Source organism: Spinacia oleracea, chromosome 4, assembly GCF_020520425.1.
Source record: "Spinacia oleracea cultivar Varoflay chromosome 4, BTI_SOV_V1, whole genome shotgun sequence".
Taxonomy (NCBI): Eukaryota; Viridiplantae; Streptophyta; class Magnoliopsida; order Caryophyllales; family Amaranthaceae; genus Spinacia; species Spinacia oleracea.
The window spans coordinates 63632746-63704834 of NC_079490.1; the positions used below are offsets into that span (position 1 = coordinate 63632746).

The 72089-nt window shown below is 39.1% G+C and overlaps 1 protein-coding gene across 2 annotated transcripts; it reads left to right on the forward strand.

Moving 5' to 3' along the window:
- The first annotated feature begins 6035 nt into the window (after positions 1-6035).
- Positions 6036-25298, forward strand: LOC110802914 (protein disulfide-isomerase 5-1). Of its 2 annotated transcripts, XR_008918693.1 has the most exons (6): positions 6036-6279; positions 13884-13942; positions 14037-14212; positions 15860-15918; positions 24688-24794; positions 24906-25298. XR_008918693.1 is itself a non-coding variant. In XM_022008365.2 (5 exons), exons 1-4 carry the CDS (start codon positions 6136-6138, stop codon positions 24783-24785), a joined length of 477 nt encoding a protein of 158 aa, XP_021864057.2. In that variant the 5' UTR covers positions 6039-6135; the 3' UTR covers positions 24786-24794; positions 24906-25298. The 2 variants fall into 2 exon arrangements, 1 of the variants encoding a protein (XP_021864057.2); XM_022008365.2 differs by lacking the exon at positions 15860-15918 and having other exon boundaries at positions 6039-6279.
- The last annotated feature ends 46791 nt before the right edge of the window (positions 25299-72089 follow it).

Below are 72089 nucleotides of genomic sequence, written 5' to 3' on the forward strand. Positions count from 1 at the left end.
GGTCAGAACCCGAAATATTAAAGAAGGTGAGCTTGTCTTGAAAGCCCTTCGCAAGAGCGTCATGGACCCAAGGTGAAAATTTAAACTCAACTGGGCAGGACCATACATTGTCAAGAAAATCCTCTCCGGGGGAGCAGTCGAATTAACAGATGTTCGATGGGACAGAAATTCGATCCCTGACAAACCTCGATCAGCTCAAGAAGTTTTATGTTTAAGTTCTATATTTAAAATTCAAAATCAAATTCAAAAAGTTCTGTAAGTTAGAACTACGTTCAACCTGATTCCTTAACGGGACACGTAGGCAACCTCATTCTGAGGCCCCCCCACTTTAATACAAAAAAATTCAAAATTTCCTCAATTAAGGGCATCCTAAAAATCAAATCAAAATTCTAAATTCAATCGTTGTCTTTATTCCAAATGTGCAAATTCAAAGCAAAGCATGTTCAAGCGGAATTCAACACAATAACTATTTATTTGGCTCTAAGGCCTTCAAAGCTAATTCAAATACAAAGTTGGAATCAAGTGAAGCAAAGATCAAAGCCTTTTCACTTCCACTAAACACACTTCCTAAACACGCTTTCCAAACACATTCTTAAACACAATTCCTTCTAGTACAACTTCAAACACATTTAGCCTACAAAGATCTAGGGTCGGGCGACTATGCTCTTGAGTCTTGGCACCTTGAGTACTATCCCCTGGCTCTTCTCGCAGTCATTCATCAATTTTCCCCTTGCCCAAGCGGCGGGAGAAGGAACTTTCTAGTCTTCCAAAACGGGAGGATGACGAACCTCCTTTGGACTCAGAACGGTCAAGCACTAGATGGGCCACACTCCCGTCACCTTCCTCATGATCAGTTGATGCAGGGCATCTAGCCCTAGAACCTCGGACTCTTGCTGGTCATGAGAGAGAAATGCCCATCTGACTTGGGCCTTTCATTCATACAATGTACCCTGCTGACAGAGTAACAGGCTCAGGTGGGAATTGAACACTCAAGAATGGTTTGGCGACCCAATACCGCCTCCAAACTTCAAGTCGATCAGCATTCAGCACAACAGGTTTCGGATTCTCCTTAGCACAATCCGGGATTTCTTGTTTCAAGTCGTATTGTCTCATCACTCGAGCAGGCGAGTAGAAGACCAACATTGTGAGGCTAGGCACCCTCAAAGCAGTAGAACCTGGGGCATATCTCATAGCAGCAATCCCCCACCAAGGAACTACCCACCTTATACAAGATTCAACCCCAGAAAGTGCGCACCGCTTCTATCCAAGAGGCAGCATACGGGTAAGCCGCAACCCTAGTACGAGCCGGCGCCAAAGTCGGGAAATGCTCGTACATCCAAATCTTCCAAAGAAGGCAAATAAGAGAATCGATCAAAATTCAAGATACAAACATACAAGTACAAAATACAAAATACAAGGAGTCCCAAATACCTCCAGCACGCTCCACAAAGCAGCAATGCTCGCCTTGCTCTCCGGTGAAGTCTGGGAGGCATACATCATCTCGTACAAAAGGTGGTTGTTTGCCAGACCACCCCAGTTGAAGCCTGAAACAGCCCTCAAGTCCCTTAAAGCTTCCAGGAAGCCAACCAGCACCCGACTATTCCTGCTCGGGGCCATCACTCTACCTACAAGAGCCAGGAGGAAGAGCTGAACCCTCTGCTCCGCAGATATGCCCGCACTGCGGATACCAGCCATGATCACCGTCACAGAAGCATGTGTGTCATCATCCATCCAGTCGACAGCAAGGCCGATCAACTCCCTGGCGCCACGCGAATACCACTTCAAATCAGAATCAAAAATCACGTTCCTCTAAGAGAAGGGAAGGCCCGTGATCATAGCAAATTAGAAAGGGGTAATGGTGATCTCCCCCATGCCATATGGAAAGTGTTGGTGGTATCCCACCACCGCTCCAGCAGGGCCTACAGTCGGGCTTTGACGCCCGTCCTCCCTTTAACATCCCCCAAGGCACGCTAGAAATCAACTAGGCCCGTCTGCAACCAGATCTCCCGGGCCTCCGTATCGTCATAGACGGCCAGAAAAACATCATTAAGGTCCTTCAGGGACCAAAAGGTGCGCAACAGCTCTCCATCAGCCTGCGGATGAGCGGATCAGTTCACGACCTATACAAGTTCAAAACACAAGCACAATGCAAGACTCACCAAAGCAGCGCGAGGCCGCTGGGACAAATGAAACTCCAGTCGGAACAAAAGATCAGAAGACCTCTAACCATTGCCTTCAAAGGCAGGGACTCTCCGTGGTACCATGCCTGGCTCCGACAAGTTTGTTGCAGCCGCTTCGTCATCCGAAGCATCCTCCATGGCAGCTCGAACCGCCGAACATTCGGCAAGCTTCCTCCGGGTGTGACGAGGCATGCTAAGTCATTCAAAATACAAAATATCAACATTCAAGATTGGGGGTTATCTTATACTAGTCCTTACGAAAGTCAAAATCCTAAAAATCCCTAGTGGCGGGTACAAATTCAGCCAGGGACCTCTACTATAACATACGAGTTCTACACCAACGCCTAGGTTATCCATGCCGAAGCTGGTATACGAGTTCTACACCAACGCCTAGGCTATCCATGCCGAAGCAGGTATACGAGTTCTACACCAACGCCTAGGTTATCCATGCCGAAGCAGGAATACAAGTTCTATATTAACAACTAGGCATCCTAGCCTACTCTCCCGCGAGACCGAACAAGGTCACCATTGAGATCACTATCTACAAATACCAAGTACAAAGTTCGAGGAAAATTTCAAAAATTCTACAAGTTCTGAGAGAAATTCGAGATTCTACAGAAATTCAAATTCTACAAGTTCCAGCAGTTCAAGTTCAAGTGGCTATCAAATAATTTTCTACAAGATTCAAGAAGCCTACTATCATACAAGCATCATATCAGCAAACATTTCAAAGTACAAAAATCAAAGCTACATGCAATCCTAGAGATTATTTCATAAGCAAAACATGAAATACTTACATGGACAAGGCAAGAACAACAAGATCAAGGGGGAGTATTCAACCTTTGAGAGAGAAAAAGCAAGAGAATGGAAGTGCTTGCTCTTCAAATGGAACGGCAAGGGGGGCTTTTATAGCCCAACCCCGCGCCAAACGCCGAGCTGCTGCATGCGCGAAATCTTCAGCACACGGTCCTCCGTGCTGATTGCACGTTCTTTGCTGCTACGGTTTTCTGCACCAGGCATCAAACATCAAATCGTACTACCCTCCGCAATTACGGGTATATACCTGTATTTCCAAGCACCAACAGAAAATTATCTCAAGAATACAAAGTCCAAAAAATACAACAATTCAGGCGTTCGACTCCAAACGGACCCAAGCTCCAGGAAAGTCAGCCGAAATTTCAAAATTGCAAGAGCCAATAAAAAGCTCTTTTCCCTAGCGAAGCGCATCCCCATCGGATCAATTCCGGGTATTCAAAATTCAAAATTCAAGAATTCAAGATTCAAAATTTTCGATGCCAAGCTCCGTCCTGAACCAAAGGTGGAAAAATAATACAAGTACAAATCAGAGTCGTCACAGCCGCACGCTGGTAGACTCTGTCCTTTTTCTAACGCCTGTTTTGTGCAGGTACCGGCGTAAAAAGAATGTTCTTGCTTGTAGAACATCTTGACCGTTCTCTGTCCCGAGTCGAAAACTTTGACTTGCGATTTTCTCACCGGACGCTCAGTCAAAGTGGGGGCTTCTGTAGACACCTAAATCGTGTCTCCCCATTGGGATGATGACGATACCATTATCCTTGCTAGGTGGTTGGAAAAACTCCGTGCGGAAGTCCCAATTTCTAGAACATATTCCAAAGTCCAAGAGCCAAAGTCCAATCGCCGAGACCGTTCCCATTCCGGAACTCGGTACAAAATTCAATTTCCGAAAATCAATTTGAAAATCCAAGTACAATCTCACCCAATGGACCATTCCATTGGTTTTACAAGGCCTTTTCCAGTCGAAATGACACTAAGAAATCCAAATTCGGGCGCCAACCCACAAAACCGAGCAATCCGGGCCTCATCCCGTAAAACCGAATTCAAAAACCGATACTGCTTGTTTTTAGACGCAAACCAAGCCTTAATCCCTAAGCAATCACTACGTGCCAATTTCGTACAATTCGTACAAAGGTACGCCCACTACAAGCCAAATACAAGGACGACATCTTCGTCCTCGTTTGGCGGCTTCTGCGCCACGTCAGCAGCGCCTGCGCAGCTGCTGCGCTGGACGCTGGCGTCAGCTGGAGTTTATCCCTTCATTTTCCTATTTAAACCCCCCTAATTCTCAGCATTTAGGGCAAGCAATTGAAAACAGAACGTCGTAATACAAAAATTGCCACTCAAATCAAAATACAAAAACTCTCCAAAAATCCCACACAATTTCAAAGTTCTAAGCGATTGGGGGCTCCAAAAGGAATTCTAACCTAAATCTAACTAGGTAATTCCGAATCCCAATCCTAATCTATCATGTTTCTTTGATTTTTCTTTTAAAAATGATTAGTAAGATTGACACTTTTATTCTTAAAAGTGTCACTTCTAACAATCATACAGTTTTTGAAAATCCATGCTTTATGTGATTCAAATACTAAATTTCAAGATTCAATATGTTTAAGGTTGTTTATAATCACTTCCTTAAAATAGAATCATCTTCAAAATATGGAGTAATCAAATGTGAGGCCTTTCTAATGTTTAAAGGTCTAATCTTTGAGATTCAAGACTCCACTTTTCAAATTTCAAGTTCAAGTTTCAAAGTTCAATGATTTTTAAGGTTGTTCATAATCACTTCCTTAAACTAGAACAACTTCAAAATAGGAGCATATCAAAGATACATCCTTTTCAACATTAAAAGGTCCAATCTTTGAGATTCAAAACTCCTAAGTTTAATATTCAAGTTCAATATTCAAGTTCTATATTTCAAGTTCAATATTCAAGTTCTATATTTCAAGTTCAATATTCAAGTTCTATACTTCAAGTTTAATATTTCAAATTCAATTGCTATGTCCAAAATCTAGGACACTTTAGGATGAGCAACTAATCCTAAAGTTGAAATTTTTTGCTTTGAATCCGTGTCGGACGCACTTATTCTTAAGGAGTCCTTTGGCGTTCGGATCTCATGTGCCAAAGTTCAATTTCAATATCGCACCTTTCAATTATGCACTTCAATATCGCAATTTCAATAACGTATTTCAATTACGCACTTCAATTCCGCAATTTCAATAACGCCTTTAAATATTGCACCTTTCAATTCCGCACTTTCAATTATGCAATTTTACTTGCCTAGTCCTTCTAGGCAATGTGATTTCCCACCTAGTCCATTTCTAGGTGGTGATGTACTTTACTAATTCCGCACCTATTTTCTATCGTGATGTTGCTTTACTTGTTTATTGCTTTCATCACCTCACATGCTAAATACAATAAAATACAAGGTTACACCACGCTTAACGAAGATAATTTCTTGGACAAACCGATCTTAGGTTCCCTTAAATTAACTTTAAAGCAAAGTGGTCACGATACAAAGTAGAAATTCTATTTGTTCAAGTACTAAATCCAAACCCACATAGTGTCATGACTAGGGTAATTCGAATATGTTTTGCATTTGAATATAATTTCTATAGCTCGCGGAATAAGCATCTCGTTCCCTTGCCCGGATCTCACCCATCCGTTTCTAAGATTCAATGCCTTATCCGATATAGAGTCAACTTTGACTTTCCAAACGAGACCCTTAAAAATGTTTGGTGGCGACTCCTTCAAAATCCAAAAATACAAAGGTTCTAAAGCCGCTCTCGTAGGGGAAATACAAAAAAGTACAAGAGGAACCGAAAATACCCCTACACTATCATATAGAAGAAATTAGGAGTTAGAAGTTTGGTTTTTTTAATTAGTTTTGTAAAAAGCCCAAATCAAACTAAATCTAATTTCCTATTTTTTTAAAACTAAAAATTAAAAAAAGTAAAACTATACTGAACCGGCCCTAATTTAGTAAAAAGTGAAAAGAGGTGGTGGACAGCCGGAGGCAAGGAAAAAGGACTAGTTTTTTTTTTTTTTTTTTCCTTGCGTGTATTGTTGCGGAAAAAAAAGGTGCAGCCAAGCAAATCCTAGTTCGTGTCCCAAACGGCGGTGACAGTGTGCAGCACAACGCATGCGATTAGCAATGGCGAACAGCAAGAGGTTTCAATTGAAACTACCACTATCATCATGTCTTTTTCTCCTTCTCCTCCTCACGACTCAAATGCGTTGCAAAGCTGATGTTATTACCCTAACAGAAGATACTTTTTCCGACAAGGTAATAAATTTATTTATGATTTTTCCAGATCAATTATTAGGTTTATTGAATTAAAATTTTGTGTTTGTTCATGTATTTTTATAGAATGATTTTATGTTTTTGAATATAGTTTGAGTTCCAGAATTTTTGATGATGAGGTATTTTTGTTTTTGTAATTGGGATTATAACAAAGTCGTGATTTTTGATAACTAATTAAAGAAATAGGTTAATGTTATGCTAGATTTGTGATCCAAATGAATTGATTAATGTTTTATCAATTAGTGAAGTTAAATTTAATAAGTTGAGTGTTGTTGACTTCTAAAAAGGTTTAAGATGTCCGCGTTTATATTTCACGAAACTCAGTTTTTGATGAACGAGGAAAATTCCGTGAAATGATCAGTTTTAGGAAAAATTAACATTAATAATCCGAACTATGGACGGTCTTCTTGTTTTAATCCGAACTATGATTTAACCAAGAATAATCCTAAATATGAGTATAGCCTTCTTAAAACAGTCTCTCTCATGGAAGTGGACTATAATTGCAAATTGATACTTATGAGCTTAAAGCTGACCCAACAATGGGTGACTTGATTTACCGGGGAGGCTCATCAAAAGGCTCCTTCACAATTAAGTCTGCCATGGAACTTATTAGAAGAGATGATATTGAACCCATGGAAGACTCGAGTCCAACAACGTATTAAAGTATTCATGTGGTTAGCGATGCACGATAGATTGATGGGGAATGTTAACCGGGTGATAAGAAAACTCACCCTTGACCCAACTTGTCCACGGTGTGGGGAGGCAGAAGAGACCACACTCCACATACTCAGAGATTGTCCTGATATTGTTGGAGGTCCGGCCAATGCACCAAATTTTCGTATGAGTGGTCTACAACAATGGCTATATAAAAACCTCACGTATTCACCACAAAGTGATAAAGATAAGGAAATTTGGCCAACTTACTTTGCAATTACATTGTGGTGGATATGGAATTGGAGAAACTATATAGTATTCGGAAGTATTGACATACCCATGAATGTGGGAAGGTTTCTATTTACTCGGTTTGAAGAAATATGGAAATGTTGGGGATGATGTACTTGCTCCCTATGCTTCTTTACAAACTAGACAAGAGATTATGATTAGCCGGAAATTCCCTCCACAAGGATGGCTAGCTTTGAATACAGATGGAGCAGCGCGTGGGAGTTCTGGACTAGCAGGAGGAGGAGGCATAATACGGGACCATTCTGGTGTCCTACAATATGCCTTTTCTGCTAACTTTGGGTCATGTACAGCCTTTAGAGATGAAATTAAAGCTCTTGAGTTTGGCCTTGGTCTTGCCATAAGAATGGGAGTGAAGAAAATTATGATACAAATGGATAATATGGCTGCAGCTTCCACATTGAGCGACGCTGAACCATATGGAGGAGATTGTGTTCATGTGATTCATAGTTGTCGTAATCTGATTAAAAATAATGATCGGGAGGTATCCATCTTTCATGTGTATCGAGAAGGCAATAGGGCGACAGATTGGTTAGCAAACGTTGGAGTGCAACAAACATCAAAGTTTGAAATGATTCAAGTCCCACCATTGGAGCTTCGGAAGATACTTCATGAAGACTTGGTTATAGTGGCTTAGCCACGAATAGTCTCTAGTTCTTAGCTTTATTTTCTTTTTATGTTGGGGCTAGCCCCTCATTTGCATAAAAAAAAAAACAGTCTCTCTCATTTATTTACCTGTTATACCACGTAATTTCATTAAATGTTGGCCATTTGCTTTCTTCTTCCTCTGTGTTCGTCCGGATATACTTCCATATCCAACTTGAAGGACTTTCCTCTTCTTCCTCTTTCTTCCTTAGTCTCTTCTTCCTTTTTCTTCCCTAAACTATTGCTTCATTCTATCTCTTTTGAACCTTAACCAGATATGCATAAAAGAACTCAATTTTACAATTTGAACAAAACCCAGTCAAAACCCCCAATTTCAATAAAAGCCGGAAAAACCGCTACTACCCTTCTATGAACCTTTAGATGGTTTCTCCTCTTCCCTACGAAGCTCACAACAGGTGCATCCTCCCCTTCACTCCGACCCTTCACTTCATCATCATCACCCAGTAATAACTTAAAACTCGCCTTATGTTACATCACCCTTCTTTGATCCCTTCAATTTCTTTCTAGTTTCAGCTGTTAATGTGCACCCAAAGATAGATTGTACTTAGTGAGTTCAAATCAAAGATTATTGAGCCAAACCCAGGTTTGCGTTAAAATAACAAAAACCCCAAAAGTAAAAACTCTACTTTCTTTCTCCTATAGTGTTGGGGATTGAAGACCCGCTTGTTTCCCAACGTCTTTGCCTCGCTAGCGCCACCACCCACCAGCGACCAATCGCGGGTTGTCGAGGCTAGTACCCTTGTTGTTATTGCTATTGTTGTGGTTGTTCCTTGCTAATAGTTCCTCCATCTCACTCCTCTTTTATTTTATCTCCTGTGATGCGAGTGCTCCGATCAATCTCCGTCGTCCATCCTTTGTCAAGGATGATGTTGTTTGTTGAGTGAAGTTCCTCCATCTCACTCCTCTTTTAAATATATTTTTTTAAAAAATAAAAAAACCAGGTTTAAAGGTTACAAGTAACGTTACATGTGTTAATGGAGGGGTATAGTGATAGTTAGGATTATTCTAGGTTAAACTATATTTTGGATTAAAATGAGAAGGCCACTCATAGTAGGGATTATTAATATTAAATTTTCCTCAGTTTTATTGCAATTAGAGATTTTTTTTTTAATAAAAAAAAAACAGTACACAAGAGTTAGGATAGTATTCTCTCAACATTATAACCTAACTTATCCAAAGAAATAAAATAAGAAAATTTACTATCTACATGTGGGTCTATATGTCGCTGGGTCGGAATATCATGAACATGGGCTGGAATACAGTCTGGAATATCATGAACATGGGCTGAATATAGTCTGGTGTACGATTAGCTTCTCGGTAGATATGGCGTGCAGTATAACTATCAAAATGCGTTAGCCGATTTTTGACGTCATCCATAAGCAGTTGGATTTTCCACGAGCATTGTGCGCGTTTATGCAAAAATTGAATAATTAATAAATTGTCTCCCTCAATGGAAGTATGTAAAATATTATTTTCAATTGGTAATAGTAGTCCATTGCGGAGGGCTAAAGCTTCTGCAAGAAAAAGGGCAGGTTTCCCAATTATAGGAGCAACTAGCAATACATGTTCCCTAGGTGATCTCTAATGACTACCCCTGCTACCCGTGCTGCACCCGAGTTATTACGAACAAAGCCATCATAATTAAGTTTTAGGGTACTAAGAGTCAGGGGTGTCCAAGCAACACTAATACACCGTTAGTCTTTTCTTATTCAAAGAGTCTAAAGAAGTATGCATATTCCATTCTTTGAAAATTTTAAAAGCTTTGGTACAAAGTGTTAGAGACAACCTTTTGTATAAAATCAGTCGTGGTATTCGCTTTACGTATGCTCCATAAAGAAGTAATGATTTTCTTAACCGGCGAGGCAACATTAGTTTGCATGTCACGAAACAAAGAATTGAAGTGAATTAACTCAGAGTTAAGTACCTGTAGTGTAAAAAAAATGATCTTGAGTTTCAATATGAGTGTTGCAGAAGGGTAGACGCTGGGAATATCAATGTTTTGGTAACTAAGTTGTCTCTAGTAGGAAGATTATTGTGTAAAAGTTGCCACAAATTGTTTTTACCTTCAGGAAAACATCCAATTTCCAAATCGAGTGGAACTCCCACTTTAAAGGAAATATGGCTTTATGAGCTAATCATGTTGCAAATTTTATTGTAAATTGTCAATTACTAGGAGGCCCCAACACGGTTCATTCATCATATCAATAACTGGTAAGGGAATCACAACCGAGGAGGGACCGAGGGAACGACCGAAGGAGGAGCTTTCATTCCATGTGTGTGTTGGAGTAATGAAGTGATCGACCGTGATATCTGGATGTTGTATATGAGAAGTGTTCAAAGTTAATAACGAGACTAAATTGGTGAAATAGCACCAAGTGTCTAGCCAAAAAAGGACATCAGACCTATTTTCGATTTTCCATCTTAATCCTTGAAGAACGGGTTGAAATTATAAGATATTTTTCTATATCCAAGAATCTTTAGTTTGGGGTTTACACCTTACAGTAAAAAAAAAAAAACTCGTTTTCTGTGAACCCATAAGTTAGAATGATCTGATATTACTGCTTCGGTTTTACGAAGGCTTAGACCACCTTGATTCTTAGGACGACAAATTTATCCCCATTGTTATACATTTCTTTACTTCTTCCCAAAGAAATTAAGATTATGATCTAGAGAATTGGAAATTGTCTTTTGAAGTCGAGTTGTCGTCATTGCATAGGAAGGAAGAGCCTTCGAATGAATTTGTATTAAAACTGTTTTTCCAGCTTTTCAAAGTTTGAAAAGTAGAAAATTCTGTTTAGTAAAAGTTTTAGAATTAAAAAACACTCCAAAATGTCTACCAAGGATAGATTTTGAAGTCATATTGAAATAGCCTAACTAGTATTTTTTGGCGTTAGGTCACTAATTTTAAAAGGCAATCAAGGACTTATGGAAGTTAAAAAATCATTTAAACTTTCCGCGAGGGTAGCACAAGTGGTTGATTTATCCTTTCAAAATAGTAAACTGTCTTCTACGAAGAGTAAAAACGGATTGATAGGAGCTTTAGGCGTGGCTTTGACACCAATAACACTGTTCTTCTATTCTTGGGATTGAATCAAGAGTTTTCGAGCCAGGACGTCCATACAAATAACAAAAGGTGCAAGGTACAGGAGATAGATGACCCCCTTGTTGTAATCCTCTTGTAGGGGTAATTAGATTCGTTTAGTTATTACCGTCGGAGAGTAGAGAGTAGACTGTAATGACACATGTTTTAAACACATGTTTTAATCCGGTTGATCAAAATATTGTTAAAGCCAAAAGCTTGTAATGTAGATCAAAGAAAATCCCATTCTACCCTGTCATAAGCTTTCTCCATGTCTATGTTTGTATGCTAACCAACCAGTGTTATTTTTAGATTTATTGAACATGTTTTGAATTTCTTGTACAAAAAGAATTTTGTCTTGGATTGCTAGTTTTGGTGGTGAGCCCCCACTATTTTCTTTAAAAGTGGTTTGATTTTGTTGGCTACTAGAATCTTGCTATGGCTTTATAAACTAGTTACTTCGACACGGCATTATAGCCGTCGTACCCGGGTCGACCCGACGCGACAAGGATCCCGGTACGGAATCCGCACCGGATACTTGTATGACCAGTCGGATACGGCGGCTAAAAGGAAGAGGGAGAATCAATTTTTTTTTTTTTTTTTCGATTTTCAAACCCTAGATCTGTTAATTGGGGTTGAAGATTACCTAATTTCTCGTTGAAAATTTGGGGCTTTTATTAGAAACGAAATTTCGAATCTGTTGGTGTAATTTTTATCGACCACCCCGCCAATGGTACTCGCCGGCGGCAATGAGAGAGCCGATGGCCGTGGCCTCTGTTCTTGATTTTTGGACACTTTTATGTTTTGTTGGCTTGTTGCAGACTTCTTGAAAATATACACGTGAATCGCATAATCACAATACTTTAATTTTTTGTCCTCTTGCAGAGTTGTAGTACAGCTGGACTTTTTATTTTGGGTGGAAAGTACAACTGTACTCTATTCAAAAAGGAATATTTTATTAAACCGTAACTTTTTAGTTTTTATCCTTAATTTAAGGGTAATTTTTATTTATTTCTTTTTTTTTTGTTTTAATTTATATAATTATATTTTTTTATTTTTTTATTTTCCATATCCGCGTACCCGTGTCTTAATTTAGGAAAGGGTCCCCGTGTCTTCAAATTTTGATTTTTTCGAGTCCGACACTCGGATCCGTACCCGTGTCCGACACCCGTACCCGAGTCCGAGTAACATAGTTTATAAATGGTTGTACATAAACTATTAGCTCTATATTGATGCGCCATATTTGAGTTGTTTCTTTTTGGTATCAAAGTAACAATCGTATGATTAAGTTGTCGTAATAAAACACTGTTGTGAAAAAAAAAAAATTCCTCTGGCGGCTTTGCAAATATCTTGTTTGATGATTCGCTAATAATATTGGAAATTTTTTGGCCCAAAACCATACGACATATCAAAGAAGGCTTGTCTTATCTCCTCATCATGAATTGCCTGAGTTAAAATCGTATTATCTTCTTGAAAAATACTAGGTTTTATCCATGGTATATTGATGGTTCTTGAGTTAGAATGTGCCGATTTGAATCTAGTGGTAAATTCTTAATGGAAAAAATATGTAAGGGCCTGGAAAATCCACCCATTGGTTTACTTAGTTTTGTAATCTGAATATTTGGGATTGTCGCTCTATGATTCTCATAATTTCATGGAAAAAGCGAGAACCTCGATCACCTTGTGTAAGTCGTTGTTTTCGTGCATGTTTCCCTCATAAATTTTGACCAAAATAAAGTAGTCGTTCTCCTTGTGTAATAAGCCTTTGAAGGTGTTGGTGTTGTTCAATGTGTCGACGAGAAGGTGTTGTTCAATGTGTCGACGGGATGGAGTTGGAGTTGGAACTCCACATTTTTTAACTTGTCTTGGTTTATGCCAAAGTTTATTTTGTACATTTCCATATTTTCGAAAATCGAAAGTGCCAATGCTAATACAAAAAACGTGGATCCAAAAATGTTTAGTAACTAATTGTTGAGCTTCTTTATCAAGCATCCAAGCATTTTTTAATCTAAAAGAAAATAGTTTAGGGGGTTCAGAATTAAATATAAGCAAATTGGATTCGTTACAATTACACACGAAGTAGCTTTAGGCTACCAATCTCCTTGGAACTTTAGGTTACAAATCTCTATACAACTCACAAAAATACACAATCCTCTCTCTCTTTCTCTTCCTTTCTTCTATTTAAGCACTAGGAACTACTACTCAGTACATTTCATTTTCATTAAATGCCTGCTACTGCTGCTTTTGTACTTTAGTAGAGGCAACGCCCTTCTTGCTCACACCCCCTTCTCACTTGTTCTGTTTGATGTCCTTTGTTGTAGCTGTTGTTTGTCTCCCCTGCTTCTGTCTCCTGCTGTACACCAAGGGAACACGTCTAGGGTCAGGATGGTTCATTACAGATACTTGATAAACTAGTAACAATCGGAGAAGATAAAACCAAACTTGACCAGACGAGACTAGAAAATGATAAAAACATTCGCATAAAACATTCAGACCAGACATAAAATTCAAACCATATCAGGAAGAATCAGACCATACAAAACCAAAAACTAGAAAAATTAGACCAGACTAGATCAGACCAAGTGAAGAGATTGCAGCTAAACATTGCAGTTTCTCTATATTGAGACTAATGTGGTTGATGCGGCAACCATTACTTATGCAGGAGTCATGTATTATTGCCTCTTTATCTCTGAATCCAGTATGTGTAAGTTATGTTCTGCTCCCTTCCCTCCAGAATGATGTTTTAAACTCATTATGTTCAGAATTTATCCATTTTTAGTAGAGCTAAACAATTCACTATATTTTAACTTTCAATTATGGTAGACTAAAGTTCTTTATAATATGACCAGTATGTATCTGACTTTTATTGGTGTTCTTTTAGATTAAGGAGAAAGATACTGCTTGGTTCGTGAAATTCTGTGTTCCTTGGTGTAAGCACTGGTAAGAGCCATCTCTTCTTCAGAGTGTTAGCTGGGTTAGTGGTGAATGTTTTCTTTATGTTGGCTTCCTTTGATTCTAACACTGGTTGTTTTAGCAAGAATTTAGGATCAACGTGGGAAGACTTGGGGAAGGCCATGGAAGGGGAAGATGAGATAGAAGTTGGACAAGTTGACTGCAGTACTAGTAAACCCGTTTGCGCCGAAGTTGATATTCATTCATATCCAACGTTCAAGCTCTTCTACAACGGTGAAGAAGTTGCAAAATATCAGGGTAAATTTTTAGGTTCATCTGCTTGATTTATTCTGTTTTTATATGAACCTCTAATTATGTTTTAATGGTATGGCTTGGTTTGCTAGCCTTTGCTTTTTCTACATTAGATCAGATTTCATATTTCTGCTTTGCTAATGTGTTTTTTGTTTTTTGCCTTCAGTTTTTTAATGGGTTTGTCAGACTAAGAATTAGTTAAAAGGGATAACTTTTTGTGACTTATTGTAGAGTTAAGAAATGTTGCTTCAAAAAGCATTGTATATCAGGTATAGTAATTTTGTTTTTGATTGGACTGCCAGTGGGCATTAACTCCCTTTTTAGTGGTGGGATGAAAAGAAAATTAATTACCAGTTATCAAGATTGCACAACTTAAGTCCTTGACTTATACACCATCTAATTTAGGATTCCATCAGAACAATCACTATCTTCTAGGAAAGGTTCAACTGCAGACTGTTCATATGCTGGAGATGTAAATGCTAAAGCAACTATACAGTATAATAACCCCTTTTGTTCAGCAATGCTCATTAAGTATCCTGATTGTGGTAACACACAAAGATTTGATGAATTATGAGCTTCAGGAACCCGTGAGATTTCTTCAAGGATCTCTCTGAACTTTTTGTGGTTCTTACACTGATAAATGGATCGTAGAAGCTGGCACACAATTTGTGCTCAAATGCCCAAGAGCCAACTGGTCTAACTCCACGTGATGAGCTAATTAATCAAAGCTGATGCTGCATAAAAACATTTGAGTGTAGGTTGTTTAATCCTCATGGCCTCAGCATCTACATGACCAAGCAAATGCCCTGTCCAGTAGCTGGATAGACTGAATCCCCACTTAGGAAGCTCGGCTTAGTTTGCTTCCCTGTATCGTTTACATCATATCTTATACCAAGTTCTATGAAGGACTAATCACTTTTAAGATTGAAACCAATCACCTTGAAACTCCTAAGTATTTAATGGAGTCAAAAGTCTGTCTGAGTGTCTGACCATCCAACAACACAAATTTGGGAGATTGTTACCTGGATTTATTTCTTCTGATATCTTTTCTGTAGCCTCCTTGCACATATTTTGTCCTTCAGTGTAGATTCTGTAGAAACTTAAGGATAGAGCCTGAGTCCCTCTGGAATCTACTCTGTGCCACAAGCCCACAACATCTTTTCATCCTTCACACTTGAACACTCCTAGGGAAGAAGGATCCCAAAAAAGTATCTTCGACCAGCTTGAGGATCTTTGGGAAAGGAACATAACTAGCCCAAGAAGCCTGAAGCCCAGGTACAACGTATTTGGACATTTGGAGCCCAAACAGGACATATTGTATGTTTAATCAGTGTGATTCATCCAGCATTAGAAAGTGTCCTTGCAGGTATGATTGTAGGATTGTGTTTTACTATTCAAAACCTGGAAATCCATTTTAATACTCCGTATATGATTTGAACATTAGGGTATTACGATCAAGAAGGGTGGCAGAACTGAAAAATGATATCTGATCTGGTGCCAAGTCTGCAACTTTTTGTAGTTATGTACGGGTTTTCAATTCTCAAGTCCCGAACCCAATTTGAATTTAGAGATTCTGTATAAGATTATAACTAGACAAGATGTGATTGAATTCCTTTCCAATCGTCTGAGGAGGCCAAACTGAACTTATTTCAGGAACATGGCTATCCTTTGCACTCTATTTTGCTTGAAGAAGGAACACAGAAGATCTAGAGGTAGAGCTAGAGTGTTATTATTGTTATTTTTATTCCAGGGAGGGATAATTTTAAATTTTTAGCCCACTTCTGTTTGTTTGTGTATGCGTGTGCGCGCGCGTGTGTGTGTGTGTGCCCGCATGCGTGTGATTGAATAGGTTTTCTTAGAAAAAAATTAATCAAACAATGATCAACCAAGTCAACAATTTAAGAAGCATGTCAAACAAATATTGGGTCAAGTACTTTATTTCTATGTTACTCAGACACGAGTGTCGGTGTCGTGTCCGACAAGGTGTCGGAGTATCCGACACCCCGATCCAAATATTTGCAGACACTCCGACACGGTCAAAGGAGTGTCTTGACTTGTGTTTTAGACACGGCTCTTAGACAAAGTGTCGATAAAAAATAGCGACACTTTTTGTTAAAGTTTTAAAATAATTATTAAATTAATAATAAAATAAAGATTAAAATATTAATAAATAATAAAATTAAAATAAAAATAACAAAATAAGATAAAAGGTCGTGAAAGAGTTGAAAAGTCATTATATAATCCCTCAAAAAGTAAACATATAATAAATAAATAAATATAAAAAAGCTGAAATGAATAAATGATATCACGTGGGTTTGTTATTCTGTTCCCTCTTCCCACATACTCCTGACAGACCCACACCTTAGGTCTTTATTTTTAATAAAGGTAAAAAAGAAAAGAAAAAGGAGCAAAGCCCAATAAGTCAGTAAACCACGCCCACCACTCCACCAACACTAAACAGAAAACTCCTTCAACGCAAAACAGAGGATGAAGACCGCCGGAAACCATGGATGATTCTGAAACATGAGTGAAATCAAAGATTGAAGAGTACAGTACGCACGATTTTTCATCTACAATAAAAGCCCCAATGTGTTTTTTCTTCTCTCGTCTTCCCCGGCCTACAATTTCTAGATCTAGGGTTTCGAATTTGAATTTTTTTACTCAATTTTTTTTTCTGCTTCCGATTTCGACACTGCATTTCGGACTCTTTTCCGACACCGGTGTCGACACCTCCCCGGACACGTGTCGTGTGTCGTGTCGCGGGTCGGGTCGTGTCGCGGGTCGGGTCGTGTCGACACCGACACCAGCCGTCCGATGAAGTGTCGGAGTAACGTAGCTTTATTTTGTGTGGGGGCGAGGCAGTCTCAATGAGGCGCACCCAAAGTATGCCTAGGGCGCAACTGGTTTTCACAATTATTTTAACTCAAATAAGTGCGTTCACTTGAATGAGGTGCAATGAAGCGCACAACAGCGCTAAACGATCCGCATCGCCTCTGTGCGCCTTGAGCCTTTTTTTTTTTTACAATGCGTCTGGAATGCACTGGAAATTCCCAACAGCAACCTGTCACACACACACCCAACACAGAAGAATAGGATAGAAAAGAGGAAGCTTTGATTTCACCACAAAAGTTACGGATGCAAATAAACAGCAGCTTGAGGCTACAACTCTCCAACAGTGACCTTGGTCACAACTCTCACAAGTTCTACAAATTACACAATAGCCTTTCTCTCCCTTCTACTCTTTCTATTTATGCACTAAGGCTGATTCCTCCTAGTACATTACATTTAATGTTTACTGCTATGTTGCTGCTTTGTCCTCTAGTGTGCCAACGATTCCTTGCACTTCTCTTGCCTTGTGTTGTGTTGGTTGCCTTTCTGCAATAGCTGCTGCCTGACTATTCTTCTGCTTCCTGCTGTACACCAATTTGAATGGTGGACGGTTAGGATGATTCATTACATTACCCCGCTCCCAAAAATACACACATTGTCCTCAAGGTGGAAGCTTGGGAATCGACTGTTGCGCAGGTTTGCTTCCTCCCAGGTGGCCTCAAAGATTGGTAGCCCCCTCCATTTCAAAGATTGGTAGCCCCCTCCATTTAATCAGAACCTCCGTGGTGGTAGTCTCCCCTGTGGTTGTACTATACACCTCCAACAACTCTTCTGGTTCTACCATCAACTCCAGCTCATGAGTCAATTGCTCGGGTATGGAGGGTGAAGTATCTTGTGCTCCTACAGCTCTTCTCAGTTGTGACACATGAAAAACAGGGTGCAACTTACAGTTTGGGGGTAACCTGAGTTTATACGCCACTGTCCCCACCTTTTGGATGACCTCAAATGGTCCATAGAACCTAGCTGCTAGCTTCTCATTAGGCCTTCTAGCCAATGACCTCTGTCTGTATGGTTGTAATTTTAGCAGCACCGTATCTCCTACCTCAAAATGCTCTTCTCTCTTTTTATGTGCATTGTTTTTCATCACCTGTTGGGCCTTGAGCAGGTTGTGCCTAAGTTCATCCAAGACAAGATCTCGTTCCTGAAGTTGTTCTTCCAAGCTGCCCACTAGTGTCTGGCCAGCTCCTATGCGGCAGAGTTTTGGCGGGTCTCTGACATAAACTTGCGGAATGGAGTCATGCCAATGGAAGTATTATGGGAGTACTTTGCCCATGCCAACCAGCCTGCCCAACTCTTCGGTTTTTCCCCAACAAAACACCTCAAATATGTCTCAAGCCCCTTGTTCACATTCTCCGTTTTCCCGTCAGTTTGAGAATGATAAGCAGTGCTTCTTTTCAGCTCTGTACCTTGTAGCCTAAAGAGCTCCTTCCAGAAGACACTCAAAAATACTCTATCCCGGTCAGAAACAATCAAAGAGGGGAACCCATGCAGCTTGACTATCTCGCGGATGAAAGTGTTGGCGACGGAGAGAGCTGTGAATGGATGTTTAAGACCAAGAAAGTGAGCATACTTTGATAATCCGTCCACCACCACTAGGATAGTGTCCACTTCTTTAGACAACGTTAATCCCTCCACAAAATCCATCGAAATGTCCTCCCACACGGCTGTAGGTATGGGTAAGGGTTGAAGTAGGCCGGTTGGAGAACGTTGTGAGTGTTTGTTTTTCTGGCAAGTGAGACATTGTTGCACATAAGTACTCACATCCTTGTGCATACCCCTCCAAAACCACTCGGAAGCCAACCTCAAGTACGTCTTAACCTCCCCGCAATGACCTCCGATGGGGGAGTCATGGCAAGCTCTAAGTAACACCGGTATGATTGATGATGTTTTGGTGAGCACTACACGCCCCTTATACAGCAGCTGCCCCTCAACCACCTGATACCCAACTGGGTGCTTCCCTTCAGTGACATCCTGGCAGGGTTGGGTCACTTTCCAACTCCCTTCTCAACTCCTCCCAGTGTACCTCTTGTGTAGTCATCAATGATCCTAATTCTCCTCCCATTTCCATCTCGCCTCATTTCCGTGAGAGGGCGTCAGCCACGCGATTTGCCGTACCCGGTTTGTACTGAATTTCAAAATCAAACCCGATCAACTTTCGCACCCATTTTTTATAATCGGCGCCTATCTCCCTGTGTTATACCGGAGGCTTTGTTGATCCGTCCTTATCACAAAATGACGCCCTAGCAAGTAATGCTTTCACTTCTCTACTGCTAAGCAAATGGCCATTAATTCCTTCTCGTAAATTGATTTCGCCCTTGCCCTTGGACCCAACATTCTGCTGTAAAACGCTATGGGTCTGCCTTCCTGCATCATCACAGCTCCCAAACCATAGCCGTAGGCATATGTTTCTATCACGAACGACTTACCAAAATGGGGCATAGCTAACACCGGTGCTGTCTGTTTTAGGCGTTCAAATGAGACTATGGCCGCGGATGTCCAACCAAAGCTGTCTTTCTGGAGTTGATCGGTAAGCGGTTGTGCAATGTGGGCATGTCTTGCCACAATTTTGCGGTAGTAACCGGTAAGACCTAGAAATCCACGCAATTCCCTTAAGCTCTTCGGTACTTGCCACCTATGTTACTTCGACACGGCCATTTTTCCCTCGTACCCGGGTCGACCCGACGCGACAAGGATCCCGGTACGGAATCCGTACCGGAGCCTTGAAAGGTCAGTCGGACACGGCGGAATAAAAGGAAGAGGAAGAAGCTTTAATTTATTTATTTTTGCAATTTTCAAACCCTAGATCTATTTATTAAAGTTAAAGATTACCTAATTTCTTGTTGAAACATTGAGGCTTTTGTTAGAAACGTAATTCCGAACATAGTGATATAATTTTCGTCGACCATCCACAAATTTACTCTCCGGCGCGCGGTAGCCTCTGGTCTGGTTGCAGACTTCCAGGAAGGGGATGAAGAAGGTGAAAGAACCCCTAGTGCAGAATTGTCGTACAAGTTGTACAACTGATTTTTTTTTTTAAGAGAAAGTACAGCTGTACCACAGTACAAATGAAAAGGCATTTTTTATTTATTTCTTTTTTAATGGAGTACAACTGTACAACATTACAAATCAAAAAGTAATCTTTTATTTCTTTTTTTTATTACAACGTGGTGAAGCAATAATAAGTTAAATTGTTCCTCATTTTATTTTTAATTTTTTTACTATACCGAAAATACCCCCATGAGGTAATTATGTACTCTGAATTTATGTTTATTTGATTTTTTAAGAATTATTTTTTTATTTTTGTATTTTTATATTCCATATCCCCGTACCAGGTCCCCGTGTCTTCAAATTTTAATTTTTTTGAGTCCGACACTAGGATCCATACCCGTGTCCGACACCCGTACCCGAGTCTGAGTAACATAGCTTGCCACTCTAAGATAACCTTTATTTTATCTTGGTCAACAACCACTCCTTGATGAGAAATAACGTGGCCTAAATATGCCACCTCTTGTTTACCAAACTCACATTTTTTTTGGTTGGCAAATAATTTGTGCTCTGTAAGTTTAGTCAAAACCAACCTCATGTGTAAAACATGTTCTTCCTCATTTTCACTATAAACAAGTATATCATAAGAAAAAACAAGTACAAACTTGCGTAAGTAAGGGCGGAATACCTCATTCATCAATGATTGGAAGGTGGCCGGGGCGTTGGTTAGCCCGAAAGGCATCACAAGGAATTCATAGTGACCCTCATTAGTCCGGAAAGCAGTTTTGTGGACATCCTTCAGCCTGACCACAATTTGATGATACCTGGCCTTAAGGTCGAGTTTGGAGAAGACCTTGGCCCTATGGAGTTCGTCTAATAGATCGTCAATCACGGGGATGGGGTATTTGTCGGGCACAGTTTCTTTGTTCAAGGCTCGGTAGTCAACGCAAAAACGCCATGAGCCATCCTTTTTCTTGACGAGTAATACGAAGCTAGAAAAAGTACTTGTCGAAGGTTGAATGATGCCCGCCTCAAGCATTTCCCTAATCAGCCTCTCTATTTCATCTTTTTGTATCTGTGGATAGCGATAAGGTCGCACCCCAACTGGGTTGCTGCCATCCTTTAAGAGAATAGCGTGTTCGTGGCCATGTCGGGTGGCAGACCCTGTGGTTGATCAAATACCCCTTCAAACTCGGTCATCAACGTTCTCAAATACCCAGGTATCTCTCCCTCTTGTATTCTCCTGCCTTCCAGATTGTTGTACTCCACTGGTATCCCACCTCCTTCCTTTCTCAGTATCTTGATCATGGCTTTCAGAGAAACCTTGGACCGGGCCAAAGAAGGGTCACCCCGGAGAGTCACTGTGGCTCCTTCCTAATGCCCAATATCACGTCGGCTAGGATGCTCGGACTCGGCTCACCACCCCTCCGTACCGGTGTCGACACGACGCGACCCGGGTGCGGACACGGAATCCGGATCGGACCCGCCGGAGAGAAAGTGGACTCGGCAACTCGCTAACCCTAGATCTAAAATTGAAGGAAGAAAACAACAAATCAAGAGCCGAAACCTTAGGGCTTTTGTTCGGCCAAAAAATCCGAGTAGATTGAAACCACCGACTTGTTCGTTTTCTTCTCCGGCGAAGGGTGGCTGTCTTCACCTTCTCTTCGACCTTTTAAAAAAAAAATGGACATTGTGCTGGTTCTGGTTCTGGTTTTCTATTTTTATTTTTTTATGTGGGGTTGGGTAATGGAAGAAAGTCACGTGATTTCCATCTCTCATTTTATTCATTACTGATTCTTCTACCTCTTTTTCTGTTTTTTAACTTTATTGGTGGGGTATTCTTGACTCTTGAGTCCTTTTATTATGCCTCTTTTTCTGTTTTTTACTTTATTTAATATCAGCAATAAAGTATGATATATTTATCCAACCAAGGAGTTTGACTTCTCACCTACTCCTCCATAATACTGAAATTATGTACATTTAAAAAAAAAAAAAAACCAGTACTTTAAAAAAAAAAATCTGCAAATAAAAATAAAAAATCTTTATTTTTTTTTGCATTGCCGTGTCCCCGAGTCCAAATACCAGTTTTGGACCCTTTCGAAACGTGTCCCCGAGTCCTTGATTTTTGAGTTTCTCATGTCCGACACTCGGATCCCTTACCCGAGTCCGACACCCGTACCCGAGTCCGAGCATCCTAGCACGTCGGAGTTGCCCAGTTCAAGTGGTAGGAAGTCCTCCAACACCTCAATTTCCCCATTCAAAATTAACCTTATCCCTTTGCAAATTCCAGTCCCTAGTACAGCTTCTCCATTCCCCAAGGATACACCAAAACCGCCAGACTCGGACACTCCGATTCCCAACTGTTCCACTGCCTTGAGTGAGATAAAATCGTGGGTTGCCTTGGGATCGACCATCACTACCACTTCCCCTTCTCCAATTCGCCCTAGCAGTTTAAGAGTTTTAGGATTAGTCAGACCTACTATGGAATTGATACTTACCGTTGCTGGTGCCTCCTCATCGTCGGCCATCTCCAACGCCTGAAATTCCTCTTCTCCACCGCCCTCATTATCCTCCTCATCTACCAACAGAACACTGAGCTCTTTCCGTTTACATTGATGCCCGATTCCCCATCTCTCGTCGCATTGAAAGCATAGGCCCTTAGCCCTCTTGTCGGCAAGTTCCTTCTCGGTCAACCTTTTAACTTCGCCGGAGAATCGCGATTGTGAGGTTTCTGTGTTTCTGGTCTGGGTGCTGGTTATATTTGATCCCACGGATTCGGAGGTCTACCCATTTACTTTAATGCCTGCCCCTTTTGCCAACGGATTGTAGCTGTTGGAGTTCAAAAACTGACTCTGGGCTTAGGACTGGAAGTGTTATGAGAATGTGTGACTGGGCTTTTGCTGAAATATGAGAATGACCCATTACGAGCAGGCCCATTACCCCCTCTTCTTAACCCATTTACTCTGTTCCTTTCTTCAACCCTAATTGCTAGATCCATAGTGTCTTCCAGGGTGTACGGGTTTAGAACTCGGATCTCAGCTTTAATCTCATCTTTTAAACCGTTCATAAATTGACCCATCAAAATACTCTCTGGTACATCAGTCAAAGGTGACACCAGCTCCATATACATCTTCTGATATTCTGCCACCGTTGTGGTTTGGGTGGTTGCAAGCCACTACCCTCTTGGAGGGTACCTGCAGTCCTGCACTCGTCGGCTGAAACTTCACCAGAACCTTCTCCTTCACTCAACCCAGGTACGCATTGGATGGCGTCGAGATTCGAACGTGTACCATCTCAAGGCGTCGCCTTCCATTGCCACCACTGCTGCATCCATTTTCTCAGCTTCTGTCAACTTGTAGAAATCAAAATACTTTTCCCCTCTGAGAATCCACCCATCCGGATCTTTACCCTCGAACAAAGGCAGCTTTCGATATTTCCAGTGCCCTCTCTCATTTTCCCTTCTATGTATTGAGTTTCCCTCCTCTTTTTCAAAGTTCGAATTTCTGGGTGAGCTTCTGGGTTCTTTATAGCGAGATAAGAGAGCTTTCATGTCCTCCTGGAACTGTTCTTGGTCGCGCTTCATAGTGGCCATTCCTTCCGCCAGGACCTGTTGCATCGTGCCCTCTATTCCTCCCATTCTACGCCTGACTTCTGCCATCCCTTCTTCCAGAGCCTCCAATCTTTGTGAGTTTGAGTTAACCATGGTTGCCTCCCCCCTGTGACCGTGGCTGCTCTGATACCAAGTGGAATGCACTGGCAATTCCCAACAGCAACCTGTCACACACACACCCAACACAGAAGAATAGGATAGAAAAGAGGAAGCTTTGATTTCACCACAAAAGTGTACGGATACAAATAAACAGCAGCTTGAGGCTACAACTCTCCAACAGTGACTTTAGGTCACAACTCTCACAAGTTCTACAAATTACACAATAGCCTTTCTCTCCCTTCTACTCTTTCTATTTATTCACTAAGGCTGATTCCTCCTAGTACATGACATTTAATGTTTACTGCTATGTTGCTGCTTTGTCCTCTAGTGTGCCAACGGCTCCTTGCACTTCTCTTGCCTTGTGTTGTGTTGGTTGCCTTTCTGCAATAGCTGCTGCCTGACTATTTTCTGCTTCCTGCTGTACACCAATTTGACGGGTGGGCGGTTAGGATGATTCATTACAGCGTCCAAGTATTATGCCCCTCCTATTCTTAGGATAGGGCTCGTTATTTATCGATACTCATGTCGGTTTGAGTTAAAGTGTGAAAATAATTAGCTGTGTAGTATTGTAGTGTTAAGCTAAGCCAATAGCTACAATATGTTCTTTACTTTGCTGTACATAGTACGGAATCCAATTTCTTGATTTTCTTTTTCTGTTTGCATATTGGCGTACAAAATGAATGGCCACTAGTGTGTTTCTCAAAACATTGCTGTGATAAAGACTATCAGAAGTATGAACTTGAGCTTGGAAGGGAGAAAAAATTCATAGCATTCAGTGCTTGTAGAGTATATCTGGGCTAGTAATTAGTAGGTTTGTGTGTAATAGACTAATAGTAGTATATAGGATTTGAAAAGCTAATTTCTTGATGCATAGTTTCTACCTTTGTTATTAATTTAGGGAAACGAGATGTAGAGTCGCTCAGAGCATTTGTTTTGGAAGAAACGGAGAAAGCAGCAGCAAAAGCAGAGGATGATGTTGACAGAGGAGAACTATAACTTTTATAGGTACGTGAAAGACACATATCCTTATTTCTTTTCTCCACCTAGTAAGTGTCATTTCAAATTTCTATCCAGTGAAGTTTATGAATTTATATATCTCATTGCATGACTTTACAGGAGCTGGTATGGTATGACACCAGCAGAATCAGTGTGCAAAATGTAGCATGTTGAGAATTTTGAACCTGGTCATATGGTTGATCCCATGGCCATATGGCTACTACAGCCGTAGCGATCATGAGTAAATTTCTCAACTTAGAGTAATATTATTTGTGTTTATGAGCCCTAGTAGTAGTCTTCAGCTTTGAGATCTTTGCTAGCCATTCATTCTTTCTTCCACCTTGAACAGTAGATCGATCAATATGTAAAGAAAGTACATGTAACGTGAGACAAATGAACACAGTACTGAACTGAGCGACTGTCATGCTGCAAACTTTCTCTTTATGAGTGCACTATGCTCTTAACGTCTTATGGGTGCAAATTTTGCCTTGTTTATGGAAAAACCTTTGTTTATGCACTTTTGTGACAGCAGTCGCCTGATAGGTCTAAATGCAAAATTAAAGCTGGATGCAAACACTAGTACAAGTGTACATACACTCCTAAATTGCATTTTGAAGTCCCATCTGCCTTTTGGAGAAGTGATTGTACTTTTTATGTCAAATGTCCGTATCTTTTAGCTGATTTTCATTCCCGAAATGATTAAGGGTTGTGTGTAAATGATTAAGGGTTGTGTTTTCTAAGACTATATTAGTAAAATAATGTTATGTTTTCTGCAATCGTTGTATTTTCTTTTGGTATCAAACAACATAGTTTGATAATATAGGGTGGTTGTATTTTTTCATTTTGCACCAAACAACATAGTTTGGTAGGGATGACATCTGGGTAAAGATTTGTGGATTATGACGGGTACGACTTTTCATACTCGCCTGCCCCACCCCACATCCACCCTGCCCATCTCATTCCAACCCTCCTGCATTATCTTACAAACTATTTTATAATTTACTAAGCTTGATTTGGGCATTTCAATCTCACTTCAGGCAGCCCAAGCTCATCATTAGTTGTAAATACTCTAACTCTAATTTCATGCACCACCTACTCAGTACTCACTCTCACGCCTCCTTTTCTCTCTCCATTCCCAAAGCGCCGGTAAATACAACGACAATCGCGAGGTTTAGCCACGATCGCCAAGTTCAACCACCATCCTCGAAATCTCCTTACTTTCTCTTGTATTATCTTCAACAAAAATCAAGTAATGTTGTGGATTTATAATTGTTTATGGTTTTGTATTAAATCTGTAATTAGCATCTTTTTGAAAGGAGATTCATGGGAATTAAATGAATTTGCATCATTAGATATTTGTAATATGATTCACTATTTCTTAGTTAGCTTGGTAAACTAGGGAAGGTAAGAACCAAGCCATCCTTATTAGGTCTAGAAGTGTTTCTCGGATTACAGAGCTCAACTGTTAAACTTTTACAGAAGGTTGAGCCTTAACCATTCTGAGCACGGCCGTGCATTTTCACAGTATCTAACTCTCTGAGAGGCCTTGTTACACAACAACACCATATCCTATCAAAGATAAGAGGACAACCCATTCTTGCAATCTATGAACACTCACTTTGATTCATAGTACGCCCATTAACTTCTTTTATAGCCTCCTTTTACGGTGCGACGTTTAGCTAGCATTAGAGTGAACTAATTCTCAAACGAGCAGACATAATTACTCATGTTCTAAGGCATGGTTCTAATCACCATTAATGAGAACTACTTATGACATGACCTTAATCTTTTAAAGTGTTCTCATGGTCAATCCGATACAAGATCCAATAAGTATCTATGCAAAAGATTCTGACATCCAATCAATCTAGTTCAAGAAACCGAACTACAAATCTACTTGCAATCTAATCTTCATTAGTCATTGGTCGTCCACCTTTCAATGACCTGGATTAGGGATCCTTTGTGACTTCAATATTCAAGTTCACTTATGGGTGTTTCTTTGTCGAAGAATCCATCTTGACATCCCATTTGAATGTTTTGAATCACATGGACTTATCATTTAATACTAAACCAAATTAAATGAATATGAAATAATAAATTTCATAAATATGAAATGGTTAAACCAATTGTTTTAAACACGGATCTAACAGATGTTCTAAAATAAAACTTAGAAAATCAAAGCCATTCTTCAATATGCTTGATTCCCATGGTTGCTACATGTGCGTTGTGCTTCTCTTGTGGCAACGGTTTAGTCAATGGATCCGTGACGTTGTCGTCAGTTCCAACCTTGCAAATCTCGATTTCTATCCTTTCAACGATTTCTCGAAGTATATGAAATCGCCGCAGTACGTGCTTGGACTTCTAGTGGCTCCTAGGCTCCTTTGCCTGAGCAATGGCTCCAAAGCCATTGGTATTTTAATGGAGGGGACAACCCCAAGTTCTTCGATGAACTTCCGAATCCAAACAACTTCCTTTGCTGCTTCTGGGCAACAATGTGCTCCGCTTCAGTTGTAGAATCCGCAATAGTGCTTTGCTTAGCACTTTTCCAGCTCACTGCTCCGCCAAAGGCAGAACAAAAACCCAGACTGTGATCTAAAATCATCTCTGTCGGTTCGAAAGCTTGCGTCCGTATAGCCCTTAAACAATCAACTCATCTGTACCACCATAGACCAGAAACTGATCGTTAGTCCTTTTCAGGTACTTTAGGATATTCTTGGCAGCAGTCCAATGCGCCTCACCTGGTTCTGACTGGTACCTGCTCGTTGCACTGAGTGCGAACGAAACATCCAGCCTTGTACAAATCATAGCATACATGATGGATCCAATAGCCGAAGCGTATGGAATTTCACTCATCTTTCTACGCTCATCAGATGTTTTGGGACACTGAGTCTTGCTTAGATATGTGCCATGTGTCATGGGTAGATGGCCTCTCTTGGATTCCATCATATTGAACCTAGCTACCACATTTTCAATGTAAGTGCTCTGGCTTAGTCCAATCATCCTCTTAGATCTATCTCTATAGATCTTGATTCCCAATATGTATTGTGCCTCTCCTAAGTCCTTCATTGAGATACATTTTCCAAGCCAAGTCTTTACAGACTCCAACATAGGAATGTCGTTTCCAATAAGTAGTATGTCATCTACATACAAGACTAGGAATGCAATTTTACTCCCACTGACCTTCTTGTATACACAAGATTCGTCCTGATTCTTGATGAAGCCAAACTTATTGGCTGCTTCATCAAATCGTTTATTCCAACTCCTTGATGCCTGCTTTAATCCATAAATGGATTTCTTAAGCTTGCATACCTTTCCTTGGTTCTTTTGATCGACAAAACCCTCCGGATGTGTCATAAACACAGTCTCTTCAAGAACACCATTCAAGAAGGCAGTTTTGACATCCATTTTCCATATTTCATAGTCATGAAACGCGGCAATCGCAAGGATTATCCGAATAGACTTAAGTATCACGACAACTTGCCAGTAACCTTTTTCTACCAATCTAGCCTTGTATACGTATACAATTCCATCTTTTTCTTTCTTCAATTTGAAGACCCATTTGTTAGGTTATGATACATATGACAATACATAAATCATACGGAAAAACCATAAGGCCAGGAAAGCATATTATTTACACATAATCATTTAGCATAGTATAGATGCATACACTTTGTAGCGTGCCTTCCCTAGCTGCGCCCGAACCGAACAAGAAAAAGTCTTTAGGACTCCAAATGTCGTCCCTCCGTAGATAGTCCACAGTACGTCCGGATCCGCCTCAAGATTGACCAACTAGAATCGCCCTTAAGGTGCTAGGAATTTTCGGCTATTGTTGTGCAAGTGTATGGCTGAATTTTCTTTCAAAAACTTACCCTTTGAAAACTTCAATCGTGTTTATAAATTATCACCCTAGGCCCTTATTTATAGAGGTTTGGAAAGGGAATTGGAATCCTAGTAGGATACGATTTAATTAAACTTAGAATCCTACAAGGACTCTAATTAATTAAATAATCCTAATAGGAATAGGAATTTAATCATACACCAAATCCTAATAGATTTAGGAATCATGCATGGACACAAACACACACACGTACGGAGCCACGAGGGCGCCCGCACACGTGCGCTCGGCCCACGTAGCCCACGCTGGGCAGCCTTGCCTTGGCGCGCTGGGCCTGCCTTGCGGTGGGCCTGGCGCTGCCTTGGGCTGGGCGTTGGTGCGCGTCTTTGCTTGCTGGGCGATGGCCTGGCTTCGTGCTGGGCCTTCGTCCGGCAGGCCTCGTCCGATGCTTATTCGTACGATACGCTTCCGATTAAATTCCCGGTTCCGGAATTCATTTCCGAAACGAACAATATTTAATATTTCCGATTCCGGAATTAATTTCCGTTTCGAACAAATATTTAATATTTCCGTTTCCGGGACTATTTTCCGATTCCGATAATATTTCCGATTCTGACAATATTTCCGTTTCCGGCAATATTTCCGATTCCGGCAATATTTCCATTTCTGATAATATTTTCTGATACATACCATGTTTCCGTTTCCGGCAACATATAATATTTATATTTCCGATACGATCCATATTTCCGTTTCCGGCAATATCATCGTTTCCGGAGTATTCATTTCTTGCTTGTGACGATCTCAGCTCCCACTGAAACCAAGATCCGTCGATTCCGAATATCCATAGATAGAGTATTTAATGCCATTAAATACTTGATCCGTTTACGTACTATTTGTGTGATCCTACGGGTTCAGTCAAGAGTAAGCTGTGGATTAATATCATTAATTCCACTTGAACTGAAGCGGCCTCTAGCTAGGCATTCAGCTCACTTGATCTCACTGAATTATTAACTTGTTAATTAATACTGAACCGCATTTATTAGACTTAATATTGAATGCATACTTGGACCAAGGGCATTATTTCCTCCAGTCTCCCTCTTGTCCTTAGGGACAAGTGTGCATTTCCTAATTCCTTTGTCACTCGATGCTTGATCTTGAAAATAAGGTAAGAGTTGTCATCCTTATTATGTCCAGAGGTGTTTCTCGGTTTCAGAGTTCAACTGATCAAATAAGCAGATAATCATAGCCTATGATTCATCTGAGCACGGCCATGCATTTCACAGTTTTTAGCTCTCCGAGTGGCCTTGTACAACTTTTAAGCATCTCATCCCGATTTATGGGAGGACAATCCCAATCTTGCGATCTTGAGATTAGAATTCGTTTGATAGGTGATTACCTGAGCGTTGCCTTTATAACCTCCTTTTACGGTGCGACGGTTGGTCAACGTCAAAGTAACCAGTTCTCAAACAAGTAATCTCAAATCATTCAGGTATTGAGGATTTAGTGTCTAATAATTTTAATGAAATTTACTTATGACAGATTTTCATCTCTTACAGTAAAGTTTCATAGGTCTGTCCGATACTAGTCTTCCCAAAGTAAGTATCTATGCAAATGATTATGACATTGCCATGTCCACATAGTTCAAGAAACAGAACTACTAGTCATCTTGCATTCTAGTCGTCTAACGTTTTCTATGCGTCCAATGTTATAGAAAACTCCGACCAGGGACCATTTTCAACTTTTGACATCCAAGTTCACTTGATAGACATTTCTTAGTCACAGGACTGGTCCTGACAGTCTATCTTGAATATATCGTCAAATTGAAGGGACTCATCATTTAATAAACCACAAATTAAATGGAAAAATGAATTCTATTCATTTATTGTGAATGATTAACCAATAATGTTTTACAAAGATTTAAACTCTAAAACTTTAAAACATTAAATAAGGACATCAAAGCCATCTCCAATATGCTTGATTCCCATGGCTGCAGTGTGCGAGTTGTGCTTCGCTTGCAGCAGAGGTTTAGTCAATGGATCTGATACGTTGTCATAAGTTCCAATCTTGCTTATCTCGACTTCTTTTCTTTCAACGAACTCTCGTAGAAGGTGAAATCTACGAAGTACATGCTTGACTCTTTGGTGGTGTCTAGGCTCCTTTTCCTGTGCAATAGCTACGTTATTATCACAATACAGGGCTATTGGTCCTTTAATGGAGGGGATTACACCTAGTTCACCTATGAACTTCCTTAGCCATATAGCTTCCTTTGCTGCTTCATGTGCAGCAATGTACTCCGCTTCAGTTGTAGAATCCGCAATGGTGCTTTGCTTAGAACTTTTCCAGCTTACTGCACCTCCGTTGAGGCAGAAGACAAACCCAGACTGTGATCTGAAATCATCTTTGTCGGTTTGGAAACTTGCGTCCGTATAGCCTTTAACAATTAATTCATCATCTCCACCATAGACCAGGAAGTCATCTTTGTGCCTTTTCAGGTACTTCAGAATATTCTTGGCAGCAGTCCAATGTGCCTCTCCTGGGTCTGACTGGTATCTGCTCGTAGCACTGAGTGCGTACGCAACATCCGGGCGTGTACATATCATAGCATACATTATTGAACCAATCAATAATGCATATGGAATCCCATTCATTCGTCTACGCTCATCAAGTGTTTTTGGGCACTGAGTCTTGCTTAGAGTTATTCCATGAGACATGGGTAGGTAGCCTCGCTTGGAGTCTGCCATCTTGAACCTATCAAGTACCTTATTGATATAAGTGCTTTGACTAAGTCCAATCATCTTTTTAGATCTATCTCTGTAAATCTTGATGCCCAATATGTACTGTGCTTCTCCTAGATCCTTCATCGAAAAACATTTCCCAAGCCAAATCTTGACAGAGTTCAACATAGGAATGTCATTTCCGATAAGTAATATGTCGTCGACATATAATACTAGGAAAGCAATTTTGCTCCCACTAACCTTCTTGTATACACAAGATTCGTCTGCGTTCTTGATGAAACCAAAGTCACTGACTGCTTCATCAAAACGTATATTCCAGCTCCTGGATGCCTGCTTCAATCCGTAGATTGATTTCTTTAGCTTGCATACCTTTTTAGTATTCTTTGGATCCTCAAAACCTTCAGGCTGTGTCATGAACACAGTTTCTGTTAAAATGCCGTTTAAGAAAGCGGTTTTGACATCCATCTGCCATATTTCGTAATCGTAATATGCAGCGATTGCTAACATTATCCGAATAGACTTTAGCATTGCAACTGGTGAAAAGGTTTCATCGTAATCCACACCGTGGACTTGCCTGTAACCTTTTGCAACCAATCTAGCTTTGAAAACTTCAAGTTTCCCATCCTTGTCCTTTTTCAGTTTGAAAACCCATTTGATTCCAATGGCTTGGTAGCCATCTGGCAAATCGACCAAATCCCATACTTGGTTTTCAGACATGGAGTCTAATTCAGATTGCATGGCTTCTTGCCATTGCTTGGAGCTAGGGCTCGTCATAGCTTGTTTGTAAGTCGCAGGTTCATCACTTTCAAGTAATAGAATGTCATAGCTCTCGTTCGTCAAAATACCTAAGTACCTTTCCGGTTGAGATCTATATCTTTGCGATCTACGCGGGGTAACATTTCTAGATTGACCATGATTCTCACCAGATTCTTCTAAAGATCTCTGAGTTTCATCCTGAATGTCATCTTGAGCTTTCTCTAGAGTTTGTTGTTTGACTCGAATTTCTTCGAGGTCTACTTTTCTCCCACTTGTCATTTTGGAAATGTGATCTTTCTCCAAAAAGACACCATCTCGAGCAACAAACACCTTGTTCTCAGATGTATTGTAGAAGTAATACCCCTTTGTTTCCTTTGGATAGCCCACAAGGATACATTTCTCAGATTTCGGATGAAGTTTGTCTGAAATTAATCGTTTGACGTATACTTCACATCCCCAAATCTTAAGAAAAGACACATTTGGAGGCTTTCCAAACCATAACTCATATGGAGTCTTTTCGACAGCTTTAGACGGAGCTCTATTTATAGTGAGTGCGGCTGTATTTAGTGCATGTCCCCAAAATTCTATTGGAAGTTCGGCCTGACCCATCATTGACCTGACCATGTCTAGCAAGGTTCTGTTCCTCCGTTCCGACACACCATTCCATTGTCGTGTTCCAGGAGGAGTCAATTCTGACAGAATTCCACATTCTTTCAGATGGTCATCAAATTCATAGCTCAGATATTCACCGCCTCTATCAGACCGCAGTGCCTTAATCTTCTTGCCTAATTGATTCTCTACTTCACTCTGAAATTCCTTGAATTTGTCAAAGGATTCAGACTTATGCTTCATTAGGTAGACATAACCATATCTACTGAAGTCATCAGTGAAAGTGATAAAGTAGCTGAAACCACCTCTAGCATTTGTACTCATTGGTCCACATACATCTGTATGGATTAAACCCAATAGTTCAGTTGCTCTTTCTCCAACTTTAGAGAAAGGTTGCTTTGTCATTTTGCCAAGTAAACATGATTCGCATTTACCATAATCCTCTAAGTCAAATGGTTCTAGAATTCCTTCCTTTTGAAGTCTTTCTAAGCGTTTCAAGTTTATATGGCCTAATCGACAATGCCACAGATAGGTGAGATTTGAATCATCCTTTTTGGCCCTTTTGGTATTTATGTTATAAACTTGTTTGTCGTGATCTAATAAATAAAGTCCATTGACTAATCTAGCAGATCCATAAAACATCTTTTTAAAATAAAACGAACAACTATTGTCTTTTATTAAAAAGGAAAATCCCTTAGCATCTAAGCAAGAAACTGAAATGATGTTTTTAGTAAGACTTGGAACATGGAAACACTCTTCCAGTTCCAAAACTAGCCCAGAGGGCAACGACAAATAATAAGTTCCTACAGCTAATGCAGCAATTCGTGCTCCATTTCCCACTCGTAGGTCGACTTCACCCTTGCTTAACTTTCTACTTCTTAGTCCCTGTGGATTGGAACATAAGTGTGAGCCACAACCTGTATCTAATACCCAAGAAGTTGAATTAGCAAGTATACAGTCTATAACGAAAATACCTGAAGATGGAACGACTGTTCCGTTCTTCTGATCTTCCTTTAGCTTCAAGCAATCTCTCTTCCAATGCCCCTTCTTCTTGCAGTAGAAGCATTCGGATTCAGAAGTGGGTTGACTGACCTTCCTCTTTTCAGACTTGGCGCCAGTTCGCTTAGTTGGGTTGGCCTTGTTGCCACCTTTCTTAGCATTCCTCATCTTTCCAGATTTCTTGAACTTGCCCCCACGCACCATAAGCACATCTTGCTTATCACTTTTGAGCGTCTTTTCAGCGGTCTTCAGCATACCGTGAAGCTCAGTGAGCGTTTTTTCCAGACTATTCATACTGTAGTTCAGCTTGAACTGATCATACCCGCTATGAAGAGAATGGAGGATGGTGTCTACAACCATTTCCTGAGAGTACTGTTGATCCAGCCGACTCATATTCTCAATGAGTCCAATCATTTTGAGAACAGGTGGACTTACGGGCTCGCCTTTCTTAAGCTTGGTCTCATGAATTTGCCTATGAGTCTCGAATCTTTCGACTCGAGCCAGATCTTGGAACATGTTCTTTAACTCACTGATGATCGTGAAAGCATCTGAGTTGATGAACGTTTTCTGTAGATCTGCACTCATGGTTGCAAGCATTAGACATTTTACATCCTTGTTGGCATCAATCCAACGATCGAGGGCTGCCTGAGTGACCCCGTCGCCAGCGGCTTCGGGCATCGCCTCTTCCAGGACATACTCCTTTTCTTTCTGCATAAGAACTATTAGGAAGTTCCTTTGCAAGTCAAGGAAGTTTTTCCCGTTCAACTTCTCCTTTTCGAGAATTGATCGGGTGTTGAAAGAATTGTTGTTTGCCATAGTTAAAACTACAATTGAAAAAGAATAAACAAATAAATAACCATTCACAGTTACTCTTAATAAACTTAAATTCTAGCATACATGCATAATTTATTATTTATTAAGCATTTTATTCAAGTTATGTGTTCCGGCAGTTGTGAATAAAATGATTCCAAGATCTTTAAATCATTGAAGAATTAAGCACATTATGTATTTAGACTCAATTCTAAAATATATTAGGTAAGCAAAGCCTTTGCTAATAGTCTAGAAACTACTCTTGGTTGATAGGTACGTCTAAGGTTTTATTAGGTAAACCTATCTCATTTTCCACGACATAAAAGGACTCCTTACTTATATCGTTGAGTTTCACAAAACTAACATGTACTCACAATTATTTGTGTACCTTACCCCTTTAGGATCAATAAGTAACACCTCGCTTTGGCGGAAAACTATTACTAAGATTGATGTGAAGGTTATCCAAGTAAGTGTTATTTTGGCATGGCACCTTTTAACTCAATTTTTAAAGTTTGGATCGAACTTAAGGCTCTTACTATGTTGGTTAGATTTTAAGTGAACTAAAATCCTTAATCATGCAACATAATCAAGCCACAATCTCATGCATAATCAAGACATATTTAAAGCAATAAATAACTTAAAGCATACATAAGATATAAATGTGATCTAGTGTAACACCCTAATAATTCCTTGCTTTTATAAAACCATTTTCCAACTTAATATAAAGGAATTACTAAAATATTACCGCCACCGTGATAACGGTTAAGGCTACTACCAGAATTACGCAGCGAAAATTAACGTTAACTAACTTTCAAACCAAACATAAATAATAATTATTGAGGCCTCCTACAAGTTGGAACCATAACGGCCCAAAAACCAAAGTATTAAAATCCAATGAACTCAAAACATAATTAAAGTATAATTTAAAATAGTTTCAAAGCACAAAAGAATGCAACTCTCTCAACCATCTCAAGCTACATGATTTCGATCGTACTTTGATCTACCAACCTGCTAAAATAAATCTACTCCCCAACAATGCAAGTGCAATGATGGATCATCATAGGGTCATTAAGGCGAAGACCATGACCAAAAGACATAAAGCACGTAGTCAGCAAAAGCTGAGTACTTACAAGGCTAGAGTGAAATAAAGCTATAAACATGCATCATTCGCTAAAGTACTAATCAACATGCAAAAGCCATTTAACAAATAACAAACAAATCATGAATACAAGACTCGACTCTTGACTCGACTCTTGACTCACAATTTAATTAGAATAAGCTTCGAACGGGCCAAAAGAATATCCCATAAAGGAAGGGTGTTGGGAGCCCACCAAACACCATAATAAATAATATAACGAATATCATGTTAGGTTATGATACATATAAATGAATATAAATCATGCGGAAAAACCATAAAGCCAGGAATCCAAATTAATTTCCACATAACAATTAGCATAATTTAGGATACATACACTGTGTAGCGTGCCCTCCTTAGCTGCGCCCGAACCGAACAAGAACAAGTCTAGGACTCCAAATGCCGTCCCTCCGTAGATAGTCCACAACACGTTCGGATCCGCCTTAGATTTAATTAACTAGAATTGCACCTAAGGTTCTATGAATATTTTCGGATATTATGGCAAATAATATACTTAGTTTTAATCCTTAAAACTAGATGTATGATTAAAAATTATGTTGTCATAAATTTGTGAATGCCATCACATATTTATAGAGTAGGAATATGGAATTGGAATTTTACTAGGACTCAAGAATTCTAACTCTATTAGAATTAGAGTTCCATTAAAACTAGTAATTCAGAAAATTAATCTAATCCTAATCACTTAAGGATTCGAAGTACGCACAAACTCCAACATGCACACGAGCATGGCCAACATGCGAGCAGGCCATGCCCGCGCGCGTGCTTAGCCCATCGCTGGCTGCCCACACGAGCTCGCTGCCTCGCAGCCCATGCTCGCAGCCTTGGCGCGTTGGGCCTGGCCTTGCGCTGGGCCTAACGTGCCTTTGGCTGCTTGTGTCGCGCGCTGGGCTTGCTGGACGTGGGCCTGGCTTCGTGTTGGGCCTTCGTCTAGCAAGCTCGTCCGATGCTTAATTCGTACGATGCGCTTCTGATTAATTTTCCGATTTCGGAATTCATTTCCGATACGAACAATATTTAACATTTCCGATTCCGGAATTAATTTCCGTTTCGAAAAAATATTTAACATTTCCGATTCCGATAATATTTCCGATTCTGACAATATTTCCGCTTCCGGCAATATTTACGATTCCGGCAATATTTCCATTTCCGATAATATTTTCCGATACGTACCATGTTTCCGTTTCCGGCAACATCCACGACTTGGATAGTATTTATATTTCCGATACGATCCATATTTCTGTTTCCGGCAATATCATCGTTTCCGGAGCATCCATAATTTGCCTTTGACGATTTCAGCTCCCACTAGAACTGAGATCCGTCGATTCCGAATATCCATAGATGGAGTATTTAATTCCATTAAATACTTGATCCGTTCACGTACTATTTGTGTGACCCTACGAGTTCAGTCAAGAGTAAGCTGTGGATTAATATTATTAATTCCACTTGAACTGAAGCGACCTCTAGCTAGGCATTCAGCTCACTTGATCTCACTGAATTATTAACTTGTATAATTAACACTGAACCGCATTTATTAGACTTAGCATTAAATGCATACTTGGACCAAGGGAATTATTTGCTTCAGTCTCCCACTTGTCATTAGGGACAAGTGTGCATTTCCTAATTCCTTTGTCGCTCGATGCTTGCTCATGAACATAAGGTAAGAGTTGTCATCCTTATTATGTCCAGAGGTGTTTCTCGGTTTCAGAGTTCAACTGATCAAATAAACAAATAATCATAGCCTATGATTCATCTGAGGACGACCATGCATTTTACAGTTTCTAGCTCTCCGAGTGGCCTTGTACAACTTTCAGCATCTCATCCCGATTTATGGGAGGACAATCCCAATATTGCGATCTTGATATTAGACTTTGTTTGATAGGTGATTACCCGAGCGTTGCCTTTATAGCCTCATTTTACGGTGCGACGGTTGACAACGTCAAAGTAACCAGTTCTCAAACAAGTAATCTCAAATCACTCAGGTATTGAGGATTAGTGTCTAATAATTCTAAAGAAATTTACTTATGACAGATTTTCATCTCTTACAGTAAAGTTTCATAGGTCTGTCCGATAATAGTCTTCCCAAAGTAAGTATCTATGCAAATGATTGCGACATTGCCATGTCCACATAGTTCAAGAAACAGAACTACTAGTCATCTTGCAATCTAGTCGTCTAGCGTTTTCTATGCGTCCATCTTTATAGAAAACTCCGACCAGGGACCATTTTCAACTTTTGACATTCAAGTTCACTTGATAGACATTTCTTAGTCACAGGACTGGTCCTGACAGTCTATCTTGAATATATCGTCAAATTGAAAGGACTCATCATTTAATACTAAACCAAGATTGAATGGAATATGAAAATACATTTCATATATGATAAATGTTCAACCCCAGTGTTTTACAACCATGGGCCTCAAACCATATTTAAAACAACTAATGAAATTCAAAGCTATGCTTGATTTCCGATGCCACAATGTGTTACTTCTCACCTGTTGCATAGGTTTAGTTATCATGCTTTGCCAATCTTAATATCATTTTCACAGAATGTTCTTCGAGATAGATGATAATATATTTTGAGTATGTTTATTTTGTGATCTAGTCTTTCTTGCTACAATAGTGGTTCTACGCATTTTGCAATGAAAAACCATTAAGTCAGCAGACATGTGATCCACACAAGTTCAGAGAAGAACTCTTTAACGTAAACAACCCTATTTTATTGCTTCTTAGGCAATAAGTACTTTTACTTCAACTGTATAGGTTGTTAGTGATGCTTTGTTTGCATTTTCTTATCCAAGCAGTTCACGGATATGTGGAAGACTTTCCATCTGTATCTTAGAACATAGAAATTAATATTTAATTTCCCATGCAACAACTCATGGTCTCTAATCCATGTTGCCATTTCAAAACACGATGCTCTTTAGCTCGTCCTTGCAAATGTTTAACTCCAAAGAAATCTTGCTTGATCCTTTGCCAGTGTTTATGCATGTAGCATCAATTATTTAGCATATCTTTGTTTCCTTGAATCAAGAACTAATCTTATGTACCTTTTCAAGTACCATAAGTTTTTCTTGATCTCAATCTAGTTGATCTTCACTTAGATCAATAGAGATTGGTATATGTTCGTCATGCCTAAAGCCATACAATACATTTTTGGCGATCCTCATATTATATCATACATGATAAATTCTTTTGCAGAATAATTCTCAATTGAATTCTATTCATGTAACTTTAGCTCACCTAGTTTCAGTAGATACTAAATCCAGCTAAATTCTTTGACATATAATATAGGTTAAGAATCTCATTTAGACTCTTTGATGTTTAACTTAGTAAATGCTTATACATAGTTCAAACATTCTTTACTTAGATTATTCACATGGGTCGAATATCTCCAATGGAGTATTTCGCGTTTGATTTAGTAAATTCCATTACTTAATCCAAAACAATATTATAAGATCTTTGTAAATAGATCTTAATACCCAGTATGTACTAAGTTTCGCCATGGTCCATCATTGATGAATAATTTCAAATCTAAGTCATTAGCATTTGAATGTTATTTCACAATAGAGAGATATGTGTGTGATACACATAGGACCAATTAAGTTTTACGTACTCCCAATAAACTTCTTATATATCTATAAGAATTATGTACTTTTTATGAAACTAAAATACTTATTACCTTTACTAGAATACAATTCCAATTCCCAATTGCTTGCTTAAATATGTACTTAGATTTTATAAGCTAGCTTTCCTTTTCAAGCATTTATTTGTTTGGATCCACAAATCCTATGACATACCATGTACATAGTTTCTTCCAACATTTGATTGAGGAAGATGTTTTGTCATTCAATTGCCATATGTACCAATATGCAATCATTGCTTGAATTATAGACTTGAGCATTAAGATTATGCATGAGGCTTTAACACAATCCATGCCATGAATTTGCTTGTAACCTTTAGCAACTAATCTAGCTTTGTGTGTGAACACAATTCTATGTTTGATGGTTTTTATCCTTAAAACCAATTTGCAACCAATAGATGTAAATCATTCTTGCAAATCAACAAAATTTCAATTTTGTCATCAGAACATTGAGTATGTTTTTATGGCTTTTAACCAATTAAACATTAAGTCTATATATGGCCTTTAACTAGTTTAGGGAATCTATATTTCGTCATAGCTTTCTTACAAGTCACATACTCATTATTATCTTGATAATAGTTTGACTGCAAGTTGTAGGTTTCTTCACTATCTAATAGAAGAATCTCATAGTTTCAGTGACCTGAACTCTATGTTTCTTCACTATCTAATAGAAGAATCTCATAGTTCCAGTGACTTAAACTCTATGTCTACTTGGGTATAGAACATCAAACAATAGAATATCAACAGGCACTTTGAGAGTCCTTTGAATATTCTGTTCTCCTTGAAGCACTTGTAAAGTCTTCTAAGAGATGTCTATTCTTAAAAGCCACTTCTAAAGTCCTTAAAGAATACGTGTTCCGATTTTCTGAAGAACTTCTAAAAGCCTCCGTAATGTCCGTTTATGTTTGTTGTTCGCCTCGAATACTTTCGAGGTCTATTTTCTCCCACTTGTCATTTTGGAAACGAATCTCCAAAAGAACATTATTTCGAGCAAACAAACATTATGTTCTCAAAAATTCGTGGTAGAAACAATACCCTTGTGTCTAATTTGAATAAATCACAATGAAACATATATCTATACTTGGGCCTTAGTTTGTTGAATAACAAACACTAAGCTTCCACTAAGTTTAGCAACTCTTTAGATATATATATATATATATATATATATATATATATATATATATATATATATATATATATATATATATATATATTATATTATTGAAAAGATATTCTGAAATTACTTTTTTGACGAATTTGGTTTAGTTTGGTGGTAGTTGAGAATTTTGTTTTAGAAATTATAGGAAAAGTCTTTATGATTCATCATTGATCGAATCAAGTACTAATTGACTTCGATCATTCCAACGTAGATATGTCATATCTTATGGAGCTAGATCGTGAAATTACAACACACAATCATTGATGATCATTTTTTATCTTAAAGTAATCATCGTCATGATCTAACCTAGATCTTTTATGATTTCTTGCCAAGTGGATTTTATACTTCTGAATCTTTGAACTAGCCAAACAGATTCAAACTTATATCAGTTTGAGTAAATAAATCCATATTAACTCAAAACCATGTGAAATAATAAAGTCATAAAATCTTTCTTTAGCTTTGAACTCTATTGTCTAGGCGTTCTAACAATAGTTCATATCTTTTGTTACTTTCAACAAGTAAGACTAGCTTGTCTTGAATGATCTAGAAATCAATCAACTTTCAAAAGTCCATCAAAATAGAGCTTTTAAATGTTAACTTGTTGATATGGTCTAAGCAACAATGTCAAAGTTTAGTGGAACCCAAATCAAGGGGTTGATTTGAACCTAGTAAAGTTTTTATTGTTAAAGAGTTGTTTGTTTTAATCAAGCATATTGACTCAACCCGTAAATGACCATTTCATTCAAATAAACAAACAAACATTGTTTTTGTTTTTCTTGAATGTGAGTCTTTATGTGTTTGAAAACATAATTTTAGGTATGCTGATTATGGAACAAAATAGCCATTAAGTTCCAGCCTTGAAAGGACTTAAAACAAACTAGATGACCCTACAACTAATGTAGCATTGCCATGCTTCATTTCCCACTTGTAGGTCATTAGTGTATCCTAGCTTCCATTGTTTGAGTTATTACCGAAGTAAGAACCTCAAGCGGTATATGATACCAAGGAAGTTTGATTGCCAGGTCACTTCTCTTTAAACATAAACTTATAGGTAGAAACGGAATCGTAAATTCCTTTCATTTGTTCCTTGTTTTCCTATTTCTTGTACCCTTTCTTATAGTCTTAAGAATTGAATTCTTTAGTTTTGACTTTTATACTTTGTTAGACATGTCCAATGTCACTCCATCAAAGTTCTTACCATTTTATTCATGTTGAATATGCCATTTCAACTAGATGATCTTACCAGAAGCTTCTAAAGTTCTCTAAGCATCGATCTATTCGAATGTCTAGGGACTAGACTCATTCGAGAATTAAATGGACAAAGATATTAGGTTGTTAACCATTGGTAAAGCTGAGCGTTTTGAACTTAATGCTTTATGATCTCAAAACTACAGTGTATTTTGAATTCACAAGCACCAAACGGTTTTCCATTCGACTTTGATACTCGAAAACAACCATAAAAGTCACTAAAAGAACCGTACATTTTAAATTGCTCACTTTCTCTCATTTCCGTGAATCGTTCTTGGATTCACTACCAATCGAGGAAATTTACTGTTACCTTTCTAAAAGGAATTACTATAGTGCAAGATATTTAATTATAAACTATAATTTAAACATAAATTGAAGCATGCAAAGTCTAAACATTTATCATGAGTAATAACTTGAAAATTAAAGTAATCATGCAATTTAAACAAGTCATTGGCATTTTATTCGAATTTATTGTTCCGACAGGTGTGAATAAAATGATTCCAAGATCCTTAAATCATTGAAGAATTAAGCACATTATGTATTCAGACTCAATTCTAAAATATTTTAGTTAAGCAAAGCCTTTGCTAATAGTCTAGAAACTACTCTTAGTTGATAGGCACGTCTAAGAACTTATTAGGTAAACCTATCCCGTTTGCCACGACATAAAAGGACTCCTTACTTATATCATTGAGTTTCACCAAAACTAACATGTAATCACAATTGTTTATGTACCTTACCCCTTTAGGATCAATAAGTAACACCTCGCTCAGGCGGAAAACTATTACTAAGATTGATGTAAAGGTTATCCAAGTAAGTGTTATTTTGGCATGGCACCTTTTAACTCAATTTTTAAAGTTTGGAACTTAAGGCTCTTATTATGTTGGTTAGATTTTAAGTGAACTAAAATCCTTAATTGTGCAACATAATCAAGCCATAATCTCATGCATAATTAAGACATATTTAAACCAATAAATAACTTTAAGCATGCATAAGATATAAATGTGATCTAGTATGGCCCGACTTCATCTTGAAGCTTCAACTTCAAAGTCCGTCTTGATCGAAAATGGATTGGAAACTCCGTCTTGAATTTCACCATGGGAGGCGCCATTTTCTTCAAATAGGATAAGCTATAATTTAAACTAATTACAACTATTTGGTGGTACGCAGACATATATAAATTAAAAACTTTTGTGCATTAGACCAATTTTACATTCAAATTAATGGTACGCAGACCATATTTTCTATCCTATTTGGGCCATACTAGTCACTTTCAATAACCTGCAAAACAGTACATATACAATATATACCATTCAGCCATTCATTTATCAATGAATGGCCCACATAGCTGGTTAGTAGAACATTTTATGCATCACATAAATATTTGCAGCAATTAATCAAGGCTTCCAATAATCTACCAATTATTCAATCCTTATTAATTCTAATCAAGTTGTTTTAACCTTAAAGGAATGTAGACCAGATCAAGAGTTTATGACTAAAAGCTCCCACTTAAACCAATAAATTTACATGCTTTACTAATTTTAAACATAAAATTGTATTTCCTAGTCTAACCGGAAACATACAAATTTAATTAAAATTTAAAGCTCATATAAATTAATAATTGAATCCTTTAATTTATTTTCAGTTGAATTAAATTAATAAATTTAAATTTATTCAAGGTTTTAATTTTAGTAAAATAATTAGTATAAATAAAATTTATAATAATTAGATTATTCAAAATTAAATTCCGAGAAAAAATTAACTTAAGAATTTTAAAATTAATTAAAATCGTTTCCGAACTGAAAAATCAAAATTATATTTAAAACGCATCAATCGGATCAAGACGAGGCCATGGGCTTGCGCCCATGCCCCGTCGAGTGCACGAGGCAGCACCGCCCCTCGATTGACCGCATACCAAGGCACGAGCAGTAGCCACGCCTACACGTAGCAAGCCGAGCCACGCCTAGGCGCAGCAGCAGCTCGCTCGCTGTGGCGCAGCAGCGATCGCTGGGCGAGGCATCGCTCGCTGTGAGCAACCCATCGCGCGCTGGGCGAGGCAGTGCTCGCTGTGGCGCAGCATCCCTCGCTGCCCACGCACGCCTGCCTGCTCGAGCTTGTGCCTTGCCTCATCGCCCATCCCCCATGGCTCGCAGCACACACGCCCTAGGCATCCTTTGCCTTGCGCGCATGCCACGCCCGTTGCTCGCTGCATTCGTACCGCATGGGCGACGAGCCCCCTTGCTCGTCGTAGCATGCCCGCACTATACAACACTCCTTAAGGGTAACACGTAGCGTCCATTGCTTTGTGCGTGCAACATTCATGAGCGAATTATATAAAATTAAAACTTTTTAATTTAAATTTATAGACAAATTAATAAATCATATTAACTTCATAAATTTAGGGCGAAAAATCGAAAATTTATTATTCAATTAATTTCCGATTATCATGGATTCAAGTCTAGGTCATAAAAATTTAAAATTTATCAAAAATTAACAATTTTTATGGTGGTTTTTAATCATGGATACCTAATTAAATTGTCAATTAATTATGAAAATCAAATCAAATTCTAAATTATTCGAATTTCAACAAATTAATTACAATTACAAAATAGGTTGTATATTTAACAAGCTTAGGCATATAAATTTGTTAAACATATACAGTAGGTCAATAAAAAATTCAAGATTTAACAACAAGAAGCGCAAATATTTAATTTAACATCTTAAAATTACAAATTTTGCGTTCGAAAAACTAAAACCTCCGAAAAGTCATAGTTAGGCTTCGAATTTGGGAATTCTGGGTTCGACATCAAATCTTTGATTTTAGTCAAAAATTTTAAACGCCGTTTACATGCGAAATACACTATAAAATTATACGATTCTGACCATTATTGACTAAACTACCGAAAATTCTGCGAACATATAATTAAATAATCCCACGAATTTGCAATTAATTACAAAAAATCAAAAATTTCGTACATTAATCACCCCTTTAATTCATTGCAAATTCATAAAATTTAACCATGTTAACTAATTATTATGAAATTAATTAGAGGCTCGTGATACCACTGTTAGGTTATAATCATGCGGAAAAACCATAAAGCCAGGAATCCAAATTAATTGCCACATAACAATTAGCATAATTTAGGATACATAAACTTTGTAGCGTGCCCTCCCTAGCTGCGCCCAAACCGAACAAGAACAAGAACACGTCTAGGACTCCAAATGTCGTCCCTCCGTAGATCGTCCACAACACGTTCGGATCCGCCTTACACCTAAGGTTCTATGAATATTTTCGGATATTATGGAAAATAATATACTTAGTTTTAATCCTTAAAACTAGATGTATGATTGAAAATTATGTTGTCATAAATTTGTGAATGCCATCACATATTTATAGGGTAGGAATATGGTATTGAAATTCTACTAGGACTTTAAGAATCCTAATTCTTTTAGAATTAGAGTTCCATTAAAACTAATAATTCAGAAAATTAATCTAATCCTAATCACTTAAGGATTCGAAGTACGCACAAACTCCAACACGCACACGAGCACGGCCCACATGCGAGCAGGTCATGCCCGCGCGCGTGCGAAGCCCATCGCTGGCAGCCCACACGAGCTCTCTGCCTCGCAGCCTATGCTCGCAGCCTTGGCGCGCTGGGCCTGGCGTGCCTTTGGCTGCTTGTGTCGCGCGCTGGGCTTGTTGGACTTGGGCCTGGCTTCGTGTTGGGCCTTCGTCTAGCAAGCTCGTCCGATGCTTAATTCGTACGATGCGCTTCTGATTAATTTTCCGATTTCGGAATTCATTTCCGATACGAACAATATTTAACATTCCGATTCCGGATATAATTTCCGTTTCGAACAAATATTTAATATTTCTGATTCCGATAATATTTTCGATTCTGACAATATTTCCATTTCCGGCAATATTTCCGATTCCGGCAATATTTCCATTTCCGATAATATTTTCCGATACGTACCATGTTTCCGTTTCCGGCAAAATCCACGACTTGGATAATATTTATATTTCCGATACGATTCATATTTCCGTTTCCGACAATATCGTCGTTTCCGGAGCATCCATAATTTGCCTTTGACGATTTCAGCTCACACTGGAACCGAGATCCGTCGATTCCGAATATCCATAGATGGAGTATTTAATTCCATTAAATACTTGATCCGTTCACGTACTATTTGTGTGACCCTACGGGTTCGGTCAAGAGTAAGCTGTGTACTAATATTATTAATTCCACTTGAACTGAAGCGGCCTCTAGCTAGGCATTCAGCTCACTTGATCTCACTGAATTATTAACTTGTATAATTAACACTGAACCCCATTTATTAGACTTAGCATTAAATGCATACTTGGACCAAGGGCATTATTTCCTTCATATCGGACCATACCGAGTGTCGGAAAATACCGACGGAATTCCCGCGCATAAATTAAATGAAACAACCTCTTGTATCATTAATAGGAGATCAAGCTTTCCGGCAAGTTTCCCCCCATTGTTCATACTCAAGTTATAAACGTTCCAAGAGTTTTGAAGCTTGTTCTGGTTGCACTTTACGTTTATTAATATTTTATTAAGGCGAACTCGAGACTCAAACAAACATACATTTAATAAACAACAACCAAAACAATCTCATTCTAATCCTTTAGGACTTGTTATCAATAAATCAAGACGTAGTGAAATTACTACCAAGTTCCTTCTCAGAAAAAGTGAGATTCCACATCATGCCCATTAACATGAGGGTTGTGCCCTTGCACGAAAAATCCTAATTCATTTCATATACAATATTCCCAACTGAATCCTACATGTGCGGTGGCTTACGTGAGCGGACCCTTCACATATGGTAAAATAAATAGTGCAACGAGGCACGAATAATTGGCTCAAAAGTATGCTAGACATCCCGTGCAATAGCATAACAATAAATAATTATCCCTTGCATGTGAAACCAACCATACATGCATAAATATTGAACAACATGATTGACAATGAAATCCATACTCACAATAGTCCCTACATGCTTGTTCAAACAACAAATCAATAATTCCAATAATAATAATTCACATGATCGTTCACCAAACAAATATGAATCCACCAAGTTCACATAATATAATTCACATAAATAACAATCATGTAATATCCCTTGACAAATAAGGTGGTCGCCCTAGACTTGAACGTACCTTGAATATCTAAGCGTAGGGGCCACTTTGCAAATACGATCTCTCACTTAGAAATCACCTCCTATCATCAAAATAATGAAACCTTAATTATTTCCATGTTTATTAAATTTCCAGCAACTTTATAAAATATAAAACCTTGATAATAATTAGAAATTAATCGTTCTTTAATAAATTAATCGTCTCAATTTGCAAAACCAATCCCTAGTATGAAAATATACTTTTTCCACCCTTAAAATCAATAAAAATCAACACTTTGAACCTTTTTATAAATCTGAAAATATAATTGATTATCATAATTAAATTAATCACCTAATTATGCTAATCAATTGACCCATTAGGTCTAGGTTAAAACCTTAACTTGACTTTTCCAATAAAAATCACTTTAACACCATAAAAATCAAACCTTTATTAAATAAACAAATCTGAAAATTCATGCTTTAATAATTAAAATACGCCTCAAGAATCAAAACACGCAAAACATCACAATACGGTGTTCATAACCGTTTCCCAGCATTTTTATTATTCAAATCAATAATAATAATATAATTTAAAATACGGAATTGAAATAGAATAGGTAAGGAAGAAGAGAATTATACCAATCCGGCCTATAGCACGGAACAACCACGAATTAAATGTGATTGGGCGAAAGAATTGAACGAACGAACAAACAAACACACACACACACACACACACACACACACACACACACACACACACACACACACACACACACTTCGTGTGTGCGCGTGCGCGCGGGCGAAGGAACAAAGGCAGCAGCAGGGGCGCGCACAGCCGCGCGGCACGAGGGCGAGTGCGCGGGCTGGGCGAGCAAGAGAGAGGAAGTGTGCATGCGGCTGGGCGAGAGGGCAGCAACAACGCACCACAGCAACAACAACATCAGCGCGCGACAAGGGGAAGGGGGCAGCGCTGGCTGCGAGCGAGGGAGAGAGGTGTGCGTGTGTGGCTGGGTGAGAGAAGCAGCAGTGCACAGCAGCACAGCGAGGGCGAGAGAGAGTGTGGGCGACGAGGGGAAGCGATGGGCGAGGCTCGACGAGCAGCGTGCTCGGTCGAGTGCGGGTGAGGGAGCCGGGCACAAGGAGAGAGAAAAGAGGAGTGTGGGGCAAGAAAAGAAGAAAGGCTTTAATGAACAACAAGGGGATCATTTAATGAGGAGAGTCCTATTTATAGGCTCTCAAATCCCTAGTGGGCTAGGCTTGGGAATTGACATTGGACTTAGCAATTAAATGATAGGGCTAGCCTAGCGCTTAGCATTAAATTCTTTTGATTGGGCTCGTTTAATGAAACGAGTTGGACTTTCATTTAAAAAAACCAAACCTTTAAAATTACTTGCGTCCCATTAAATTTTCCGATTCGAAAATTAAATTCGTTTCATAATTAATTAAAATAATAAATATTCTAATTAATTAAAATACATTTAAATAATATTTAAATGCGAAATAAATTCTAAAAATCTTAAAATGCGTTATAAATATAATAAAATATATTTATAATTATTATAAAAATACGAGGTATTACAGTCTACCCTCCTTAAAAGAAGTTTCGTCCCGAAACTTGGGTTCGGAAATCAAAATTCAAACTCAAAACTTGAGACTTTATGAGATTTTAATGCGTTCACTTGCAAAAAATTTGAGTTGTTGTACTCTTTACATGATTAAACAGGACAATAATGAGTGCAAATTCAATAGAAAGCACTAAATTAAGCATAAAATAGGGGAAAACAAGGTAAAAATCGCGAAATTCTACTGCACTCTACCCCCCTTAAAAGACACGAGTTACGACCCCGTAACTCAACTAACCTCGGGAAAAGCTCGGGATATTTCTTTCTCATTTCGTCCTCGGCTTCCCAAGTTGATTCCTCATATTCTTGATTGGACCACAACACTTTGACAATTTTCATATCCTTAGTACGTGTACTACGCACTTTACTATCCAGGATTTTGACAGGTCGTTCCTCGAAAGTTAAACTTTGGTCTAATTCTATGGTTTCCGGTTGCAACACATGCGACTTATCTGGAACATACTTTCTCAACTGAGATATGTGAAACACATTATGCACTCTATGCAAGTCCATAGGCAAGGCTAGTCTATAGGCTACCTTTCCAATTCGTTCTAAGATTTCATATGGGCCTATGTACTTAGGGCTTAACTTCCCTTTCTTTCCAAATCTCATAACACCTTTCATTGGTGACACTTTGAGCAACACCTTATCACCTATGTTGAACTATTCATCCCTACGTTTCAAGTCTGCATAACTCTTTTGGCGATCCTACGCCGCTTGAATTTTTGATTGGATGGTTCGGATTTGGTTCATGGTGTCCTCTATCATTTGAGGTCCCAACACTACAGTTTCACTAATATCATTCCAACAAAGTGGAATTCTACATTTCCGTCCATACAGAGCCTCAAATATCGGTGCCATTCCTATGCTAGCATGATAGCTATTGTTGTATGAAAACTCAATCAAATCCAGGATATCTTCCCAACCTCCTTGGAAATCGATGACACATGCTCGAAGCATGTCCTCAAGAGTTTGGATGGTTCTCTCAGTTTGTCCATCTATGGCTGGGTGGAATGCTGTACTCATTTTTAATGTCGTACCAAAGTTCTTCTGCACACTTTTCCAGAAGTTCGAAAGAAACCTTGTATCCCTATCTGATACGATATCCTTAGGAACTCCCTGTAATCTCACAACATTCTTAATGTAAGCTTTGGCAACTTGTTCCATTTTCCAAGTTTCCTTCATTGGTATAAACACTGCTGACTTTGTCAACCTATCTACCACGACCCAAATTGTATCATTTCCGGTTTTCGACTTGGGCAAACAAGTGACAAAGTCCATTGAAATACAGTCCCATTTCCAACTCGAAATCTCCAAAGGTTGGACCTTTCCTTGAGGTCTCCTATGTTCTATCTTGACTTTCTGGCAAGTCAGGCATCTAGCCATAAATTCAGCCACTTCATTCTTCATTCTTGGCCACCAATAGATCTTTTTCAAATCCTTATACAACTTGTCACCACCCGGGTGCACAGAATATGGCGTATTGTGACCTTCTCTCATCAATTTGTCCTTCAATTCACCACATTTTTTAGGCACGCACCACCTGTCTTTGTACCTCAGACTTCCATCATCATGGATCTTAAAATCTATTTCCTTCCCTTGCGAAATCGTTTCCTTGATTCGCTCCAACTTTACATCACCAGCCTAATTCTCCTTAATCTCATTAAATATTGACGGCTGGATGGTTAAGGCATTCATCATTCCCTCAAGACACTCACCACTTACTATTTCAAGTTTCAATTGCTGCATGTCCTTACACAGCTCGTTAGCAACTACTCAAGGCATCCGCAACTACATTGGATTTTCCTTCATGGTACGGAATATCCAAATCATAATCCTTGATTAACTCCAACCACCTTCGTTGGCGCATATTCAAATCCTTCTGTGTGAAAATGTACTTCAAACTCTTATGATCCATGAATATCCTACATTTCACACCATACAGAGTGTCTCCATATCTTTAATGCAAACACTGTGGCGGCTAGCTCTAAATCATGGGTAGGGTAATAGGATTCATACGGTTTCAACTGCCTCGATGCATACGCAATCACCTTTTCGTTCTGCATCAATACACACCCTAAACCATTCTTAGAGGCATCACTATATACATCATTGATACCACTCTCATCTGGCAAAGTTAACACCGGCGCGGTTGTCAATCGCGTCTTCAAGGCTTGGAACGCCTCCTCACACTGGTCATTCCACTCAAACTTTGCTTCCTTCTTCATCAAGGTTGTCATTGGCTTGGCTATCCTAGAGAAGTCTTGCACAAAACGTCTATAGTAACCAGCTAATCCCAGAAAACTTTGAATGTCAGTCACACTCTTGGGTGCAGGCCATTCACTAACAGCTTTGATCTTAATAGGGTCTACTGCCACTCCTTCTTTAGACACAAAATGTCCCAAAAATGCAACCTTTTCCAACCAAAATTCACACTTTGAGAACTCGGCATACAACTGGTTATCTCTCAGCGTACTCAACACAGATCTCAAGTCTTCAGCGTGATCCTCTTCACTCTTTGAATACACTAGGATGTCATCTATGAAAACCACTAAAAACTTGTCCAAATAAGTATGGAACACACGGTTCATTAAGTCCATAAATATTGCAGGTGCATTGGTTAACCCAAAAGGCATAACAGTGAACTCATAATGTCCGTATCTAGTCCTGAATGCGGTCTTTGGTATATCGAGATCAGCGATTCTCAATTGATGATAACCTGAGCGCAAATCGATCTTTGAAAAGATTCCTGCTCCTTTCAGTTGGTCAAATAGGTCATCTATCCTAGGTAAAGGATAATTATTCTTGATCGTGACCTTATTGAGCTCCCTGTAGTCTATACAGAGTCTCATACTTCCATCTTTCTTTTTCACGAACAAGACTGGTGCTCCCCAAGGCAATTCACTTGGCCTAATATAACCTTTCTCTAACAGATCTTCCAATTGGCCTTTCAACTCATTCATTTCTGCTGGAGCCATTCGATATGGTTCTTTCGAGATAGGCGCGGTTCCAGGCACTAAGTCTATGGTAAAGTCAATAGGTCGATTGGGAGGCATCCCCGGAATCTCTTCCGGAAACACATCGAGGAATTCATTCACTACCGCAATGTCCTCATGTTGATCTTTGGTCACATGCTCTAGGTTTCTCACATTGCATAAGAAGACTGGGTTCCCTTTACTGACTAGCTTCACGAGTTCCATTGCCGTGATAATCCCTGTGTTCTTAGGTTTACCATAACGTCGATACGACACTACTTTGCCTAAGTTAGACCTCAAGTAAATCTTTTGCTTCTAATCTATTTTGGCTTTGAACAAGGCCAACCATTCCATCCCTAGAATCACATCTAGCTCTCCTAACTCAAACTCGATTAGGTTAGATAGAAATACGGTCTTGGCTATGGTCAATGGCACATCTCTATGGATTTTGGTACACTTTACTATGCTACCAGTAGGTATGACTATAGGTACCTCAATTGTTTCAGGCTCTTTCAAACCTAATTTTCCCAAAACGTCTACTAAGATAAAAGAATATGTTACACCAGAATCAAATAGTACTTTAACTACAACGGAGTTAACAGAAAAAGTACCATCTATGACGTCAGAGGAAGTTTCTGCTTCTTGCCTAGATATCACATTCATCTTCCCTTGGGCAACTCCTTTGTTATAGCCACCTCCATTGGTGTTTCCATTGTTGTTTCGGTTCCCATTCTGCTGTTGGTTTCCTCCAGGCTTTCCATGGTTCTGGTGATTGCCACTGCTATTGTTACCACCTTGGTAACTCCTTTGGTTTCCACCTCCATTTCCTCCATTTCGGTTTTGGTTATTCCGATTATTGTTCTGGTGGTTACCTTGGTTAGGCTTTCCATTCTTAGAATATAATTCGTACTCTCTATGGCCTAACTTCTGACAGAACCTACAGGTCACTAGGTTTCCGTCACAATCCTTTCCAGGTTGATTCATGTTACAGCGCCTGCAGTCGTAGGTCCTTACTCCATTCCTTCCAGACTGGTTTTCACCACCTTGGTTGTTGCGATTTCCACCATTGTTAGCCCTAAACTGGAAATTCCCATGCCCTTGATTCTGTTGGTTACTCCCCTGATTCGAGTTTCCAACATCCTTTCTTTTCTCAGCACCTCCATTCTTCCTTTGTTGTAACCCATATAGGTGAGCAGCTTTTCCGTACAGGGTGTCTAATGAGGTAAAGGTCTCTCCAGACAACAAAAACTGTAAGTCCATGGTCAATCCATTCTTAAACCTCTAAGCTCTTCCGTTGCTACCACTTCAGGTGCAAACCCAGACAGCTCTATAAACTTGGAATAGTACTCCGTTACAGACAACCCCTCCATTTTGAGTTCGATGAACTCCTGCGCCTTTTTCTTCTTCAGGTAAGGTGGGTAAAACTTGTTCCTCAATGCGGTTTTAAAAGCTTCCCCCCCAAAGTTAGGTGTGGTTCTACGGGTATTCTCACATCGTTGCCACCATAAATCAGCTTCACCTCTAAGGTAATACACAACACTGTTTACCCTAAGGTCTTCGGGGCAGTTCACAGCTAGGATAAGCTTATCAAATTCTCTCAACCAGTTTTCAAGTACACTTGGTTCAATCTCCCCGTTGTACAGTGGAGGCTTGCTTTGAGCTATTTTCTTAAACATTTCCCCAACCGGATCATGCACTGGGTTGGCTCTAGTTTGAGCTAGGTCTCGAACTACCTCAGCTAGTTGTCTAACCACTTCAGAAATCTCTTGGTTAGCCATATCCCTTCTCCTGAATAGAATAAAAGACCAACTTTAATATTGGTTGGACACGACATCACTAAGGCACTAGTTCGACATTGAACCCACTCGCAACAAGAGCACAAATCAAACGCGTCCTAGGGGAAGTTGGCGCCACTTTGGGCCTTATTTCCCACTTATTCGATGCATGTAATTTAGATGGTTGTCAAATTGACCACCTTGCACATAAAATTTCATTGAAAAAATAACAATTAACCCCTTTGCGATACCCACGAAACTTCTAATCGAGATTTGAACTTAAGAAATAACAAAAGAAATTCGATGCTTTTATTAATACTTCAATGATAAAGTCTTACATCCATCAATAACATTTCTTTTATTTCTCTAAACCATAATTGAACTAATAACCATAAATAGTAGCTTTGCCACTTTATTACTCAACGAAATAAATAACTGAGGATTACATTTCTTTAAAGACTAATGTCATCACGACGATCATTTCTTTCTTTGTATTGCTATGGAGTAAAGTCTTGATCATTAGGATCATCCAAGTCTTCTTCCGGATCAAAGTCTTCATCCATAGCCTCATCATCCTGTTATGGCACACTATCAACCACATTTGTCCTCTTCAAGCTCATCCTCAGATCCACTAGATATCTCAATTGTTGGTTCAGGAACTACAGGATTAGGGTTTTCAATCTCAACTACATCATCATCATCCTCCTCAATATCATTAGCTTGCTCATCATGCATCATACCATCTTCACCATCACTTTCTTCTCCTCCATAGCCCATACCTAGACCCGCAGAGTATTTTCCATCCTCATAACTATTTTCGGCAACCTCTAAGATAGTAGTGAGAACCTCAGTATCATACTTCCACCTACCATCTCCAGTCCCATATTTGTACCAATTAGGGGTACCATCATTATAGTACATGTCACTGAACTTGTTCTTAAGGTCTATGTAAGGGTTCTTATAGGGAAAACAATGAATAACCATACTAGCTATCATATCCTTATGCCTAAGATGTGGCATATCCTTGGTTGAAGCAAAGTAGTTGCAAGCAAACACGATCTTCTGAACATACATATGAGGAGTCTCGTTATCCAGCTTCTCTAGGTATCCTAGACTTGAGAACTTAGAATGTAGCATCCTAAATCCTGAAAATTCACAACTAAAAAGTCTTACTAACGCGTTCCCAAAGAAATTCCAACCCAAAAAGGATACAATAAATAGTTCGTGGAGCCATACAATTTCAATGCAAAAGTATATGCTCAACATGAAGTATGATGCAAATAATCACACAAAGCAAGCTAAAACATGGTCAAAACATATACATGGTAATTAATAAATCACATTATCACATAAAATGCATACTTAACTAATATGCCCTTCTTAATCTACCCATTCCTCACTTGAAAGTAATATTAATTTTCCAAATTAATTAAGAAATAACTCCTAACTTAGTTGAAATTATTAAAATTAAAATCAAAAATTAATAAGAATCATTAATTAATTAAATTAATTAATTTCGGATATTTAATTTTAAAAAAAATTCCGGAAAGTAATAAAGAAATTCAAAAAAATAAATTTGGATATTTAATAGAACTAAAATCCGAAAATAATTTGAAGAAATTTGAAATAATAACAAAAAAAAATCGGAAATTCGAATAAAAATAATAAAAAAAATTCGGATAAAATAGATAAAATAAAATAATAATCCTAAACTTTTCAACTTATTTCAAACGACCCAGAATAATTGGTATTTGACCTTTAAAATATTGAGTACTCAAAATAATACGTTTTGACTTTAGGAAAATAATATTTAAAAATCCTAAAGTTCCGCAAATACCACTTTGTAGTATGAATTACTACAAAGAAGCATTAGTCTCCGATTACCACTTTGTAGTATTACTTACTACAAAAAAGGAATGAAACTAAGATCTAGTATACCACTTGATAACACCCTAATAATTCCTTGCTTTTATAAAACCATTTTCCAACTTAATATAAAGGAATTACTAAAGTATTACCGCCACCATGATAACGGTTAAGGCTATTACCAGAATTACGCAGCGGAAATTAATGTTAACTAACTTTCAAACCAAACATAAATAATAATTATTGAGGCCTCCTACAAGTTGGAACCATAACGGCCCAAAAACCAAAGTATTAAAATCCAACGAACTCAAAACATAATTAAAGTATAATTTAAAATAGTTCAAAGCACAACAGAATGCAACTCTCTCAACCATCCCAAGCTACATGATTTCGATCGTACTTTGATCTACCAACCTGCTAAAATAAATCTACTCCCCAACAATGCAAGTGCAATGATGGATCATCATAGGGTCATTAAGGCGAAGGCCATGACCAAAAGACATAAAGCACGTAGTCAGCAAAAGCTGAGTACTTACAAGGATAGAGTGAAATAAAGCTATAAACATGCATCACTCGCTAAAGTAATAATCAACATTCAAAAGCCATTTAACAAATAACAAACAAATCATGAATACATGACTCAACTCTTGACTTGACTCTTGACTCACAATTTAATTAGAATAAGCTTCGAACGGGCCAAAAGAATATCCCATAAAGGAAGGGTGTTGGGAGTCCAACAAACACCAAAATAAATAATATAACTGTAACACCCTAATAATTCCTTGCTTTTATAAAACCATTTTCCAACTTAAAATAAAGGAATTACTAAAGTATTACCGCCACCGTGATAACGGTTAAGGCTATTACCAGAATTACGCAGCGGAATTAAATGTCAACCAACTTTTAAAAACCATAATTAATGAAATATTGAGGCCTCCTACAATTTGGAACCATAATGGCCCAAAACCCAAAGTATAAATAATTCAAACGTTTCAAACATAATTAAAGTAAAGTTAAATAGTTCAAAATACGAAAACATGCAACTCTCTCGATCATCCCAAGCCACATGATTCCGATCTACCAACCTGCTATTTTATTCTACTCTCCATCAATGCAAGTGCAAATGATAGATCATCATAGGGTCATTAAGGCAAAGGCCATGACCGGGACACACAAAGCATGTAGTCAGCAAAAGCTGAGTACTTACAAGCATAGAGTGAATGAAACTAAAATATGCATCACTCACTAAGTACTAATCACAATGCAAAAGCCATATAATAATTGACAACCAATCATGAATACAAGACTCGACACTTGACTCGACTCTTGACTCACAATTTAATTAGAATAAGCTTCGAACGGGCCAAAAGAAAGTTCCATAAAGGAAAGGTGATGGGAGCCAACCATACACCAAATATAATAATAATAATAATAATAAAATCGGTCCATACCGACGGAATTCCTGCGCGTAATATAAATGAAACAACGTCTTGTATCATTAGTAGGAGTAAGAGCTTTCCGGCAAGACTCCCCCCATTGTTCATACTCAAGGTATATACGTTCCAAGAGTTTTGAAGCTTGTTCTGGTTGCACTTTACGTTTATTAATATTTTATTAAAGGCGAACTCAAGACTCACCAACATGCACACATACAGTTAATAAACAACAACCAAAACAATCTTATTTTAAATGCTTTAGGACTCGTGATCAACAAGGCAAGACACTTGTGATATTACTACCATGTTCCTCCTCACCAAAGTGAGACTCCACATCATGCACATTAACATGAGGGTTGTGCCCTTGCACGAAAAATCCTAATTCATTTCATACAAAATATTCCCAACTGAACCCTACATGTGCGGTGGCTTACGTGAGCTAACCCTTCACATGTGGTAAAATAAATAGTACAACGAGGTACGAATAATTGGCTCAAAGTATGCTAGACATCCCGTACAATAGCATACAAATAAATAATCCATCCCTTGCATGTGAAATAAGCCATACATGCATAAATATTGAACAACATGATTGACAATGAAATCCATACTCATAATAATTTCAACATGCTTGTTCAACAACTAGTCCAATAAATCCAACATCACAAATCACATGCTCGTTCACCAAAATAAACATGATTCCACATAATGTAATTCACATCATCAACAATCATGTAATGTCATTGACAAAAAGGTGTGGTCTCCCTAGACTTGTACGTACCTTGAATACCTAAGCGTAGGGGCCACTTTGCAATAACGAGCACTCAACTAGAAATCACCTCCTATCATCAAAATAATGTAACTTAAATTATTTCCATGTTCATTAAATTTCCAGCAACTTTATAAAATTTAAAACCTCCTCTAGACTTTAGAATTCAATCGTTTTTCAATAATGCAATCGTTTGAATTTGCAAAATCAATCCCAAGTACCAAACATACTTTTTCCGCCTTAAAAATCAATAAAAATCAACACTTTAAACCTTTATTCAAATCTGAAAATATAATTGATTATCATAATTAAAATCATCACCTAATTATGCTAATCAATTGACTCATTAGGTCTAGGTTAAAACCCTAACTTGAAAATCCCAATAAAACTAGTTTATTATCATAAAAATCAATGCTTTATTTAATAAACAAATCTGAAAATTCCTCCTTTAATAATTAAAACCAACCTAATGAATCACAACACACAAATCCTCAAACCACGGTATTCGATCATAACCGGTTCCCAGCATTTTAATTACTCAAAACAATATTAATATAATAATTTAAAATACGGAATTTAAATAGAATAGGTAAAGAAGAAGAGAATTATACCAATCCGACCTAGAGCACGGAACAACCACGAATTAATGTGATTGGGCGAAAAAGAAATCGAATTACGAGCACGAACAACACACACACACGCGTGTGTGCGCGCATGGGCGAAGGGCACAGCAGCGCTTGCGCGCGGGACAGGGCACACGACACGCTGGGGCGCGCGCGCGAGAGAAGGGGCGAGAGCTAGGGCGTGCGCGGAGCACGCGAACAACAATGAGACACAGCAGCAACGCAGGCACGAGGGCACGCTGCGGCTGCGGGCGAGGGGCGAGAGGGACAGCGCGCGCTGGCGCGAGAGAGAGCGAGCGAGCGAGTGTGGGCGCTGGCGCGAGAGAGAGCGAGCGAGCGAGTGTGGGCGCTGGCGCGAGAGAGAGCGAGCGAGCGAGTGTGGGCGCTGGCGCGAGAGAGAGCAAGCGAGCGAGTGTGGGCGCTGGCGCGCGAGGGCGAGAGAGGGAGTGAGGGAGTGCTGGGCGCTGGGGCGCGACAACACACGAGGGCACAAGGGCAGCGCGCTGGGCGTGAGGCCGAGCAGCACGAGGGCAGGAGCACAGATGCGTGCGTGCGGACGAGAGAAGAGAGGGAGAGAGGAGTGTTGGGCAAGCAAGGCAAAAATAGGGTTTATGAATTTTAGGGGCTCATTTAATGATGGGGGAGTCCTATTTATAGGCTCCCTAATCCCTTGATGGGCTAGGCTTAAGAAATTAGAATTGGGCTTAGGGAATTAAATGATTGGGCTAGCTTAGGATTTAATTTAAACTCTTTGGATTGGGCTCGATTAATAAAACGAATTGGACTTTTTATTTAAAACCCGAAGCTTTAAAAATCATTTGCAACTCATTTAATTTCCCGACTCAAGAATTAAATTCATTTCGTAATTAATTAAAATAATAAATATTCTAATTAATTAAAATGCATTAAATAAAATACATTTAAATATTATTTAAATGTTAATAAACCGTAAAATGCTTTATAAATATAATAAAATATACTTATAAATATTATAAAAATACAAGGTATTACAATAACGAATATCGGACCATACCAAGTATCGGACCATACCGACGGAATTCCCGCGCATAAATTAAATGAAACAACATCATGTATCATTAGTAGGAGATCAAGCTTTCCGGGAAGTCTCCCCCCATTGTTCATACTCAAGGTATATACGTTCCAAGAGTTTTGAAGTTTGTTCTGTTTGCAATTTACGTTTATTAATATTTTATTAAGGCGAACTCGAGACTCAAACAAACATACATTCAATAAACAACAACCAAAACAATCTCATTATAATCCTTTAGGACTTGTGATCAATAAATCAAGACGTAGTGAAACTACCAAGTTCCTTCTCACAAAAAGTGAGATTCCACATCATGCCCATTAACATGAGGGTTGTGCCCTTGCACGACAAATCCTAATTCATTTCATATACAATATTCCCAACTGAACCCTACATGTGCGGTGACTTACGTGAGCGGACCCTTCACATATGGTAAAATAAATAGTGCAACGAGGCACGAATAATTGGGTCAAAAGTATGCTAGACATCCCGTGCAATAGCATAACAATAAATAATTCATCCCTTGCATGTGAAACCAACCATACATGCATAAATATTGAACAACATGATTGACAATGAAATCCATACTCACAATAGTCCCAACATGCTTGTTCAAACAACAAATCAATAATTCCAATAATAATAATTCACATGATCGTTCACCAAACAAATATGAATCCACCAAGTTCACATACTATAATTCACATCAATAACAATCATGTAATGTCCCTTGACAAATAATGTGGTCGCCCTAGACTTGAACTTACCTTGAACATCTAAGCGTAGGGGCCACTTTGAAAATACGATCTCTCACTTAGAAATCACCTCCTATCATCAAAATAATGAAACCTTAATTATTTCCATGTTCATTAAATTTCCAGCAACTTTATAAAATATAAAACCTTGATAATAATTAGAAATTAATCGTTCGTTAATAAATTAATCGTCTCAATTTGCAAAACCAATCCCTAGTACGAAAACATACTTTTTCCACCCTTAAAATCAATAAAATTCAACATTTTGAACCTTTTTATAAATCTGAAAATATAATTGATTATCATAATTAAATTAATCACCTAATTATGCTAATCAATTTACCCATTAGGTCTAGGCTAAAACCCTAACTTGACTTTTCCAATAAAAATCACTTTAACACCATAAAAATCAAACCTTTAATATATAAACAAATCTGAAAATTCATGCTTTAATAATTAAAATACGCCTCAAGAATCAAAACACGTAAAACATCACAATATGGTGTTCATAACCGTTTCCCAGCATTTTAATTATTCAAAACAATGATAATAATATAATTTAAAATACGGAATTGAAATAGAATTGGTAAGGAAGAAGAGAATTATACCAATCCGGCCTATAGCACGGAACAACCACGGATTAAATGTGATTGGGCGAAAGAATTGAACGAATGAACAAACACACACACACACACACACACACACACACACACACACACACACGGCGCACGCGCGAAGGAACAAAGGCAGCAGTAGGGGCGCACACAGCCGCGCGGCACGAGGGCGAGTGCGCGGGCTGGGCGAGCAAGAGAGAGGGAGTGTGCGTGCGGCTGGGAGAGGGCAGCAACAACGCACCACAGCAACAACAGCAGCAGCGCGCGACAAGGGGAAGGGGGCAGCGCTGGCTGCGAGCGAGGGAAAGAGGTGTGCGAGTGTGGCTAGGGGAGAGAAGCAGCAGCGCACAGCAGCACAGCGAGGGCGAGAGAGAGTGTGGGCGACGAGGGGAAGCGATGGGCGAGGCTCGACGAGCAGCGTGCTTGGTCGAGTGCGGGTGCGGGAGCCCGGCACAAGGAGAGAGAAAAGAGGAGTGTGGGGCAAGAAAAGAATAAAGGCTTTAATGAAAAACAAGGGGATCATTTAATGAGGAGAGTCCTATTTATAGGCTCTCAAATCCCTAGTGGGCTAGGCTTGGGAATTGACATTGGGCTTAGCAATTAAATGATTGGGCTAGCCTAGAGCTTAGAATTAAATTCTTTTGATTGGGCTCGTTTAATGAAACAAGTTGGACTTTTATTTTAAAAAACCAAATCTTTAAAATTACTTGCGACCCATTAAATATCCCGACTCGAAAATTAAATTCGTTTCATAATTAATTAAAATAATAAATATTCTAATTAATATTTAAATAATATTTAAATGCAAAATAAATTCTAAAAATCATAAAATGCTTTATAAATATAATAAAATATATTTATAATTATTATAAAAATACGAGGTATTACATCTAGTATGGCCCGACTTCATCTTGAAGCTTCAACTTCAAACTCCGTCTTGAAAATGGATTGGAAACTCCGTCTTGAATTTCACCATGGGAGGCACCAATTTCTTCAAATAGGATAAGCTATAATTTAAACTAATTACAACTATTTGATGGTACGCAGACCATATTTAAAATTAAAAACTTTGGTGCATTAGACCAATTTTACATTCAAATTAATGGTACGCATACCATATTTTCTATCATATTTGGGTCATACTAGTCACTTTCCATAACCTGCAAAACAGTACATTTACCATATACCATTCACCCATTCATTTATTAATGAATGGCCCACATAGCTGGTTAGTAGAACATATTATGCATCACATAAATATTTGCATCAATTAATCAAGGCTTCCAATAATCTACAAATTATTCAATCCTTATTAATTCTAATCGAGTTGTTTTAACCTTAAAAGAATGTAGACCTAATCAAGAGTTTATGACTAAAACGCTCCCACTAAAACCAAGAACTTTTACATGCTTTACGAATTTTAAACATAAAATTGTATTTCCTAGTCTAACAGGAAACTTACAAATTCAATTAAAATTTAAAGCTCATATAAATTATTATTTAAATCCTTTAATTTAATTTCAGTTGATTAAAGTAATTAATTTAAATTTAATCAAAGTTTTAATTTTAGTAAAATAATTAGTATAAATAAATTTATAATAATTCAATTATTCAAAATTAAATTCCGAGAAAAAAATTAAATTACGAATTTAAATTTAATTAAAATCGTTTTCAACCGAAAAATTAAAATTAAAATTAAAACGAACCAATCGGGCCAAGACAAGGCCATGGGCTCGCGCTCATGCCTCGTTGAGTCCACGTAGCAGCAGTGCCCCAGGGCTGTCGCTCGACTGATCGTATCGCAAGCCACGAGCAGCCACGCGCAAACGCAGCAAGCCGAGCAAGCCACGCTTGCGCGCAGCCCGCTCGCCCACTGTGTCGAGGTTTCCCTCGATGGGTTGGGCAACGCTGCTGGACGAGCCAGCCAACGTTGCGCGCGCGCTCGGTGTGTTTGTGCTCGCTGCCTTGCTCCTCGCCCCTCCAGCCCACATGCACGCAGCACATAGCGCACAGCAGGGCTGCTGCCTTGCGCTCATGTGCCACGCCCTTGCTCGCTGCATTGTACCGCATAGGCGACGAGCTCCCTTGCTCGTTGTCGCATGCCCGCACTATACAACACCCCTTAAGAGTAACACTTAGCGTCCATTGCTTCGTGCGTGCAAAATTCGTGATCGGATTTTATAAAAATCAAAACTTTTATTATTTAAATTTATTGACGAATTAATAAATCATATTAATTTCATAAATTTTGGGCGAAAAATCGAAAATTTATTATTCAAATTAATTTTCGATTATATTTATTTTCATGGATTCAAATCTAGGTCATGAAATTTTAAAACTTTTCAATTTTAACAAATTTTATGGTGGTTTTTAATCATAGGTTCCTAATTAAATTGCATAATAAATTATGAAAATCAAATCAAATTCTAAATTATTCGAATTTAACAAATTAATTACAATTACAAATTAGGTTGTATAATTAACAAGTCTAGCCATTAAAATTGTTAAACATATACAGTAGGTCAATCATAGTTTCAAGATTTACATACAAGATTCGCAAATATTTAATTTAACATCCTAAAAATTATAAATTTTGCGTTCGGAAAACTAAAACCTCCGAAAAGTCATAGTTAGGCTTCGAATTTGGGAATTTTGGGTTCGGCATCAAATCATTGATTTTAGTCAAAATTTTAAAACGTCGTTTACATGCGAAATTCACTATAAAATTATACTATTCCGACCATTATTGACTAAACTGCCGAAAATCCTGCGAACATATAATTAAATAATCGCAAGAATTTGCAATTAATTACATAAATCGAAATTAATCACCCCTTTGATTCATTGCAAATTTATAAAATTTAACCATGTTAACTATAATTGGTTATGGAATTAATTAGAGGCTCGTGATACCACTGTTAGGTTATTGTTGTGGGATCTTTTACGGTGATGACGTGTCCGGCATTCCTCGGAGGTACCAAGTATGACCTGGCACAATCCTCTGGCAACCTGCAAAACAAGAAGATTTCCGTAGGAATATTCCCTCCGATGCCTAAGTAAGTATAAGCTAGAGAGAGAAGTAATTTTAGAGAGAAGGCAGAGCAAAGATAGTTTAAAGTAGGTGGGAATGAATTGAATGCCCCTTTTACCTAGGGATCTGCACTATTTATAGTGCTAGGGTTTCTTGGGATTTGATCCTCAAACCCTGACTTGATGCTTGGGTGCTTTCCCAGATTTGGACATGTGTCCAATGATAGGAGATTTGATTAGACCTGTTGGGCCCTTTGTATGTTGGGATTTCAGTCATGATTTGACCAGGGACTCTTTCCAATCAAATGGGATCATGGGCCTAAGACATGGGCCCTGGGTCTGGATGCGGATATGGGCTCAATATAGATTCTGGGTATCCATGCTGGAGAATCTTTGCCCTCCTTTTTGGCCATCCTAGTAAAGCCATGTGGCAGCCTTTTATTTTAGGCCAAATCATTTGCCCCTCGAGGAGGGGGCCCTTTCCCAGGTGGGGTAGCCTTCTTGATATGGTGAGTGCCACGTGTGGTTGCTTTTAGGAGCCTGGTTTTTGCCTTTAAAATCTCAAGAAATCGTTTTTTTTTCCTCATTTGCCTTTTGTTATTTTTCAGAGAAATTTCTAGAGAGAGAGAGAGAGAGCGATTTCCCTTCGACGATCTTCTTGTGTTTGCATTGACTGTTCTTGGATTCTTCGTTCGTTGTTCTTGGAGTTTGGACAATTCACCTGATTATTTCAGCAGTTTGATCACTTACTGGTAAGCATTCTTGTTAGTTTCTTGTTTCTGCATGTTTCTGAAATTTTTACTTTTGTTTTTGATGCTTTTATTTCTTGGGGAGACGTCTTATCAATTGCCGCTTTTCTTGTATCTGGACGGCGTACCCGTTCTTTTTTGCTTTTTCCTCTTTTCTTAAGTTAGACGTCCTGTTCCTTATGCAGGACGGCATGGCTCGTATTAAGCAAACAACCATGGGGAGCACCACGAGAGAGGGACAGCAGGGTTCCTTTTTTTCGAACCCGTCCCAAAGAAATCGGGGTGGAGTTAGCTCCTCTCATTCAGGAGACGGGGGTTCTAGGGTGGCACGTTCTTCAAGGAGAAGAAAGAGTGTGGTCTGCCGTCCTCGCATCCCACGTGAGGATTTTGAAGATGATTCTTCCAGCTCTTCTGACGAGGAGTTTGCAAAGAATCTTCCCCCTATTGTTTGTGGAAAGGAGGATGTGGACTTGTTTCCTTCTGACATCCTCCCCAGCAGGAAATGGTTGAGATACCTAAAGGAGCAAGGACGTGACTTCGAACGTTTCGTGCTCTTGCCTCGTGGTTTTAGCTTTAGGTGTCCTCGTCCCCATAATACGCTAGACCGTCTTTCTTTGGGAGAGGTTGATGTCTATACGGCCGCCTTTAGATTGGGCCTTAGGTTTCCTCTGCACCCTTTTGTAATGGACGTTTTAGACGGTTATGACATTAGCCTAGCCCAGCTGACCCCTAATTCTTGGGCGAATGTCTTTGGTTATATTTCCAAGTGTGCGTTGAGTGACGTCACCCCTTCCTTTCCTTCCTTTGTTAGACTTGTAGACATCGCTCCTTCTTCTCGTTCTCCCCAGGGATGGTTCACCCTGTATAGCCGGCGGGGTTATAAAACGGTAGTGGGTAAGTCCTCTAGATGGGTATGGTGGAGGACCAAATGGTCTATCATCCGAATGGAGGACCTCCCTCTTTCAGAGCGTCTTTCACGCTGGAATTATCGGCCTCGCTTCTTGTCTAAGACTGACGCCTATCCTCGCCTTCTGTCAAGGGAATGGAGGCTCGTAAAGCCTTTATTTCAGGCCGAAATGTATCGGCTGTCTGCGAAGAGTCACGCGTGGGTGCCTAACAGTTGGCTTCCCCATGTGGGTCAATTCACCAACATGGTCTTTCTTGCAGTCGTTGGTCTCTGCCCTTACTTGCCTAGAGGTAGTATTGCATTTATTTTCCACAAAAAACCTTGTTTTCTTATCCTTCACTGATCCCCTTGATTTGTGTAGATTCTGCCATGAGTTGTCTGTCCCCAGAAGACAAGGGGTTGGTGGAAATGCCTACCTGGTTTTCCCAGGTGTATACTGATGACGTCTTCAAGGCCGTGGAGGCCAAGAAGAAAGAATCTTCAAAGAAGTCTGATGAGGGGGCTTCAGGTGATGCTTCTAAGGTACGTTTTATTCAATTGGACGCATTTCTGTAGCCTTTAAAGTCTATGCTGGTTTTTTACCCTTCTCATTTTAGGAGCCCACCTCGTCGGCTACGAAGAAGCGTCCTGCTTCTTCGGCAGTGGCCCCTAAGCCCAAGAGACCCTTCTTCAAGAAGCTGGGCAGTACTGATGCTGCGGCTAAGCCATCAGTGAAGAAGTCGTTTGTCCCTCTGGCTGGGGGAGAGGAAACTCCTGTTCCTCAAGCGACCGATCTTCCTCCTGAACAAAAGGAGGCGTCTCCCAAGGCGGCAGACGATGGTGGTTCCGCGGTCAAAGCGGCTGCTACTGGGACGGGCACTGGTAAGGTTGATGCTCCTGGCGCTGCTGCAGATGTTGGCTGGGCTACTGCTTCCTCTTCGAGAGAGAGGAAGGGCAAGGAGTCCAAAGACTCTCTTCCTGCTGGGGATGCAACAATGCCTCCGCCGGCTCCGTCGACTGGTTAGTTGTTTAATACTCAGGACGTCTTGATAACTAAGTGATTTGATATATTGATTAATATATGGATATTGGCTCAGGTGATATGTTCAAACGGATGAGACGGGCCGAGGTGGCGAATATTCCCCCGTCTGGCGGGTTTAGCTCAGAGGAAAAGGACAAGATCATTTCTGCCGTCTATGATGCTATCCCTGAGGAGTATGTGAGCTCTCTGCCTGGAATTGACCAGGGATTCTTTGGGGCCATGCAGTCCCTCGTACTTGACGTAAGTATATATATTTTTTAAGTTTTGGTTTTATTCCTTTTAGTTCTCCTCCTAATTTTTTGGAAGTGAATTAAGTCTGCTTTGTTTTGTGGCAGCTCTTCATCCGATGTGCCTAGGGTAGGCAATACCGTTTTGACATGCATTGAAGCACAGGGACCAGATTGAGAATCATGAGAAGTATGCTGAGAAAAAGGCTAACCAGATCAATGAGGACGCGGATATCCAGATCAGGTGGGAGACGGCTTCCCTGAGGAAGGCTGAGGAGGATGCCTAAGATTACGAAAGAAAGCTGCTGGAGCATGAGGAGAAGTTGTCTGCGCTAAGGACTGGGTATGCTGCCGTCTCGGAGAGAGTCACCAACTTTTCTACCAAGGTGGACGCCCTGGAGAAGAAGCTCAAGGCCACCCAGGACGAGATCGAAAATATTCCGGGGGAAGCCGCTAGTTCTTTCAAGCTTGGGGAGGAGGCCATTCTGGAAAATGCTCGGCGGGCTTGGGATCAGTCAATGGACGGGAAGGACTTTTCCTGGTTTAGACGCCGGATTTCGTACCAAATGGCCGTCTCAGCTGCTCAACGCCTTGGTCGTGATCCTCCCGAGTTTTTTTAGTGAAGGGGAGGATGAGGACGCTGAGGAAGAGGAGGTGAATTCTCCTGAAGATCAGGACGTCCAGGAGGGAAGCTCGACGACCCCTCATCCGTAGACTGTTTTATTTAAATGTCGGTTTCTGTGGCGTCGTAGGTGCTTGTAATTGTTAGGTTATGATACATATGACAAAACATAAATCATGCGGAAAACCTTAATGCCAGGAAACATATTATTTACACATAATCATTTAGCATAATTCAGATGCATACACTTTGTAGCTTGCCCTCCCTAGCTACGCCCGAACCGAACAAGAACAAGTCTTTAGGACTCCAAGTGACGTCCCTCCGTAGATAGTCCACAGCACGTCCGGATCCGCCTTAAGCTTGACCAACTAGAATCGCCCTTAAGGTTCCTAGGATTTTTGGCTAAATAGGTTGCAAGTGTTTGGCTGATTTTTGCTCCAAAATCTTACCTTTGAATACTTCCATATTGTTTTTAAATATGTGACCCTAGGCACCTATTTATAGAGTTACTAGATTAGACCCGTGCACGCACGAATTATGATAATTTTTTTTACAAAATATTTAACTAAATATCCCCAAACTACTGCATAATTAAAAAAAAAAATTAAACATACTCATTTATATTTATTTATCTAATATGCATATTATATATGTGTAATATGCTACTTTGACCAACATATCGAGTGAATATAATTTAGGTAAATTTAATATAAATAATCCCTATAATTTATATTATTAACGTATCGATTTGACTAAAATATTATATAAAAAAGAATTTAGCAAAATTATTATTACGTGGTATCTATTATTTCCATAAATTATAAACTAATATTTTTTCCATACATAGATAGTTTATAAAAAGGGTAGAGAATAGAATAAAATAATATAAGATATACTCCGTATATTTTAGGAAAATATTTTAGGCGGAAAAACACCAGGAATTGACATGTGTCATTCCTGGTGTCTCTTTTAGTATATAATAATAGATGGAAAAGGAATTATAATCCTATTAGAATACTAATTTATTTAATTAGAATCCTGCTAGGACTCTATTTAAATAAACTTTATATGTTAGGATTAGATTTAATCATATGACGAATCCCGGTAGCTTTAGGATTCGAGTAACACACCCACAAGTGGCGCACAAGCACCGCACGCCCACACGCAGGCCTTGCGGTCCACACCGAGTGCACAGCGCAAGGCCCAACTCGTCGCAGCCCCCTTTGCTCCGCATGCGCGCCCAAGCCTTGGCTGGGCCTTGGCTTCACGTTGGGCCTGGTCGAGGCTTGGCGTGTGTTTGTTGCGCTTTGGCTTGCTGGGCGATGGTCCGGCTTCGTGCTGGGCCTTCGTCAGGCAGGCCTCGTCCGATGCTAATTCGTACGATACGCTTCCGATTAAATTCTCGATTCCGGAATTTATTTCCGATACGAACAATATTTAATATTTCCGATTCCGGAATTAATTTCCGTTTCGAACAAATATTTAATATTTCCGTTTCCGGAATTATTTTCCGATTTCGATAATATTTCCGATTCTGAGAATATTTCCGTTTCCGGCAATATTTCCGATTCCGGAATACTTCCATTTCCAATAATATTTTCCGATACGTACCATGTTTCCGTTTCCGGCAACATCTACTACTTGGATAATATTTATATTTCCGATACGATCCATATTTTCGTTTCCGGCAATGTCGGAGTATTCATTTGCTTGCCTTTGACGATCTCAGCTCCCACTGAAACCAAGATCCGTCGATTCCGAATATCCATAGATGGAGTATTTAATGCTATTAAATACTTGATTCGTTTACGTACTATTTGTGTGACCCCACGGGTTCAGTCAAGAGTAAGCTGTGGATTAATATCATTAATTTCACTTGAACTGAAGCGGCCTCTAGCTAGGCATTCAGCTCACTTGATCTCACTGAATTTATTAACTTGTCAATTAATACTGAACCGCATTTATTAGACTTATCATTAAATGCATACTTGGACCAAGGGCATTATTTCCTTCAGTCTCCCACTTGTCCTTAGGGACAAGTGTGCATTTCCTAATTCCTTTGTCGCTTGATGCTTGCTCTTGAACATAAGGTAAGAGATGTCATCCTTATTACGTCCAGAGATGTTTCTCGGTTTCAGAGTTCAACTGATCAAATAAACAGATAATCATAGCCTATGATTCATCTGAGCACGGCCATGCATTTTACAGTTTCTAGCTCTCCGAGTGGCCTTGTACAACTTTTCAGCATCTCATCCCGATTTATGGGAGGACAATCCCAATCTTGCGATCTTGAGATTAGACTTCGTTTGATAGGTGATTACCTGAGCGTTGCCTTTATAGCCTCCTTTTACGGTGCGACGGTTGGTCAACGTCAAAGTAAGCAGTTCTCAAACAAGTAATCTCAAATCACTCAGGTATTGAGGATTAGTGTCTAATAATTTTAATGAAATTTACTTATGACATATTTTCATCTCTTACAGTAAAGTTTCATAGGTCTGTCCGATACTAGTCTTCCAAAAGTAAGTATCTATGCAAATGATTATGTAGTTCAAGAAACAGAACTACTAGTCATCTTGCATTCTAGTCGTCTAACGTTTTCTATGCGTCCATCTTTATAGAAAACTCCGACCAGGGACCATTTTCAACTTTTGACGTTCAAGTTTACTTGATAGACATTTCTTAGTCACAGGACTGGTCCTGACAGTCTATCTTGAATATTTCGTCAAATTGAAGGGGCTCATCATTTAATAAACCACAAATTAAATGGAAAATGAATTCTATTCATTTATTGTGAATGATTAACCAATAATGTTTTACAAAGAATTAAACTCTAAAAATTTAAAACATTAAACAAGGACATCAAAGCCATTCTCCAATATGCTTGATTCCCATTGCTGTAGTGTGCGAGTTGTGCTTCGCCTGCGGCAGAGGTTTAGTCAATGGATCTGAGATGTTGTCATCAGTTCCAATCTTGCTTATCTCGACTTCTTTTCTTTCAACGAACTCTCGTAGAAGGTGAAATCTACGAAGTACATGCTTGACTCTTTGGTGGTGTCTAGGCTCCTTTGCCTGTGCAATAGCTCCATTATTATCACAATACAGAGCTATTGGTCCTTTAATGGAGGGGACTACACCAAGTTCACCTATGAACTTCCTTAGCCATATAGCTTCCTTTGCTGCTTCATGTGCAGCAATGTACTCCGCTTCAGCTGTAGAATCCGCAATGGTGCTTTGCTTAGCACTTTTCCAGCTTACTGCACCTCCGTTGAGGCAGAAGACAAACCCAGACTTTAACAATTAATTCATCATCTCCACCATAGACCAGGAAGTCATCTTTGTGCCTTTTCAGGTACTTCGGAATATTCTTGGCAGCAGTCCAATGTGCCTCTCCTCGGTCTGACTGGTATCTGCTCGTAGCACTGAGTGCGTACGCAACATCCGGGCGTGTACATATCATAGCATACATTATTGAACCAATCAATGATGCATATGGAATCCCATTCATTCGTCTACGCTCATCAAGTGTTTTTGGGCACTGAGTCTTGCTTAGAGTCATTCCATGAGACATGGGTAGGTAGCCTCGCTTGGAGTCTGCCATCTTGAACCTTTCAAGCACCTTATTGATATAAGTGCTTTGACTAAGTCCAATCATCTTTTTAGATCTATCTCTGTAAATCTTGATGCCCAGTATGTACTGTGCTTCTCCAAGATCCTTCATCGAAAAACATTTCCCAAACCAAATCTTGACAGAGTTCAACATAGGAATGTCATTTCCAATAAGTAATATGTCGTCGACATATAATACTAGAAAAGCAATTTTGCTCCCACTGACCTTCTTGTATACACAAGATTCGTCTGCGTTCTTGATGAAACCAAAGTCACTGACTGCTTCATCAAAACGTATATTCCAGCTCCTGGATGCCTGCTTCAATCCGTAGATTGATTTCTTTAGCTTGCATACCTTTTTAGCATTCTTCGGATCCTCAAAACCCTCAGGCTGTGTCATAAACATAGTTTCTGTTAAAACGTCGTTTAAGAAAACGGTTTTGACATCCATCTGCCATATTTCGTAATCGTAATATGCAGCGATTGCTAATATTATCCGAATAGACTTTAGCATTGCAACTGGTGAAAAGGTTTCATCATAATCCACACCGTGGACTTGCCTGTAACCTTTTGCAACCAATCTAGCTTTGAAAACTTCAAGTTTCCCATCCTTATCCTTTTTCAGTTTGAAAACCCATTTGCTTCCTATGGCTTGGTAGCCATCTGGCAAATCGACCAAATCCCAAACTTGGTTTTCTGACATGGAGTCTAATTCAGATTGCATGGCTTCTTTCCATTGCTTGGAGCTAGGGCTCGTCATAGCTTGTTTGTAAGTCGCAGGTTCATCACTTTCAAGTAATAGAACGTCATATCTCTCGTTCGTCAAAATACCTAAGTATCTTTCTTGTTGAGATCTATATCTTTGCGATCTACGCGGGGTTACATCACTAGATTGTCCATGATTCTCACCAGATACTTCTAAAGATCTCTGAGTTTCATCCTGAATGTCATCTTGAGCATTCTCTAGAGTTTGTTGTTCGACTCGAATTTCTTCGAGGTCTACTTTTCTCCCACTTGTCATTTTGGAAATGTGATTCCTTTCCAAAAAGATACCATCTCGAGCAACAAACACCTTGTTCTCAGATGTATTGTAGAAGTAATACCCCTTTGTTTCCTTTGGATAGCCCACAAGGATACATTTGCCAGTTTTTGGATGAAGTTTGTCTGAAATTAATCGTTTGACGTATACTTCACATCCCCAAATCTTAAGAAAAGACACATTTGGAGGCTTTCCAAACCATAACTCATATGGAGTCTTTTCAACAGCTTTAGACGGAGCTCTATTTATAGTGAGTGCAGCTGTATTTAGTGCATGTCCCCAAAATTCTATTGGAAGTTCGGCCTGACCCATCATTGATCTAACCATGTCTAGCAAGGTTCCGTTCCTCCGTTCCGACACACCGTTCCATTGTGGTGTTCCAGGAGGAGTCAATTCTGATAGAATTCCACATTCTTTCAGATGGTCATCAAATTCATAGCTCAGATATTCACCGCCTCTATCAGACCGTAGTGCCTTAATCTTCTTGCCTAATTAATTCTCTACTTCACTCTAAAATTCCTTGAATTTGTCAAAGGATTC

Coding starts and splice junctions, on each gene's coding strand:
- LOC110802914 (XM_022008365.2), top strand. CDS start 6,136: ATGCGATTAGCAATGGCGAACAGCAAGAGGTTTCAATTGAAACTACCA. Junction 6,280..13,883: donor AAGATACTTTTTCCGACAAG/GTAATAAATTTA, acceptor GTGTTCTTTTAG/ATTAAGGAGAAAGATACTGC. Junction 14,213..24,687: donor AGAAGTTGCAAAATATCAGG/GTAAATTTTTAG, acceptor TTATTAATTTAG/GGAAACGAGATGTAGAGTCG.